Here is a 50,485-nt window from a genome sequence, read left to right as displayed (position 1 = left end):
AAACAGGGATATTGGGAATGGATGATCTTTTGGGTTCCTTCCAACCCAAACCATGCTGTGATTCTGTGAATTGGAGAGTTGTAAAAATTCTTGTGCTTATTTCAAGCCAAGCAAAAAAAAAATCCATTAATTGTGTAGAGAAAATAGGGATCATCACAAGGAGAGATGGGGATTTACATTAAGGGATAAATCAGTACCAGCAAATAAAATGGACCTTTCACCAGAGGGACATGGCATTATGGAATGGTTGTTGCTTCCAGACAAAGCTTTGCTCAGGAATCTGCTAACAAATGGTGGGAAGGCTGTGGGACCCAGCTCAAATCTGTGTCATGGAGCTGGTTTGCTTGTTTGTATAGATGTAGTCTGGGCAGTTGGGTTCTGTTCTCTTCTATTTTTTTAATATATATTTTACAAAGAAATAAAACCTCAGTAAACACACTCCACCTGCTTATGTCTGTTTCCCTGTTTGCGAATGGCCATAAAATTCCTGACCTCTTTTGCAAAGAACCTTGAGATCTGCTGACATAAAATGCTGTATGTCAGCAAAGGTTTTTTGTCAGCATTATGAACATAATCATTTCTAAGGACAACAAATTTAGATCACAAAGTCATTGCTAGGGAGTGAAATGACTTTGGCACCACTCACTGCAATGCAGAATTATTGGTGTGATTAAGGCCAATAAAGTTGGGACAACTTTGGCTCTTCCAGCCAAAACTGTGGCTTGCTGGCAAGTGAAAAACTGCTGAGCCTCTGCCAGATACTGCATGCACAGCTGTATAGATTATGTGCCATTGCTTTTCCATCAGTAAAACAGGGCCACAAATCCAATTCTCATGACTAAACTAAGGTTGAAAAGGAATTTGTTGGGGATAAAGAAAAGGACATTACCTATATCTTGAAACAAGAGCCTAAATATTATTTTTGTCAGGTTACCTTCACTGTTTTCTTTTTTATACAAATCCAATAAAGCGTAAACTAGTAACATTAGTTTACCTATTACTACAGGGATCAGAAAATTCTGTTCTGATCTAGAACTTTACTGAGACATGCAAAAAAATGCCCCAAAACCAGAGAATGAACTAGAGTGTGTTCAGTATTTTAAGGAACTAAGAAAAGCTCTCTCAGGGAGTGACATATCCAGGGTGCAATAAATGCCTAAGATCACTGTTTTAGGAAAGCACCGAATATTACTATAAAAATATTCTTTTTCTTTCTATTTCTTCTAACCAAATTGTCTAAGTGACCATGGAAACAAAGACAGAATCCTCTGGCATTTCCCCCTTCACCTGCTGAGACCTAAGGTGCAAAGACAAAAATATTCCTAAAATCATGGTAAGGGAAAGTTTAGAGGGACTGGAAGAAACTGGGACAAGGCAACTACAGACAATAGAGTATAACCTAATTTCAAGAAAAACATTTTGGATTTTCTTTGTGAGCTTTCCAAAAAGAGTCAAAAATATGACTCTGGGAAGCAGTTTTTGAGATATGACTAATGAGGTTAATAACAAGATCCAAATTCATTTAGTGGAGGGTTTATGAGTCAATTCTGAATGGTACAATAAAGAACAGTGAAAAATAAACTTCTTTATTATGAAGTCAAGTGTGATATAACTTTACACTGAGTGGTCAGATGTATCATTAACATGTTCCAGCTTGTTAATTTGTTATTCTTTGAATAAAGATCTGAATTTGTAATGCTAAGTACCACAACGATCTGAATTAGAGAGAGACCAAACGTTCCTCATAGTTGTAATGTGTAAATCTTTAACCTTCTCCTCTTTCAGAAAATATTAAAATTTATAGCTAAGACTTTGAATAAAGGTTTTGGATAAATGCTGAGGTTAGACACCACAGTTAGTGGCTGTAAGGACAGGCCAGCACTGGGTGTCTTGAACTGCCATGACCAGGTACCCTTACCTTGCTTAAACCATTTCTTACATCAACAGTAACCAAATAGACCAAAAGGCAAAATGAATGAACAGAGAGTGGAGTCAATGTAGATCTCTTCTTTGAATAAATAAATAAATTAAGAAATAAAATCTTTTGTCTTCTAGGGCAAATTGACTTTTCTTGTTCAGCTTAGACCATTTCACCAGTTTATGTTTATTCCCTTTCATTGTACTTTTATTGAGAATGCAAAATTAAATTTTCTTTCAATGAGCTCTCAGTGTTCTGACTTACTTGTTAATTTGCCCCAAATTTAGTGATCTTTTGTCCTGTCCACTGATTCTGCCAGTCTAAACTGAGGCATTTCTTTACTAGAAGCAGTATGCCTGTCCCTGTTCATTTTTGTTTCCCTCTGCTGAAATCGTTATCCAACCAAATGCGCTGCAGTCCCCCAGTTTGAGATTCACTTCACTCTGATTCTCTGGGATTTTTTTCCACCATAAATTTAGATTCAGAATTCCCTGCCCAGTAGGAGAGGGAGGAAAGATGCTTGCTGGTCATTTGCATATTTTAACAGACGGAGCTGCTTTTGCTGTGCAGCTGTCGATGCAGAAGAAATATTCTTTGGGGTAAAGCACTAGGCTGGGCAAAAATCTTGTGAAGGCTTCCATCTCTTCCACTCCTGCTTTTCCACCAATTGTAACAGAAGAAATTTTCATGGTATGAGATTATCTACTCTCCATTGTCACAAGGACAGATATCCCTGGTGGCTCCTGGAAAGCTCTGCTCCTCCAGACACTAAAATCCTTTCTATTATAATACTCCAAGATCAGGTGATTGTGCTTTTAAACTGCTTGGATTTTGCTAATCAAACAGATTGGATTCAATTTTGCACTAGATCCATAAAGCAGAAAGATTTTAACTCAATGGTCAACTGTGGCATCTGCTGCAGCAAAATTCCACGTATTCTTTCTGGGAAAAATCAAGGCTTAGGACTGCATTCAATTCTGCTTCTTTTGCAAACCTGGTATTGGCTACCATAAAAAATAATAGAGATTGATAAATAAAGGAAGAAAAGCTTTAAATCTGTTGCTGAAGGTGGTAGAATGGTAGGGTTTATCTGTGTGGTTTTAATTAACTGAAATTCAGATATGCAGGAATGTTACTAATTCAAAGTACATTGATAACATAGTGGTCTGAAAGCTAAGCAGAACGAGGAGGTTGTCAATGGGGAAAAATAAAAGCCATCCTAAGTGAGTTATTCATCATACCATAATATATAATATCTAATGTAGACTATTCCCCTGAAGCTGTCCCATTTTATTAAAAGTGAGGAAATATTGATGATTAGCTTATAGTGAGCACACAAGTATTAGAAAAATAAACATGGATGTGAAAATTCCAATGTGACTGGATTTACTGAGCTGAAGCAATAAGGATTCATCCTGTCTTTTGGTAATGGTGCCTAATATGTCTGATTTTCAGAAATCTTCCTTTATAGTTATGTTTTTCAGGTTTCAGGTTCTGAGCATGGCAATTTGATGTGCCTATTCAATTAAACTGTGTCCCAAATTGCTATGAGGATGGAGGCAGTTGCAGAGCCAAAGCCAGTAGCACCCAAATATTTACAGGAAAATTTAAAAAATAGGAACAGAAGACAGAGAGGGCAAATAGCAATATTTTATATACAAGGGACTGCAGGGAAATAGCAATGAGTCAGTAACTCTATGCATCCAACCTTTTGTTCTGATCACTGCTGTGTGACCCAGAGCATATTTATCAACCTAGAAAGTTTTAATTTAACTCTTATTTCAGTTTCCCTGATACATTTGCTGAGCTACATTTCCCACCATGCTCTTTGTTAGAGCATAACCCAGTTATTTCATATTCTTCACTCCTCAGTGCAAATGCCATGTCTTTTTTTTTCTTTTCATTTATTTTGTATTTTATGAGCTCTGTCCAACAATACTGCCCACATATTTTAAAAGTGGCGACATAAGGAGTTATTTGCAAGAAGTCTTGAAGCACCATCAAGGACACCTGCTTGCAGGATTGTATTAAATTGAGATCAGCCAACATTACAGTGTATTTCAGCACTGGAATCAGCCAAAAATATGTCCCTAGCAGTGCTATTTTCATTATTCAGACCTTCACCCAAAATCTGTGTAACTGCCTCTTAAATTAATTTTCACACTTGCCTGTCTCTATAACTAGCTGCAGCAGTGTGCTGTGTATTTTAACTACAAGGAAATGTTGCAGGTAGAAGATTTCTCCCTGAAGTCACTCGAATCCTCCTTAAATTCAAGCCACGGTCTCTCAGTCCCACGCTTGCAGTGGGGGGCACCTGTCATCTTTTTCATCACAGCAAGCTGTGCCCTAGATTCTGCACCCCCTCCCCTTCCCACCATCCAGGTACGTGTGAGTGTGTGTTCTTTTCCCACTGAATTTTTTATTCAATAAATAAATAAAACTTTCCTGAAGTTGCTAAGGTCTCAAAGGTGTGGGAACTTGTAATATGAAAAAAAAGGGAAAAAAGGAATAAAAAATAAAAAAGAAAAGAAGGGGGGAAAAAAAGAGTTCAAAGACAGCCAGCCAAGGTAGAAAGGAAAATATCTGTTCTGTGGGACATGACAGGAAAATGGAGTTGTTCTAGACTAACATCAGTAGAAGGGATGCAAATTACTATTAAAGTTCAAATAAATATCATCTTGATCTTATTCATTTGGGTGAAAACTCGTGTGGGTTTGCTGCAAAACCTAGAAAGAGAATCCACATTCTTGGGGGTGGGGGGGGGTGGGTGCTACAAGTTTTCACTTGTAACAACATACAGATTTTCCAGTAAGGCAATAATTAATGGTGCCATGAGGAAATTATCTGTTTCTTACCAGTAAGATGCAGCTGTAGTAAGATGCAGCTGTACTGGATTCCTCTTCCTTCTTAGCTGATGTGTAGACTAGGCTTTACTAATGCATTAGGCATGTCACACAGATCAACATCAGCTTTTCCTAAAATCAGACTAAATCTCAGAGTTTTCATTGTTTTCACAGAATCACAGAAACATTAAATTTGGAAAAGGCCTCTAAGATCACCAATCCTAAACATTTACCCAAGATCACTGTGTCCAGCTCCACGCTACATCCTCAGGAGCCACACCCACACACCTTTTGAGCAGTTACAGGTCACTCCACCACTTCCCTGGGGAGCCTGTTCCAATGCCTGAGCAATGTTTTGCCCCTGTTTTTCAAAGTCCCATAAATTGAAGCCACTGCATAATCTCCTTTATTATATGGTACATCACATCAAAACCTTTTGGGCTCAAACTTATTGCTAACATTCTGTATCTACAGCTCTCATGTTTCTGTTACAGCTACCATGAGATGTCTTAGAAGCAGAGGAAAATAATTCTGAGATTATTTTCTACAAGTAATTTTCACCATTAACTGCAGGCTTGGAACAACTTGGTCTAGTGAAAGGTGTCCCTGCAGGGGACCAGAGGATCTTTAAGGTTCCTTCCAACCCAAACCATTCCTCAGTTCTGTGATTCCATCTAATTAAGAAGCAACAAACAGAAGCAATTTATCCCCACCATGCTTTGAATAACCTTTCCTCTCCACCTTTCTGTGTGGAGCACAGATTTCAGTCCTTCACAAAATGCTCACTCACTGAAGGCCAAATATTCAACATCCAAACCTGTTGATTTTGGAGTGGGAGCAGCAGAGAATGGACAGATTTCCATTCAGGAAACCTGGGACACCCAAAGACGATTTCTTGAAAGATTAGGAAGATACATTAAAATTACCAGTTTTATCAAAGAACAGCACTGACGCTAAAATAACTTTTTGTTCTGTCTCTTTACTGATAAAAAAATCAACTTGTTTGTTGATATGGTTTTGATTATGGGCCAAAAGTAAGCATTTGAGATGTGTCTGTGAAATGTCTCAAAGTAATGCTGGTAGGCAGCCAGTGTCAAGGATATCCTTGAGATTTATTTTGAGCCCCTAAATAATTCCATTATTAGCATATTGCCTGGCTTAAATTATAAGTATTTTTAAATAAATTATTTAAATTAGAAATAATTTTATCTGAATTAAATTATAAATAATTTTCTTGGAGAAGACACATGTCCAAGATGGATAACACTTCCTTCTTGCCAATCTTTAATCACAGTCATCTTAAAGCTGTGCCTGGACAGAATTCTCTCAGTGGTGTTTCTCATATCTTCCTTATGTTGTCAAATTCTGATGGCTTGGTGACCTTTGCAAGGTGGTTCAGAAGGATTGTTTAAAGTTGCTGATTTATAGCAGCCCAGTTCAGGAGATGTGCCTTCTTTTACTCACATGTTTGTAGCTTTAGCTGCTACAGGTCACCTCAGGGATTTCTTCTCATGCTGGTTTCTTGATTAAAACAGGAGAGTCCTTGGGATATGAGCTTTTTGGACAGTGCTGAATGCAGTGGTGCTGGAGTTCATGTACTCAAAACGTTTTCATAACATGAGCAATCAGCAATAACAGGCTAATGCTCTACAGGGCTTTCCCTCAGCTTCTGCAAAAGGGGAATTTGGCCTGCTGAGAAAATCCCATACTGAAGTGAAAGGAACCTATGAAACCCGATGCTACTATCATACTTCCAGCACACAATAATTTATCTTTCCCACCCTCCATGTGGCAATTTTCCAGATGAGATTTCTAAGGCCATTGTCTTTTGCCAGATATTTAAATTTTTGGTTTTAATTATTCTTTTTCATTCATCTTAATTCTACTGAACTCGCGAGGGAATGCAAAACAAACAAAAAAATTTTTACAAGAATGAGACAGGGAAAGAAGTTAAAAAAAAAAAGACAAACAAGCCCATAAAAATGATAATTGCTAAGTTATCATTTCCTTGCTCTTTTCCAGTCTAGCTGCTGCAGCAGCTCCTCTCTCGTCTTCCACTCCGCCTTAGCTCCCAAATGGTATCAATTATCCACAAATCTCACAGGGCCTGCACCATCTGAATAACAATTCATTAACCTTCACTTTCCTCCTGCTGATTAACTCAGCCCCACCACCTCCCCGATGTAGGAGACAGCGTGTCGGAAATTCAGCCAAACTTTTTAATTATGCAAATAATACAATACCCGGAGATAATTATTTAGCCCAGGACTCAGGCTGTATATTCGACACTCTGCTCTGCTCTCACAGGCTTTTCAGCTCTGCTCTCTTCCTTACATCATCTTGGTTGTGTCAAGGAGAATGAAGGATTTTCAGTTTCGCTCGGTGCAGGTGATCACTCCCAGAAGCTGTGCGCAGATGTGCCAATACTTGGGGAAGAACAGGCTGCTGCAAGGCTGGCCAGGAAATACAAAAAGCCACTTTAAATTTTCAGTATCTAGCTTTCAGCTCCAGCAGCCTCCAGATGAACCCTGCGTGGATCCAAAATCTCTCACTGCAGGGCTGAGTTTTGCATCTTACATCTGGTAGGATCCCATCTGCGCAGCTCAAGTCTTTGCACTGCTCGTGTCTGGTACGAAACTGCTGAGCACTCCTCACTTTTTAGCAGTCAAACCCCTCTCTTTTTCCAGGCAAATTTAATAAAAGAAAATTGGAAATCAAGTTTAAGCCTCCAAACTTTTCTGCTTGACAGAGACAGCTTAAAAGCCAAACAAATTTATGACCAGAGTTTTGTTTTATACAGACACACATAACTTTCACCCAGAGCTAACTCTGGAATGGCAGGATGGATTTGTTTCCAACTCTCTAGCATGATTTCTGACAGACACATATGGGATTATTTCTATTATGCACGGGGCAAGATTCTGAGCACATGAGATTTGGAACTTGGGTCTGAAATCAGTTCACCTCTAAGCTCTGACAAAGTCCCATAAATACATCTTTGCACCAGTGCAAACTTACCTTTGGAACTCTGGCTGGTCTGTTGAGTTTATTTACCCATAAATAGGGGTGGCATTGCTTTATGAGGAATTTTAAAATCTCTGAACTGAAACTTTCTTAGCATTACAGATCACATCGGCAATATTGAATTTTGCCATCTGCTACATTCATCTGACATCATTCCTGTACGAAGAAAAGAACTGATTTTGCCTGATAACCAGCTTCAAATATAGCAGCATAAACAAATCTTTGTGAGATTAGACAACGCAAAATTCAGGAAAGCTTGGCAAAAATTTATATGTCTCAATTTAACAGAGTTTAAATTTCAGGTCATGATTATGTAGTCAATGTCTCCATTTTTTTGTGAGGAATTTTTTAAAAGTTCAAGATTTCAAACACATTTAGATTGATTTCACTCTTCAGGATGTATAAGAGAAAAACTTTGATTATAGACATCCAAATTACTTCAAAATAAGAAACAATAATGTCAGACCTTTCTTTAATCTTATAGTTCTTGTTTTCTTAGACATATCAGAGTAGCTGAATATAATTAACTCAGTCTGGTAAGGGTGACAGTGAATATAAAGGCAAAATAAGGCCTTGTTCTTAAATAATTTCTTAAGCTCAACTAAGAATTGCTAAAATCCATACATGGACTATGAAGAATGTTTCCCCAGCTGCTTATTAATGGAAGAGGAATTCACTTCTTGATATCTTGATTGTTCTCCAGGAAAACCTCCTTTTTTCAGTGAATATGAGCTACTCATATGATGGTGCTGGGAAGTTTATCACCTAAAATCCCAGTATTTCACAGAAAATGTATTGCCTAATCTTTCTTGTCAGTCGAACTCAATCCACTGGGAAGGTGAAAGTGTTCTGGGTGACACAACATGTATAAATGTTCATATGATTAAGAACTGTGAAAACAGATTCATTTTTCTCTCACATTTCTTAGTCTTGCAGGCAGTCCTTTGCTCAGGCTATTGACTTTTCCAGGGCTCATCCTTAGATATTCAGCTGTTCTCATACCTTGTACAGGAAACCCTCCAGAAGCCGAAAAAAAAATGTGACAATAAGAAGTCCAAATACAACCTTTAGACCAAATGCCAAAAGTTATTTAAGAACCCAGTGCTTATGGAAATACCTGTCTCACAGAGTTGCTGAAAACCTTTAGCCATTACTGACCACAATGGAAGAGTCAGATGCTCTTACTTACTTGTTATGTGTGGCACTGCATAACTAATTTCAGGCACCCAAGTTTTAACACTTCAGCCTAGGAAACTGGAGAAGATCACACTGAAAAGCAGAGTCAGTGAAGAAAAAGCTTGAGCTCTCTGGCCCACATTCCATTTCTCTGATTCTATTGCTTTTTATCAGTGCTACCTGTGAGCGACTCTTTGCCTGCCTAGGGCTTGCTTCTGTCCTTTAACAGTGGACAGAAAATGGCAAGATGCAGAAATCATGTTGAGAAGGTAAACAAAGAACAACATTTGATACTAATGAAACATTTGGGACACAACATAAGGCCTCTGCAAGGATTACTAGTGGAATGGGTTCACTTCCCCAAAGGTTAGAGAAGTGCCGACTAAATATCTTCTGTGAAAGCAATCACTGGGAGAAGGTACAAATATCTAGCTTTAAAAGTATCCAGGACATCACTCTTACTAAATCTCCAATCCATGTGAACAGACAGGGTTTGGTTTTTTAACTGATTTAACAAGATCCTAATACCTATGGATTGCATAATTCCACATGAGGACATGGGTTGGGTATCAGTATGGATGCATTGGCAAAATTCTTCCTAATGGAGCTCCAAGACCATGCCTTGCACCCTTCTGAAGGTCTCCACATTTCTGGCTGCACATTTATCCTTCAAATTTTCTTCCTTAACCATGTGGCTTTTCTTTTCAAGCCTATATTCATCCTAGGCCAGGTTGGATGGGGATCTGAGGAACCAGATCCAGTGGGGAACATCCTTTCCCATGGCAGGGAGCTGGAACTGGATGATTTTTGAGGTCCCTTCCAACCCAAGCCATTTTGTGATTCTGTGCTGATGAACTTTCCGATTTAGAGCTGGAATGAGGTGCTCAGGTACAACTTAACTGCTCCTGATTCCCTGTCCATTTGGACTGACCTTCAAAACCGAAGTTGGAGAAGGACTCAGTTAATGTATGTCTACAAACTTGCAACTTGATTTTTATATAAGTGCTAAGCTAACTCTGTTTAATTGATTTTCCACATTGTACACTGAGAAATAGGATTTTTATGGCTCTTGAATAATTCAGAACTTTGATTCCTAAGGCAAAAAAAATGGGCAAGGAATAAAAGCATAATTATCATTGCAGCAGAGGTCAAAAGGACAAGCTGGCCATAAGTTCATAATGTGCTTGTGCTCTTGGACTCATTGTGGACTGTGGAATATTACCTTGTTGAAATCTTATTACTTAAGGAAGGGGAAAAAAAAAGCACACAGGCAGTTAGCTGCAAAAGAAATGGAGGAAGTGTTAATTTTTAAGCAAGTTTGACAAAGATTGAGTTTCATATGACAAATACTGTCAGCAAGACAGGATTCTGTCAGTGGAAGAAGTTTAAACATTAACAATTTCTGTCAGGCTGTTGACACAACCACGGCAGACATTTCCCAAGATGCTGAGATGACTGCTGGCATTTGTCAACAATCCTGTCACAGTGACAGCAATAAGACCATGTCTGGAAATGTGACAGTTTTGGCTTTGTGTTCCCCTGAGCATTGGCCCAGGTGTTCAGAGAAAGTGTGGGAAAAACCCGTATTTCTGCATTGTCATTCGAACGCGGAAAAAACACAGGAGGAAAATGAGCTGTCACTGCAATTCCCATGATGCCTTTCTGCTTAGCATAACTCCACTCCACGGCCCAGGGTCCACTGGTCCATACTCTGACAGATAATTAAGAAAGCAGCAGCTTTTTCTAGACGGCTCTTCCTCATGATTTGCATTTTAGCCAGAGGCGACCAGTTATAAAAAAAACATGATGGAAAGATGGTAAGAAGCCAATTAGATGGATGGATGGCTGACTGACAGCTCTCTGGTGTTATTACTCCAGATTTCATTGTATGTAGCCTGGCAGTTTTCAACAAGAACCAACTTTTGCAGGTTTGTAGAGCTGTTAAATGAAGGACTATATATAGAATGCAATGGTTTTGCACAAATCTTTTACATTTTCCTGAAATAAACATTTATTACTTCCATTCTAGTTTAAGCACCATAATCTTTCTCAGTTAATCACAATTTACGTAGCTGCATCCAGAAATTTTGGAAGACTTTGTATTAAAATAGCTCTGTTGATGCAGCAATGATTAAAAAATGAGTTGCAAGTTAAACTGTGACACTTCATGACACGGCAGTAATTAGTGTTTCTAAGGAACAAGTCTGATTTTTAACATAAAGAAGTGACACTAATTTACTTGTAGAAATAAAGTATTTTTAAAAAACAAAGAGAAATCTGAATTTTGTTGTTGTGGTGGAAGAATTTGTTCTAGTGAACATTTCCTTTGTTCTGGGGATATTTTTTTCTGCTGTTTTTCTCAGAAAGAAAACATTGTTTTGCACAGGACTTAACAGTTTTAAATATGAAATAGCTTGTAAATTGCTGCTTTCCAGCTCATCTGTGCAGCTCCAACAGCTGGTAGCCAATCAGAAATATTCTTCTCTGCTAGTGCCTGGTGGCTGTATCTCACTATAAAATTTAAACATTAGCAGGGCTTTTGTTACACTTCTGTGTTGTTTGTGGGTTTATTTTTCTGTTGTGAATACCAAAGTTAACAAAGCACAGCAGCATTTGCAGTTCCAAAGCTACAACTGCCACCGGATGAATAATGGCCTTTGCCAACATAAAACGTCCCTCAGCTTTCTTTGGCTTCTGCATGTTTATCCAGTGCTGGCAATTATCTCTTGATGAATGTTTGGTTGTTTTAGCAAAGTTTCCTGCAAGCCAGTGCTTCAAGGGATATGACTTTGTGCATGTGAGTCATCTGAATTGTTGGGATCATGGGGAGCTGAAAATGTTATTAAATGTTATTCCTTCCTTTTTCTTGCTGCAATGTAAAAAAAACCAAAACAAACCAAACCAATAAAAAACAAACCAAAGCCACCGCATTGGAATGTCCTTGTTCAGACCTTAATAGGATTTTTTTCAGATAAAAAAACAAGACAAATATATAAATCAAATTAACAACATGTTAAAGGGCAGATTATACTAAAGCCTGTTAAATAGGAATCTGTGGGGTTTTCTCTGCAACAATATAGACTCTTCATAAAATCACAGACTGGTTTGGGTTGGAAGGGAATTTAAGTCTTATTCCAACTCCCTGCCATGACCAGGGACATCTTTCACTACACCAGGCTCATATTCCTATTAATAGAGTAAGTGAATGAATAGTGAATTGCTCAGAGCTTGTAGAACTTCTGGAAGACTAAGAAATCTTCTCCCTCTATTGCTTTCTGTCTCATTTATTTTTTTGCTACATCCCCATTTTTCAGATTCCAGGAAGAGCCTGAACCATGGGCTACAGGACATACTGTGAAACTTCTGGGGGGAGAGAAAATACTCCTAAAAATTACTCCTAAAAAATTACTCCAAATCTTGAAGACCTTCCCATAAAACAAGTCTCCACTGAGAGGTCCTTCATCTCCTTTTTTATCATGCAGCTGCACAAACTCCTTTCCCACATGATCCACTATTACTCTTACCACAATAGATGGCCCTTACAACTCCTCATTGCCTTTTCACATATCTGAAATTTTCTGCTGTAATTAAGGCTTCTTTTATCCTGAAAACCCTTACTCTTGGACTTTTTTTAAGTAGTAATACTAAACCATCTCTCTTTTAGTGATAACCCCACACATTTACCCAAATAATATCATTGCTTGGGAGCACTGAAGGCTAAATACAACACAAAGCAGAAAAGCTGGGGTACCTAATTAAATTTGCTGCCTTGAAGGGGAAACATGTTGACCTGTGATGGGACTTGGAAATCTGGGCACAAGTCTGAAACAGACTGTCATAGGAATTGTGATGGGCTGCTCAGGAACTCTGTGTAGGTGAGGAAAATCTCATTATACTTCTGCTTACCTGAATTTAAAACCTCAGAAGCTGTGACAAAAATCAATGTGCAGGTTTAAATCTATATTCATATCCTTTGATGGGAATTTGCCACATTTTTTTTCAAGTGGCAGGAAAGATGCAAAGGTGCTGCTCATGACCAGCTCTAAACTGAAATTTCCATCTCCAATGGAATGGCAAAGAAGACTTAGGACGCAGTGTTTCCAAGCAAACTGAAAAGTCTGCTAATTCTGTTTTGCAGATCATTTAAGTATGCTTTTCTCCATTAGATTTATTTTTCTCTATTACTTATTTTAAAGTATGAGCTGTGAATTTTGTATAGTAGCTGTTCATAAGAATTCCTCTTATTTAGGCTCACCTTTTTTCCTCTCGGTCTTCAGAATAAGAAAATGAAAAAAATTAAACCATCAATCTGAGGAGCAGAACATTTTAATGACATGGAGATCTAATTAAACCAAAAATTTTTTTAGCTTGTCCCAGAAATCATGGTGTATATATAGATATATGTAGATATATACATTCACAAATATGCAGATGCATACATGCAAAGGGAAGTTTTTGCAAATAAACCCAAAATTAAAGATATGTCCTCAGGAAATTTGTATGTATTTCAAGAGAAACATGATGGAAGGAATATGAGAAGGTGGAGAAGATGGAAGGAGGGATGTTAATGTAAATTTTCTATTATAACATTCTTCCAATGCTTATCTATTTAACTATTTAAGAATGGATTAATTTCAATCACTTGCTTATTTTCAGTCAGGGTCAGAAATGCTTGTGGAATTTATTTTTATCACTGAGGTAATGCTGATTCAAAAAATCCATGGTGAAAATCAAATTGGCTTGACTTACCACTACTAGAGAAGGAATAAATAAACAGTCATGGAATAATTTCAAACTTTTTCATCTGGAATCACCCTAAAAATGGCCAAAGAAAGCATTGCTAACATTGTTTGCTTGAGCTTCTTGTTTTATTTATAAAACAGTATTTAATTAATTAATTTATAAAACAGTATTTAATTAATTTATTTATATTTGGATTTCTGAGAGTGGGAGGACAGGGATTTAACTGGGAAATAACACAATCATTAAATAAGGCAAGGAAGGAGGGGTGATAATTTCTGTTCTATTAACATTTCACAGATGAGTTTATTGTGCCAGGCTGAGTTATCTCATTTGGAAAATAAATATGACACCTGAAACCACTTTTGTTAGTAAGATTTAGGGTGGAAAATACCTTTCCTGACTAAAACACTTAAACTTTCAGTCTGATTCTTCTGATGTCAGATTGACAGCATGGATCTGGGGATGATCGATCCTTTTCTAAAAAAAAAGTGTCTCGATACCTTGATTATTTATCTTTATGAGCTCTAGGAGGACTGAACCTCTGGTTTAAAGTAGTCACTTGCTCTTTAGGTTAGTGCTGGACAAACCAGATCCCAAACTGCCCGTACACATGGCTGTGCTTTGGGATATTAACCTCAAAGTTCTTTGCTTTATCCAGATCTGTGAGTCAGGATATTTCTTTAAGGAAAATCCAGAAATTTCTGTATAGGTCTTTTTTTTTAGCACTCAGGTCTGTACAGCTTCTTAGAGTAATATTTCATAAGCCTAGGAGCATTCTAAAACTAACTTTCTTTGTTCTTTCAATGTAAATTGTTTGATGGGAACTGCTTTATTATTATTGTTATTGAAAATTATTCTTTTTCCCTTATTTGCCCCTCGGCAGTGATGAAAGATTACTTATGAATTAAAGGCAGAAGACAGTGAAGGTGAGAACTGCTTTATTATTCACCACTATTTATTATTTCCAGTATAATAGAAGACTAACATAACACTTCAAATATAGCCAGAATAATTTAGGAGAAAAATTTTGCCCCAGATTTTGAAGCCAACACCAGCATAATTTAAAAATTAGATGGATGTACTGAACATGACACAACAGCAGGGTCTTTAATCCAAACCAATATAAATGTGAGGGATGAAAACAACTTATAAAGTCAAGCTTAAAAGGAGAGAAAATGTTAGAAATTTTGCAATATGTCTTAAGGTTTGACTAAAGACCAAGAAAAAAAAAACCTTCTATTTCCCTCGTGGCCCAGAGAGCAGGTTCAAAAAGCACAGGGCACAGCAGCAAAAGGTCTGATCACAGAGGGGTTTAAAACCCAAAAAGAAAATCACAAGTATTCCCTAATTGGGAGCCCAGAGAGAGCAAAGGTAAGTAGCTCTTTCTAAAATTCAGAAGCAGGAAGAATGAGGAAGATGAGGCATTCACTGAAATGTCAAGATAAAATCGATAAAGCATTTTCTGGGAAATCAATGCAGAGAGTGGAAGACATTGGAGATAACAGAGAGGCAAATGCTTTCTCTGGAGCAGATGAAAACTCCAACAGTGGCATTGAAAACAGGTGTTGTTTTCATAATTAAAACTCAAGGGAAACCTGCCTAAAGGGAGCTGTAATAATGAAATAGTGGGGAAAAAAATACCCATGGAGAACAATGTCTCATTAGGAGAGATAAACTTCACATGTGAACAATACTGAGTTAAATGGCAAATTGTTTTTCTTAATGGCACTCTGGTGTGAGAGAGGTTCAGAGGTTCTGCTTGTTTTGCTGCAAACTGGTGATTAATGACTGCAAAGGTTTCCACACAAGTGTGAAAGACAGGAGTGGAAAATGAAGATGCAAGCTGTCTCTCCAAAGGGACACTTTATAAAACCAGTGTCTGGACAGAAATAGGAAAGCCTTTGAGAGATTAGAAAGCCCTTCTAATAACTGGCTGTGGAATGACCCAGTTTAGTTATTTTCTGTTTGGTTTCTAGTTAATACTGTTTTCCCCTTGTAACCGATGCGCTCTAAAACCTCACGAATAAGACCCTGAGGCAATTCTGAAATCATCTGCAGTGTATTTTCTCAGAGATAAAAAACATCAGCAACTCCAGTCCCTCTGACTCAGCTTGGTGTGCAGGTACCATGGAGTCAAATGTGGTGCAGACAGGCAGAGCATTGCTGGAAACCCTCCAGGAAATCTGAAATGTCTGGGTGATTCCACACTTGATTTTCCATAACCTTATCGGTATTGTCTCTCAAATGGGGATGCTTAAAGAGGGAGAGAAACTGCTGATATCAAGAGGTGGCTTGTAGGGCAGAGGAAAACTACTTTGGTCTGAATAAAACTCTTCTGCTACAAACAGAGTTTTTTCAGAGGTGCAGTGTAGCACAGGGATTTCTGATAGGGGATTTTTGGGATAAATGTCTGCAGCAGATCCAATGTTCTCAGGTGCCAATGTGCTTAGTAGGCACAGCTGGGATTCAGGAGCTGTTACAGTTGACTAACTACCTGCTGCATGCCCAGAAGTACCAAATAAACCAATAAATCCTCAAATCTGTAAGCAAGCAGAACCACTATTACAGCAAGTTCCTGAGTGGGAAGAAAAGATGCACCATAAAGAATTCTGTGAATTGTTCAGAGGTAAAATAACTTGGCTGTTACAAGTACAGTGACTTGAAATATTTAGTCAAACTTGCCTATTCAGCATTAACATGTTTAAAATGTTTGGTTTCTAATTAACACTATTTTATTAGATGTAATAAATAGTAAGTAATGATAAAAAATTAAAAACATTAATTAAATAATACCAAAAAGTAATAATACTAGAAGAAAATTCATACTTAGAAGGGGTGAGAATTAATAATGTTCTTATGTATGTAACATAGGGTCAGTAATGGATAGCAGTGAATTTGTCTCCAAACACATCACTGGAGAGATCAATACTTTATTGTCATTAAAAAAGGATGTTAGAAAACTGAAAATCATGTGGAAAGCTACTGCCAGCACTGAAACCCTTGTGTTGGAAAACTTAAGGAGTTCCACCTCTTTCAATGTATCTCCAAGGCTAAACAGTAACAGCCCTGAATTTCTATTTCACATGCACACAACCATATCAGGAACCATAAGAATCTTCTACCTTATAGAGAAAAGTTCATGACACTGCCTGGAATTAAATATAAGGCAAGTTGACATTAGGATTTTTTTTTTCCTTCAGAGCTATAAATAATAGGAAAAATAACACATGGAATTATAAATTATTTTAATGGAATTTAATAGAGACATATTACCCATCATAGCAACAGGGTATTTCTGTAAAAGCTACACCTCCATTTGATATGATTAAGCTGATATAAATGTCTTAGAAGACATAAAGCCTTCCTGTGATCTCAGATCATCCAAAGATCTTTTCCTCAAGCTGGCACATGTGAACACAGCATTTTCCAGTATATGGAATTTCAAAGTTAAAGAGCCTTAGTACACATTCTTCTGCTCTGCCAGGAAAATTCACTTTATTTTGGGAGTCAGTGTGGCAAACGTGAATCACAACTGAGCAATGCCCCATGAATTCAAGGGGGACACACATGTAGGCTTTTGCAATTAAAATTGCACAGGGAATGCATAAAGGTGAAATTGTAATTATCAAACTGGAGCTTTGCCAGAAAAGTGGGACATCCTTGTTGTCTTTGTTTGCTATCTGAAAATTTTTCATTTCAAGAAAAAAACATTTAGAATGCCTTTCCAGAGGCCTTATGCAACATCCTCATCCAAAGCACTGCTTTGTAAATTGGGACTGATAACACAACATTTCCTGTTCCAGGCCAGGACTGGGACCCCCCATCTCCTATCCAGAGAGTGAGACAAGTTATTTTATCTTACAAAGGGATTATTTCTCCTGAAGTATTTTAGCCAACCAAAACGAAATCCCAACAAAAACAATATGTTTTGGGGTCTTTTGGTTTTTTTGGTTTTTTTTTCAACCATTGCTGTGAACTGGGAATTACGGGATTATTAAGGTTGGAAAAGACCTCTAAAATTGTTGGGTCCAATGGTTCCCCCAGCCAAGCCCACCACTACACCATGTTTCCAATGCTCCACCTACACATCTTTCAAATCCCGCTGGGAATGGTGATTCCACAACTGCCCTGGGCAACCTCTTCCAATGCTTGACCATTGTTTCTATGAATAATTTTTCCTACTACCCAATGAACCTCCTCTGGAAAAATTCACTGTTGTTTTTTTACCTTTTTTTTCTTTTTTTTTTTTTTAAATATTTCCATTATGAATAGCAAAGTTAATGGGTGGAAATGTTTCTACATGGAGAAGTCTTGACAGTAGGTGGACGTAGAATGTCCAATCTTTGCCTGTGGTGGCATAAACTCTTGATCCCAGTGGGATCACTTTCTTCTCTTCCAGATGCCCCTTTGGGTCCTGAGCAACCCACAGATGTTTAAGGAAGAGCAGGAGTCTCTCCAGGCAAAATGTTGTTGAGTTTTGAAAATCTTTCTCTGTTCTTATTAAGGATAAAAATTCTGCCATAAAGGAAGTGTCTGTATTGGGTTGGGTCCCTTTGGCTGTCCCATACCAAGCACCTGCAATGAAATAACTAATTTTTCTCTACATTCTTATTGCAAATATTTCAATGGACTATCTTCCAAGTCAGGGCACTTTATCCTCTAGGAAAATGGTAGTCAAATTATGCCAATCATGTTCCTCTGCCCTCTCCAGAAAACAATTCCCTGAAGATTATTGGTGCTGTAAATATGACAGTAGTCCAAAAATCTAGAGTAGAACTTCAATACAATCCTACACATTTTAAAAGTAAAGATTAAATATTGTGTGAACTTCCTTCATTTTTTGCTCACATTTTATTGTTTACTTCAAGAACAATACACAACAGTAAATACTAAGTACTATATGTATCTATACAGAGGAAATGAAACAATAATTTTTAGTCTAGTGACAGTAAAAATGCTTAAGTAGCCATTTTATCTTCTAGATTTTCAACCAGTTGCTTGAGTTTTCTCAGTTTTCTTATGAATTTTATGTTGTAAAAGAAAAAAGTGAACGACTTTGCTGGAGCACTTTGATTACAGTACAGCAAGAAGGACAGTTGCAATCATGGATTTCTAAGAAGTTTAATGAGGAAAGTTTTCAAGCGCAGCTGTGCTCTTAAGGCAGAGCCAGCCCCAGCCTCAAGCACTGCTTTGTGGTAAAATTGCACTGTCCATTGCTGGAATAATTCCTGGACTCATTTTTGGCCCATTCCAAACAGCAACCACCGAGCATCTTGGGATTTGTGTGCAGGAATCATGGCTGGTAGAAAATTCAAGTGCAGTTGTTGGTTCTGGAGGGTGAGAAAGCTGATCTGTGTGGATGTGAGCTCTGTGTTGCATCAGGGAGAAGTCCCTGGCTGGTTTTATAGCCATAGAATTATAGTAGAGAAATAAATTGCTATTAAATATAATTGCTAGTATAATCATAACAGGTTAAACTTAACTTATTACTTTTATAATCAGACCAAAAGTCTGGAAATATAGTTGGAAAGCCTGCTGCTGGGTAGTAAAAGAGTCATGAGAAAGCCAGAACAAGGCTGGTACAGGCAGGTATTTCTCCAGTACCTGCCCCAGACTCCAGTAGCTGAAGGCCTGGGGCATTCCTGACCCACTGATTGTCTGATGTGTTGAAAAAACCCTTCCCTGGTTCTGGGATCAGAGCTCTGCAGTCATTCAGCTCCTGGAAATTCATCTGTCTGTGAAATAACATTTAATTGTCCAAAGTAGCAGCCAAATCTGATGGCAGGTAGTGCTTGAGCTGTGGAGAAAGCAGAGAAGGGAGATGTGCTCTGTCCAACAGGAATGTGCTGTGGTGAGGGTTTGCTGCAGGAGGAGCTGATAGCCACAATCAGCATTGCAGAGTTTGAGGTCTGTGCACATACAAAAAAAAGAAGGTTTTGTCTGAGGAAGGTTAAAAGAGGAAACAATAATAAGAAAAGCAACACAAACAAATAATAATAATAGTCTGTTCCTGTTTCTAGCCAGTGATCAGAGGCATAAAGAGAATAAATGATTTTCCCCTGCTTGAACAGAATATGTGAGTCCCAAGCAGGAACTTTTTTCCCTCTGCTTTTGCCTTAGATTTTCTTCAATCAGTTTTGTAAGACTCAAACTGCCTCCCACATTGGCCATCAACACATAATAAATTGTAAGGAGCCGTACAAGTAAAGCCTGTGTCCTAATCTGTGACTGGGCAGGTGGACTGAAGGTGTGCAGGAATTTGGAGGAAGGATTTGCAAAATAACAGAATGAGGAGAGCTACTTGAACTAGACCCAAAATGCATTTTAAGGCATAGGAATATAAAGTATATTTACAAAAGCATATTAGCAGGAAAATGCAGTGACAGCAAACCTTCTGAATCAGTCATCATACACTCATTTTAACAGACCTGCCAAAACTCCTAATTAAGGCCTCCCTCAGGACTCTTGTTTTCTATCTCATTATTCTGATAAAGTGGACACCAATGAGTCCCTTAATGAGGATTAAACTGTAGGCTTTAGTTGAATTTGCATCTCACATTTTCTATCAGTGAGACTCCTTAAATAGACCAGATACACTTGCCAGTTTATAATTCAGAATTCAAAATACTGTATGAAAAAAATCTGATAATAGAATTCCACTTCTTTACCTTACAATTGTCCAAAAATAAGAGATAAAAACCGTCTGTTTTGATAAATACAGCATTTTCCCATCCACAGGCCAACAGTGTGTGTCATATTGCTGTGTATGTGGCTTAAAAGGGACAGCTGCTCCAGGGATCTGGAAACACTCTCTTTAGTTTTTAACAGAAGGAAAAACTGAAACGGAAGCAGATGTTTGTGACTGTATCATGCGTGAGATAAGGCCTTTGGAGAATTATTTTTTTTCCCCGACAGCAAGTGTTTAAAGTCTCATCTTCCTTAAAGGAATTTTGATTTTGTGCCTGACCCAAGAAATATGCTTTGTGTAAATTCACATGACAGAGTTCCTTGCTGATGGTTTTAGTCAACACTGGGGCTGAGCCTTTAGGATGTTCTGAACACAGGGGTGATCCATGGCCAGGATGGAGTTTGCTCTTCTGCACCTCCTCCACTGCCCTGCTCTTACCTGTGAGGTAGCACCACCAAAGCTCAGATCCACACAGTGGCCAGGAGCCTCAGAGGACCTGGAAGACAGGAGGATTACCTGCTAGAAATCAGACCAAAAAAAGGTTGGTTTGCCTTCCTAAAATCTGCAAGTCCAGAATGAATGGCTCAGTTTATCCACAATGTTCAACAGAACTTAATTAACACCTTCTAAATTAAGTTTATATCCATCCAGCAGAGATCTGCAAACCAAGAAGCTAATTTCTTTCTGGGTATTTCTTGCTCTTCAAAATGAACAAGGATCAACACTGATGCTCACAGGAGGTTCTCATCTTCTTGTCTTAATCTAATCATTGACATCTGAATGCAGATTGGTGAGGAAATGTACGCTTCAGAAAAGACAAGGACAAAGGGGAATGCTTTTAAACTAAAAGAGAAGAGATTTAGATTAGATATTAGGAATAAATTCTTCCCTGGGGGGTGCTGAGGCCCTGGCACAGGTTGCTCAGAGAAGCTGTGGCTGCTCCAACCCTGAAAGTGTCCAAGGCCAGGTTGGATGGGGCTTGGAGCAGCCTGGGATCATGGAAGGTGTCCCTGCCCATGGCAGAGGTGGAACTGGATGAGCTTTAAGGTTTCTCCAAACACAAACCATTTTGTGATTCTATGGTTCTTAAATTTAGAGATCTTATTTAGGACTCTCGGGGTTGTGTGTTCATGTGTGTGACCTGGCACACGTTTTTAATGGCTGGGAGATAAAAGTTTCTTAAGAAGTATTTTCCATCATTTTTGCATGTCATCATCTACCAGTTCTGAGCTGGGAAGCACACCAATGCCACAGAAATGAGATCAGTCAGGTCCAGATAGGAAATACAACACCAATTGCAACCACAATAAAAACAGTGCCATTTGAAAGGAAATCAGAGACCTCAGGCAAAGCCAGAGGAAATATGCAGGAAGACTTCAGTTACAGAGGCAGTTTTTTCCCTATTTGGCATCATTGCCCATAAAATGATGCCGGAGACAGGTTTTAAAAAAAAAACAAAAAAAAACAAACTTCTTTTTTTTGCCCATCCAGCAACAGCTGCCATGACCAGAATTCTGCTATTTTCTGTGATGCCAAAGCAGTTTTCAGCTCACAGTGAGTATTTAGTTCAAAAATGTTCCCCTCTACACACAGCAGCAGTGATGGCTATAGGGGTGCCCAGTCTTATGTATCTTCCAGCAGCTGGAGGGAAGAGTGATTTTGACACAAGCATTTTTCTTTTTTCCAATTCCCAGCAAGAAATGAGTCACACTTATTCAGCAAACTATATATGTTTGGGAATGTTTTTCTTTTAATTCAATAAAAATGGGTATATGGGAGAAGTACTACACTGATCATGGTCTTGGTGCAACAGTGAGGTGTGTCCAGTGAAAGAGCAGACCAGAGATTTAAAACAAGCTGAGAGAAAGTCTGTCATCATAGAATAGGCAGCCAGCCCATGGAATTCCCTCTTTCTGGACACTGATATCAGATATTGCAAGGGCAAAGTCTTCTGATAAATTCAAGTGTTGCCCATACAGCTTTGTAGGCAAGAAGTTCATGGTGTTATGTAAAAAGCAGCATTCTTATGAAACCCCTGAGCTGTGAGTTATTGCATTCTGGGACAAAATTCTGAAGAAATATTGTACATAGACATTAATTTGTTGGCTCCTACTGGAGACAGGATATTGGTCTGATCCAGCACAGTGATTTTTTTGTTCTTAAATATCAGCATATTTCACTTGGCTTTATAATATGCAATATTTTGTCTTCTAGTCCAAAACTCCCAAACAAGATTCTTTTCCCCACAAAATATAAAAACAAGAAGGAAAAAAAAAATCAACTTTGTTTTATTCTTATCGATCCAAGATTACTTTTATTTTGCTCTTCTTTTTCAACATTACATTTGTAAATATGTTATTTGCAGTCAAAGCTAAGATTTGCTTTATTTCATTTAGTCACTTACTCATTTGGACTTGAATTTAAGCAGGTTTGCATAATGACAGTCTGTTGTGCTTCTTAATTTGGGAATTAGGGATCTTGGAGGAACCCTACTGTTTACCAGCTTCAGTAAAATATTAATTTAAAATTCATTCCAAGGGGTTTGGTTTCTGCTCTTCCCTGTGGAGAAGTACACCTCATTTTATGTGGTAAACTGATTCCAATGGCACTCTAAATATGGATAATCCGAATCTCTTGTACCCCACAGACCACACCTCTGCACATGAGACCTCACTGCTGACAGTCCTGAGATCTGTTTGGTGACCGTGACAAAGAAACTACTTTGAGTGAAGGGACTGACAGCTTGGAATTTTCTTCAGCCTTTTTCTAATGGTCAGGGCATTTTTGCAAATCTTGTGTCTATATAAAAAATATTCTCAGTGAATTTCCTATAAAAAGGCAACATTTTGAACTGCATTGATTAAAATTTTCATGTCTTTCTCAGTTTAGCAAGACCTACCATATACCAGTATTCTAGCACTTCCACTTTTGCTTAGAACTGTAACAGCTTAATTCAGGTTTTTCATTCTATTCAATGAAATGAGGACACAATTGTTAATGGTCACTGTCATAGTGCCTGACCTCTTCCTTCTGAACAGGCTTGTGCCACCGGGACTGAGGTGACTGAAGTTCATGAACAATCAGCGTACTGACATGAAGGAATTTTTAGTCATAACTCTGAGATCAGAAAATGGTTTGAATATGGTCTTGAGTCTCAGAACGACATTGGGAAATTAATTGGATGAGCTCATCCTTACCTTACTTTGCAGGAAGTAATTTACAGCAATACCTGCTCCAAATGGGATTGATCTGGTTACGTTTCCATCATTTAGAGAATCATAGAACAGTTTGGATTGGAAGAGACCCTAAAGATTGTGTAGTTCCAACTCCCTGCCATGTCTCAGAAATAAATCCCTTCATTTAGCACTGCTGAATCCCAACCTGATACATTCTCTACATTTCCTTAATATTCAAATCTAGAAGTCAAAGACTGGTTGAGATAGGGCCTACTCTGTATACTGTGAATGCAAGGTACAGGAATACTCCAGTTTTGCTTTAAACACAGGTTTTTCCCACTCTCATTTGAAAAACAAAGGTTTGTTCATCTGTTATTTACACAAATAACAGGTTATGGTATAATGACAAAGACCACCTCCATACGACAGAGAGAACCAATATCAGATAAGCATCATACTTATAACAATCAATTTTAGAACACCAGAGGTATTTCAGAGAAGTCATATTTTGCCAGGAGTTAGTCTCTGTGCGATTATATCTCTTACTTTTAAAAGAAGGGAAAAGCATTAGAAGGAGTATAAACTCCTTCTATAAGTATTTACAAAGTCATGTATAGAGCTGGAAGCTCCCCTTGCCAGTTTTCCAAGGCAGAAGATGCTTTCTAAAGACACCAAGTTGCTGATTACTGTATATTTCAGTATGGGACCAAAATCTGCCTCCGATGGTTTTGGACACCTTGTTACATCCCATTCCAAAATCTGTCAAGCATGTGATGACAGCTGAGGCACAGAGGAATACTTCTCTGGTTCAAGAACAAGAAGGCCCAGAAGGAAAATTTGCTGATTTGCTAAACTCTTTAAGTTTGCAGATACAGCTGTAGGATACTGAGCATGTCGCTGTAAAGAATCACAAATATCAGGACTTTTGTCTCCATGGGTTATTGAGCCAGGCAGCTCCTATCTGAACTGTCCCCATGTAATTTGGGCACTGCCAATAGAGTAATCCTGAGATCTCATGTTGACAGATAGAGCTGCATTTGGATTCATCCAAATCTGAGTTGCCTAAAGGTTTTGATGGAACAACATTTACAGGAGATTTCAAATCAGAACTCTAATGACCTGTGTTTTCTATCATTGAACAGAGACATCTTGCCTCAGAGAAGCAAGAAACACAGTTCTCTGTGTATTTTTATTAGGATAAGTGGTAACAATAAGGGTAACCAGTCCAAGAGAGTTATTTAATATATTCATGCTAGTGTTGCAATTAATATAATTGGTCGGTGAGAAAACATACACAAGGGGAAGATGATTGTATTTTACTTAAATTTTATGGTGGAGATATTCCCCAAAATGTTGTCCCCAGCTTAGTACCAATGAGACAATAGGATGTGTTGTCTTATTTTTGAGCATCAGATACCTAAATACTCTCAGAGCCTTTGTAGACCAACATTACTTTAGCTAAAGCACCTTGTCTTTGATTAAAGCCCATCTGGAAATTCACTAAAATGGTGTCAAGCATTGGGACAGGCTGCCCAGGGCAATGGTGGAGTTACCACCTCTAGAGGGACTTAAAAAATGTGCAGATGTGGCACTTGGGAGCACATTTTATTGGTGGCCTTGGCAGTGTTTGTCAATGTTAGATAAACAGTTGGACTTGATCACCTTACAGGTCTTTTTCTAACCTAAAAAATTCTATGAGTCTATGAAAACAATGTAACAGTGCCCAAAATTAGATCCTGTATGAAAATGTACAGGTGATTTAAGTGACTTTTAAAATCTTTCTGTGTAGGAGCAATTGAAGAGCATGATCTACAGCCAGTCCATTTCAGTCTCCTCTCCACATCCTTCCTACCAGGAAACTGTAGGAATCCTCCTGCAGTGGACCTGGAAATATGCACAAAAGGCAGTGATTTCACTTGGCAAAAACTCAAATCAACACAGTTACAGTGAACAAAACTTTTAACCTTGTCCCCAAGACTCTCTAGAATAGATGTTCTTATGTTGTTTTCTTTCGGGAATAAAATCCTATCTCTCCCCTGAAGGTATCTTTTCTCTCTTTATAGTAGCATAGTTACTGGGATCCAATTTAAAATGTTCAAAACCCCAAATTCCTCAAAAGGCAGTGTGAAACTACACCTCACACATCACTACAAAAATAAGCAAGCTTTGATTTATTTCAGAAGTGGAGTGTTCCTGCACTCTCACTAAAATTTTGTTGTACAGAAGAGGTGTTAGCCTGTCTAAAATACACAGTTATAAAGATTCTGTTTCTTTTCCCAGCTTTGATGTAATCTACACTTTGAGTGTAGAACTACACTCACCCAAAATACCCACCTGTAAGTCAGGCATCCATTCAGAGTCCCTGTGGCTCCCTGGACAATGAGCAGACAGAATGAAAACACAGAGAGGATATTTATTGCGTTTATTACAATAAATATTGATAGACACATGCTCATCAATAAATGCATGTTTATAAATAAATCAAGATTTTAATAAATAAATTCTCATGTAGGTTGGATGTATTTTGTTCTGTCTCTATTTACAGAAGGAGTCTAGATGACCACTTTGGATTTTATTTATAGCTTTAGAGCAGATGGATTTCAATATAATGAACTCCAGGGTTTTTTCAGAAGTGTGCAGTTATTGCATCAGTTTCTCATCTCGTGGGAGCACTTTACACACACTTTAACCAAGCTGGATCACTCCCAAACCCCACTGTATTTCTTGCAGCCTGTCCACTCCTTTAAAATATAAGAACCCTTTTAGACAAACTTGTTTTGTACTTGTTTTGGTTGCTAAAACACATAATTTCCCGGGCCCTGGCTGAACTGTACTGCAGGAGCACTAGGTGGCAATGCTGTTACAGTGAAAACTCCAGCAGCTCCCTAAAGCTCAGCGATGCCAACCACAAGCTCAGAGAGCTGACTCCACTTCTGCAGCGGCTGTAGGACATCGTTTTGATTGTCCCCATGTGCTGGGCACTGCTGAGGCCATACCTGCAATCCTGGGTTCAGTTCTGGGCTCCCCATGACAAGAAAGACATTGAGGGGCTGGAGTGTGTCCAGGGAAGGGAATGGAGCTGGGGAAGGGTCTGGAGCACAGGTCTGATGAGGAGCAGTTGAGGGAGCTGGGAAAGGGGCTCAGCCTGGAGAAAAGGAGGCTTAGGGGGGACCTTTTCACTCTCTACAGCTCCCTAAATGGAGATTGTAGCCAAGTGGGTTGGACAAAAGAAATGCCCCCAAGTTGTGCCAGGGGAAGGTTAAGCTGATTATTAGACAGAAATTCTTCATGAAAAGGGTTGTTAAGCATTGGAGCAGAGTGCCCAGGGAAGATGTGGAATTGCCATCCCTGGAGGCATTTAAAAGGTGTGTGGATGTGGCACTTGGGGACATGCCTTAGTGGTGGCTTTGGCAGTGCAAGTTTAACAGTTGAACCTGATGACCTCAGAGGCCTTTTCCACCCTACATGATTCCATGATTCTGTGGTTCCACTTGCCCAGGCTTGCTCTGAGTGAGGAGTATGTGGTTGATTTGTTTCCACTTTCAATATAAAGCAAAGATGATGACCTGACATTTAGTACAAGTTTGGTCTTCCCCATGTAATTTCCAGTGATCCCAGGGAATATTGAATGGCAAATATTGAATGAGGACTACACAGAAATGAGCTGACAGTCCTACCAGGCTGGGGTTCAATATCTCACTGGGGAAAGTGAAAACTCAAGCCTGATCCTAATAATGTGGATGAGATCATAAAAAGCTTTCAGTTGTGTTTCCTCATTCCACACGTACTACTTGCAGTGAAATAACAGACAATATTCCTGACATAAAATCTTGGATGTGGACAGCTTTTGCTAAGTTCTTTTGAAGACTAAAAAGCCAGTGGAATTGTTCTAGAGCTACCAGTTCAGTACAGCACAGCCAGAAATCTGTGTTTAATTGACTCCAATACAATTTAATACAACTAATCAGTATTATTAGGTCATGATTTTGAGAGGCCTCTCCACACTTCCAGTATTTATTTTATCCATTTTAATTCATGTCATTTACCATTGTCATAAATTCTGTGAATTGCAGCTATGGATACCAGCAGAATAAGGAAATGTTCTGGTCTGAGTTTATCCCATCACTACAGGAACTTGTTTTTAATTTATTTTTATGTAAATACTGCATCTTGTTGATAGCAAAACTGCTCTCAGTAGAGAAAACACCTCCCCATGTTCCAGGGTGAGGAGAAGATTAATCTTCACTATTTTGGTCCTAAAATTCTTTTATAGTTTTATATACTTTATAGAAGGTTGGACTTGATGATCTTAGAAGTCTTTCCAACCTTGGTGAATTTATGATTCTTTTCCAATTGTAAGGCTAAGTAACAATACATAAATAAAATGAATGGATGCACATCCGTGGACTTGTTGGAGTTTTGCATGAGTATGTGTAGCCAAATATGTGAGGTTATTTCCTGATTTCATACTTGAAATGCTAAATTTAGACTTTCTAGAAATTTTCTAGTAGGAAAAAAATGAGTAGTGCTGCTAACCTAAAAGACATTTTCCTTTTTAATTCTCCCATTTATATAGATTCTTTTCCTCACCAAAATGCATTTAGAATATTTTCCACAAGCATGTAAATTTAGCTACTCTGGGTGGAGTTTGTTTTGGTTTTGGACCAGCTTATCAATCCAAATTTCACAAAAGATATAAGCATGAGCTGCCCCAAAAAGATTCCTGCTTTTTTTTCTGTCATATCTGATCACATTTTCCTGCCCGTCCCTAATCACTGAACTCTCCTGCAGTATGTCAGAGCAGGGAAATTGACTGTTTAAATACATTTTTTTCATGTTTGTTGGGAGAAATCCTTGGTCTGGTTGGTGACTGAGGAAATACACTGCAAGAAAACAACCAAACAAATTAATAAATATATAACCTCCAAAAAGTAGATGCTAGTCCTGAGGAGTTTTGTGGGTTTGGATTTTGTTGGTTCCCTTAATATGTCATCACAAGATGGGAAGGGAAACAAGAAAAGGTTTAATTGCTATTATGGAAAGAGCAGTTTATTTTTCAGACTCAGAGCCATCTGTTTTGACCAGAATAAAGACAGGAGAGAAATAAGGGACTTTTGCTGGTGATTAGCCATGTGATCCTACACAGGCTTTGACAGCACAGCAAACTTGTGCTGATATCTGAAGAAAAATCAGAAGCAGCTATAAGGTGGAAAGTTTAAAGAAGTGAAAGGATCTGCATTTCTGGCCTTATTCATGTCTCATTAGCTTCTGGCACAGTAAATTGCCTAGACCAGCAGAAAACACTTGCTCTTTTTCTTTCTTGATGCAAATTTAAAAAATATAATTTTTTTTTTGATGTCAGGGAAAAAATATGGTGCCCAAAGAACAGACCGGACATAACATTTTTTCAGAAGTATCAGCTATGAAAATTTAGAGTTTATTTCCCCCATCCCCCTTCCCAAACAGGTGTATCTCCCCATAATTCCCTCTGAAAAAACATATCAGCAAGTTTTTAAAAGTATATTCTTGCCATTAGATTCTCCATGCTTCTTTGCTCAGTCAATAAATCCCTTTGACCAGGACAGGGATACGAGAACATCTACAAAGGAATTAATTTAACTGAAATTAACATAATGAAATTTAACATACTGAAATCAGTAGTGTTTGGATGATGCCTTTTTCTCATTACATGCCTTACTGGGAATTTCCAGAGGTTGTTGTATGCTGAAATATGTGGCTAAAATTTCAAGCCTTTTTGAAATGACCTACACTTCCAGACACCAAAATATCCCTGATCTGATCCCATGGGTCACAGAGAAGTGGCAGCCAAACAAATTCCCCAGCAACATCCAGAGCTGCCTTTTCTTTATTATTCCAAAATGAATGACTCCAAACTCCTAGATGAAAAAAAAAAAAAAAAAAAAAAAAAAAAAAAAAAAAAAAAGGAGGAGCAATGCCCTTTCTCCTTACTTGGAGAGAAAGTAAGGAGACACCATGGGGAGACACCATGACTCAATGCCATGAGAGGCATTTTAAATGTCACAGGGCTTCCTTTACACAGAGCATTTGTGGTTCCTGCGTGATTTGCCTCCTACACTCTAAACAGAATTCCCAAGGAGGAACCCCAGTGAAGAAATTTAAGATTGAAAATAGGCACATGAGCCCAGTCAGACATCCTGGAACTGGGTAAGGCAACCAGATAATTAGAGCAGTTGGAACAATCCTGAAAAATGCCATACTCTCTGGGAAACTTCTAGCTGGAATGTGAATTTTTTTCTTTGACTTTTCAAAAAAGGACTTCAACTCACCCATCCCCTGCCTTTGAACGTCCTTCCCATTAATTTTAACACCTATATTTTTAATAAAATGCTTTGGTAAATGGTGGTGTTTACAAAAAAGCCATGATGAAGAAATGCTTTTATTTATTAAAACTGAAATCTACAATTAGGAATATCTCTATGATTGTTTCAACACGATAATTAAAAATACATGTTGTAGTTTAAAAAACTCAACAAACCACAGACCAAAACATCTTTTTTTCTCTTTTAATGATATTTTATTTTGAGTTTAGAGCAAATATGTTTCAAATAAGCAAAGGCAATTCAGTGACTCATCAGAGAATGGTTTGGGTTGGAAGGACTCGATTCTCTCAGCCTTTCCTCATAGCAGAAGTTCTCCACCTCTCTGTCTACTTGGTGGACTCCTCTAGATTTGCCCCAACATGTCCATGTCCTTCCTGTGCTGGGCACTCCAGGGTTGGATTAAATTGCTTCATACACCTGACCCATTGATGTATGGTTTCACTGTGCAGTTTCACCTCTTGTAATTGCATCTCAGACAGGCAAAAAACACACATTACAGTGTAAGACACCATTCTTGATGCTTCTTGCATCAAGACCCAGTGTTTTAAGGGTAACCTGGGCCTTCACAAAGCCCACTTTGTTTTGTTATAACCATTCAGGCAAAACTGGCTGTGAGAAAGATGTTAATTCTGGCACAATGACTTGGAAAGTTTCATGCCACATTGCAGCATAAAACAGTAATTAGATGAAGAAAAATTAAGTAACTCCTTTTGTTTTAATGGTGATGTGCAGTCTTTCAGAGATGCAGCTACACAGTCCATGACTTTCCCCAGACACATTAAAGCAAAACCTTAATTTTTCTGCCCCTCTCAAACCCATAAATTCTGTTGCATTACATGCCAAGTTGATTTAAAGTGGTTGCTCAATGAAAAATAAAAGTGTTGACTCTAAATTTCAGTGCTTTGTAATATTCTGAAGGAAGCTGCAATCTTCTCTCATGGACAAAATGAGACTTTTCACTCTTCAATTCGGATTGCAAAGTTTTTATTACTGGTATTATAGGATAATCACTGGGCTTAGGTTTTTTTACCTGGTTGAAGTTTTTCTCTTATTTTTTAAAAGGAATCACTGACTGCTCCAAGCAGAACTTACTCCATGAGTGAGTTTTTTACCTGGTTGAAGGGTTGTTTTTTTATTTTTTTAAAAGGAATCACTGACTGCTGCAAGCAGAACTCACTCCATGTGTTCTGGAGCTTCTGTCCCACCTGTGCAGATGTTTAGGTCATGCTGTGTGACTCAGACCTGTACAAGGCACAGAGGGCTGAGCCCTCCACACTCTGGGCACTCGAGATTCCCACTGGAGCACTGAATGCTGGATTCAGCCTTCCACAGCAAACATATGTCAATACACAGATGGTCACACCACCAGAACTTTCCCACAGACATTTGTTCGATATTTTTAAGCAAAAAAATGTTTTCCATGTCCTCAGACCTGTTGTTCACCCAAGTATTCCAGGCAATTTAACCTGCAGGCGTTTTGGCTTGCTTTTTTTTTCCCTGAGAAAAGCACAGGGATAGAACAGCAAAAAGAACGCTAAAAAAAAAAATAAGCTGGGAAGAAGATGAATGAGGCAGATGGACAGAGGGACTGATAGTCTGATATGCAGAAATAGTTTACGTGTAGAAAATCCAGAAGGATGTTTAGAGAACACAGACTACAGCTTGTAAATGGGAAGAGTTCAAAGTGGGAACCGGGTATTCCAAGACAGGCTTGTGTGGGCTGGGAAATAAATGTGTGTGTGACACACAAAGGCTTACTTCTCAAAAGAAAAATTCCCTTTTCCCCCTTGAAAAATAAGGATTTTAACTGTGAGGTAAATATAGATGAGACTGGGACACACTGAATAACAGGAACATCAACAGGAGAAGGAAGAACCTTCTGGAGAGATTTGCCTCCACAGACCATGGTAGAAAATCCAGATGAGTAACTGGGGTGAAGGGTTATCTTTTACAAGATCCTAGTAAAAGACTAAACCTTGACCAAATCAAGTGGTCAAGGACAGTTTTAGCAGTCTAGGGATACTGAAGTTCCTGCAAGTTGTAGAGTTCTGTCTTGAAAGAAAAGCACTTATGTTACTGAAGTCTCAATGAAATGTGAAGCAAAGCCCAGGGACAGAGATGAAGGACAATCTAAATTAATCTAACTCTCCTGGGAATGGTAACAAGTAGGTAATTTGTCCTGAAGAAACAGAAGCAAACCGTGATGGTTCTGTTGTACAGAAACTGGAGATTTCATTAATACCTGGCTGTGGATGAGCCTTCATAATGAAAAATGCAGAGACCAGGACATGATTCATTCACTCAACTTTCATTGAGTTCCAGTACATGGGAATCCAATGGTCCTGCTTCACACACTGTTCTGTAGATAAATATGTATATAAGATATAAGACATTCTTCAGTAACAGTGTGGTCAATGACCATTCTCTCCCCCAAAATATTTCAGCATCTAAATAATTGCTTCCCTTCTCTGTTCCACTTGGGAGGTTCAGAGAAATTGTTGGACTGCTTTTTCTGACTCAGTTTTATGGATAAAATTAGAACTGCCAGAAGATACTACATTAGTGCAATAAATATAAAAAGGGTCTTTTAGCCCTTGTTAAATTAACTGATCTATTCAGTAATCTATTATTGGAAGTCTTAAAATTATTTATCTCTCCCCAATACTCTTTCAAGCACCCATTATTAATTCTGAGTAGTTTGAAAAATTAAATTTCCTCTTTCAATACCCTCATATCTCTCCTGCCCCTTCATTTGGATTTCCAGCAGGCTTTTGTGACTATCAGATTTCTCAATCTTTCCTCTCCATTTTCTCCTTCCTGTCCACAGGCCTGATTTCTCCAGGACCCCACAACTTTGCACCCAGCTCTGCTCTCCCTCTTATATCTCCCATCTCCATTTTGTTCTCAAACATTCTAATGTCTGATCTAATACAGGCTCACCACCCTTTGCTGCTGCTCCAGACTTGGCTCCTGTGGGAATTATATCCACGGTGTCAATCAGCATCTCCCTGTTGCCTTCACTGCAGCTACCTCCAATTTACACCAGCTGAGGATCCAGCTTTCTGCTGCCAAAAGTACTAATGATTTTGCAGAAATATGGGTGTTTCTCTCCCTCTTTTTCTCCCGAGGCCTCCAAACCAGCTGCTGCTCCATCAGAGAATGGTTGAGATTGAGCTGACCTCTGGAAGTCCTCTGGTCTGTCTCCTCCCTGCTCAAGCAGGGCCACCTAGAGCAGATCACCCAGGATCATGTCTTCATCTGGAGAAAGAATATCTTCTTTCCATAGCTGGACTTTAATTAACAACCCTCTGATGGTTACAGACTCAACAATCTTCACTGGAACATTCCCCCCCCCCCAGTTATCATCCTGCATAACTTACAGAGCACTTCCTGCAACTAGCTGGTACCTAGGAAAGAATAGAGTTCCTGCTCACATAACTAGAAATAGTTCCATCCTTTTCCATCTTATTCCATCTTCTGAAAGGACTATTTACCCTTAATTTGTTGTCACTTACCCCTGTAAGATCCCAACAAAACAAAGGTATAGAATTGCACATATCCTTGGCAGAAGTGTAAATGACAAAATGCAGTAAAGGTGATGGCAAAGTGGATTCAGAGAAGAAGATGGGGAAGCAACATGTGCCTCAGCTGCCTAAGCCTGTGGACCATGAGATTACAGGATTCTTGAATCCTTCTGGAGGTGTGGCTCAAGGCAAGGAGGGCTCATTGAATCATACAACAGCTTGTGTTGGAAGACACCTTAAATATAATTTCATTCCAACTCCTCTGCCACGGGCAGAGACACCTTCCACTAGACCAGGTTGCTTAAAGACCCATCCAGCTCAGCCCTGAACACCTCCAGGGATGGGGCAGCCACAGCTCATCTGGGCAAATATTTCAAGACATTTCTGATATCCACCGTTGCTCTTGGCTCAGTAGATGCATTGCACGCTGGGTGGCTTAGTCTTAAAATGAACCTCCCCAAATGTCTCAAACCATATCAGCCACCAAAATTGTGAAGAAAAAATTTATATCTTCTGAAAAGAACACTCTTAAGATTTACACCCCCTCCAGCACCACTACTGACACCAGCACGGTGCTCCAAAATTGGAGTGAAACACTACGAGTCACTAATATTAAAAATTTTGTTTATACATTTGGGTTTTATGGTAGGTTCCAGTTGGTTAAATACGGCCATGTAGGGACATTTGAGGCATCTTGTGATATGTGCCCAGAGTGGTCTGGTCTGGCACTAGGTTTGCAGATCTGTGTCCTTGGGAGCTGTAAAGTCCTCCCAAGTGACACCAAAATAAGGAAGCTGAGCCCTGTCTGCAGTGCCTTTACAAAGAGCAGGGGCACAAGCAATCATCTCATTGCCTTTTTCTTAGAAAACTCTCTGATCTCTGTAGATCAAGCACCTGGAGACTGTTCACCTCCTGCCACAAAGAGTTTGTCTATGGTTAATCAAACAACCCAGATTATCTACAGAGAAGCCAACAGAATTCCTTAATCCTTAGCAGCGAGCCTGCTCTTTCCAGCCCCTGAACATGTTTTAGGTCAGCTGATCATTGCTCATCCTCTTATGGTTTACAATGCAGGTCATGAACTTGGAGTATAATACTCCAGCACTTACGTTTTTAAAGTGCAATCCATGTACCATTTTAAGCAGAGAAAATACTCAATTAGAAGGCAGCATGATACTCCGAGTACAATGCTATGTGACAGGGCAAACAGGAGAAGTAATTGTATTTGTTTAATGCAAGAAATCAAGTGGACAAGGGTATCCAGACCTTTCTCTTACCCTTATTACTTGTTTCAATTTTGTTGCTGGTATTTTTTTCCTCCTGTTTAATAGGCAAGGCAGCTGACAACTGAATTAGTACTCTTCCCTTAGTATGCCACTGGCTCATGACAATAGCCTTAGGGGTAAGATATAGATAACTGAGAAGTTTTCTCACTGTTGTGATATATTTTTTCATATGGTTAATAAGGCAATTGAAATGACATCCTGTCACAGTGGTAGAATCCCGTGAATTTGTGATGTCCCTTGCGTTGCCACTAGGAGGAGATGCACTGTGCTATTATCCCCCACGCCTTTTCTTGGAGAACACGTTGAGAGGATATGACAGTCTGCAAGCTCAAGCCTCCTTTAGTGCTGCTAAGGATTAGCTACAGTGTTTATTACTACTAATGGGAAAGGGCTTAGGGCTGAATTGTTGTTGCTCCACTGCAGATTTCATTTCAAAAGCCTCACAAGAGTGCCCTTATATTCCAATCAGGGAGTTTGGCTAAAGAAACACAAATAAGAGAATCATCAGCAATTAAAACAAAATAAAACAAAACTACAATAATGGCTAAATCTGCATAAGAAGACAATTAGTTGCTTATGAGCAATTGCATAGCTTTCCTTATAACAGAGTCTATCAAAGCATGTTGGGCCTAGATAATTTCCAAAAAAATCAAGTTAAGGTCCTGGTGCTAACTCCTGTTATTGCCAGAGTAAATCAAGGAATTTACACCGAAGGCCAGATCAGCTGAAGCCTCTGCTGGGTCTGTTTGCATCAGGATGCCCTGTCCTGAAAGGTGTGAAAGGCAAAGTGAGGACCCAGCTCTAAACACCCTGTGAGGGCAGGGCTTTTGTCAGCAGAGATCTCCATCAGCACCAGGCGCTGCTCTAACATAGTAATTGATTATTTCCCAAAGGCCTCTGCACCATCAGCTCTGATTCACATAAAACCAGCGCCTCCTTTCAAGCATCCATGAGAGCTCCAGTGGCTGCAGGGGAAGGAGGTAATCGGAGTGGCAGGGAATGCCCTGTTCTCAATGGATGGGCAATTGCCCCATGGCCAGGCAGAAGTGGAAGGTGGATTTATGCACAGGCACATATTGTTCAAGTGGCCCTTGCCTCTGAACACACTGTCTGCACTCGAAGGGCTCCAGCTTGAGCGTTGCAGGTCCTTAATCTGATCAGTGTCTAAGCACAGAGGTGTCAGCTGGAGCTTGGCTTGCTGCACACAGGCCATTGGAAAGACTGTTTAGCTCACAGCTCCTGAACTGGTTATTGGAAAACCCCAAGGACATAAATAAAAGACTAGAATTTTCCCTTAATCACTAAAATCGAGGCACAGCGTATGTATGTATATATGTATGTATGTATATATATATGTATATTTCTTTTTTCCTTTACTATTGAAAGCATTCAGAGATCTGGAGTTCCATCCTTTCTCCCCAGCTTTGAGGATCACTATGTCCTCAGATCTGTCACATCCCATGCTTTGGGGATGCTCTGTGTTTATTTGGTCTTATACAATTACATCTCAGTTTTCAACCACTTCTTCCACTGTTTGACCTCCCTGGCACTGTTTCTTTCAGCCAAAAGTGGAATCTGGAGAATGGGTTGGAGACAGTGATGGTAATGGAAACCTTCACTTTTCAACATGGGTATTTCCCAGCAGGTGACCTAATGATCAACGGGGACTTAATGATCTTGAAGGTCTTTTCCAGCCTAAATGATTGCATTATATGACCTCATGACCAGACCCTTCTCTGCAAGCTGCATATTGAGAGCTGGTTAACCAATACAGTGGTGGTCATGCAGATATGCTACACACAGCTCCAGGGTGTTTAAGGACATTTGAAATGCCAACTGCTGCCCTGCTGCTCCAGAAGGGAGTGGGTATCTGTAACCCCATTTCACACTTGCTCATCCTTCTAGGTGACCTGGGTGTTCTGAGAGCTCTCAAGTAGCACTGGACCCCACTGTACAAGGATGGGTGGGCTCACTTAGCCTAATTTTTTCCCTTATTTTATACTTATTTTTCTATTATAAACCCCTGGACTTTGTGCAAGTTTGTAGCTGAGCAGTTCAGAGGCAGGAACTATTAAATTCTGCATTTTCCTGGAAGGAACAAAAATACACCCAAATTCAATCAGTTTTTTTTAAATAGTTTCATTGAAATAGAGCTTTAGAAAAGACGAAACATTAAATGACTTGGCATAGACTTTTCTTTTTCAAGTTAAATGTTTGAACTTTCCACTTCAGAAGGATGTTTTATTTTAAAATCAACTTACATTTTTAAAGGGAATAATAAAGAAGTGATAAATTAGACCAAGATATTTTGCTATTTCAGCCCTTACTGACAGAAGCCATGATCCTACAAGCAGGTATGCACAATTTAAGACTGAGGACTCCAGCTTTTCCTCTCTGCTTGGGTGCTGAGAATAACACAGGTATATTTTTTTGCACGATGGAGGCCCAGCTGAGTTATATCTGATATTCTGTATTTGGAAGCAATGAGTGTATGAATAATACATCTGAATAGGCCTGAAGATTTAATGGCATGACAGAAGGGGTGCAGAGTACTGAGGAGCAAATGGCAGATTTCCAGTAACTTAAAGGAAATTTAGAGTAAAATAATGGCATATGAGGGTCCAGATAGTGATCAGCAACTCTTGATATTTTGGCAAAACCACATTCTATGAGGTTACATGGAAGGGAATTCAAAAGCAAGTGCTTTGCTCACATAGCTAGTGCTGTGCACCTGAACATCAGAGAACATCAGAGACAAAATATGTTTGTTGGAGGACAAGTTCTCTGCATCTGGACTTTGTTTTCTGCTTTAAAAACACACACAAGTAATGAGCTTATCCAAGCTAAACTTCTACTCATGCCACTTGAGGCTGTTTCCTCTTGTCCTGTCACTTGGTACCTGGAAGAAGAGATCTCCACCTGAATCCACCCTCCTGTCAGGGAGTTGTTGAGAGTGAGAAGGTCCACCCTGAGCCTCCTTTTCTCCAGGCTGAGCCCCTTTCCCAACTCCCTCAGCTGCTCCTCATCAAACCTGTGCTCCAGACCCTTCCCCAGCTCCGTTCTCTTCCCTGGACACACTCCAGCCCCTCAATGTCCTTCCTGAACTGAGGGGCCCAGAACGGGACACAGCCCTCGAGGTGACCTCAGCAGTGCCCAGCACAGGGGACAGTCCCTGCCCTGGCCCTGCTGCCACACCATGGCTGGTACAGCCCAGGTGCCTTTGGCCTTCTTGCCCACCTGGGCACACCTGGCTCAGGTTCAGCTGCTGTCACCAGCACCCCCAGGTCCTTTTCCAGCTTTCTAGGCACTCTGTCCCAGCACTGCATAGGACTGTTGCAACCATTGTGTAGGAACCAGCACTTGGCCTTGACGAACTTCATAAAATTTGCAGTCAATAAAGTGAAGCCACAGACAAGACTTATTTTCTGTTTCAGCTTGGGAAACTGGGCTCCCCAGGATCCTGGAGGGGCAGGTACTGCATCAACCCAGAGCAAAAACTGCAGGAGGGATTACAGCCCAAGGAGGAGGTATGTTTGTGTGAGCATTATTGAACCTGATGGGGTCTCCAGCAGCACGGTTTTGGCAAGAGCTCTTTTGCAGAGTTTACAGGTGCTGACTTTTTCCATGATGCACAATACTTTTTTTCCACACCATGATTTCAATGGAGCAGAAAAAATAAAAAATAAAAAAGTATAACTGAATAAGAGCAAATAGATCAGACCTGAACCCTTTGAAGGTTTCTAGAGCTTGTGCTATTGACAGTTTCTTTCTTGAATTTGCTTTGTCTTTGTGCCTGGTGAGTATCTGACTGCTGTTTTAGGGACTACTAGCATATTCTACTGAGCACTAAATTTTACAGTACCCCTACAGTAAGCTTAATACCTTTTATCTTGAATACTGTAGTGCATGTACCTTTATTTATAATGCATTGTACAGCCTGTGATGCTCACTAGTGCTGTGTTTTTACCATTAGCACTCCAGGAAATGAAAGCACTGTAGCTTACATTAGGACAGGGGCAATTCATGGCAGTCTTATTTGTCAGGGCAGCTTTCATTTAAATTGAAGCCTGAAGTGGTCTATAGGAATAGGGAATAAACAGCTGCTAGGCCAAAATACTAGAAAAAAACTCAAACTGAGAAATAAAAGCCCATAGAAGGTCATAATTTTGCTTTTCAGTTCATTTTTGAGATGCACAGTAGAGCAGAGGTGGAAGGATATGAAGAGTCAGGAACTAGTGACTGAAAGAAGAGACCTCTGCTACCTGATGGTATTAAGAACTGAAAGAAAATGTAGGAAAGAGAAGAAAGAACAAAACCTGAAAAAGAAAGGCTTAGAGAGTGGAAAACATAAACTAATTCATAGCTTCAAATTTAGGAACATGGCCATTGCCTAATTTAGTTGTACAGCACTCTCTGAAGTCCTTGCCTTGAGTTTAAGGGAAAGTTGAGGTTTCTGCCATCAGCATTTGGGCTCCATTTCCTCTTCAGATGGTGAAAAAGCCTCTAAAAGGAGCCAGTGCTCTTGACTCATAGTGGGGTTGAAGTGAGAGGACCAAACTGAGTGACACACAGCCTCTGGGGGATAGGAGAAAAATATCTACTGAGGCCAAAAGTGAGGAGGAAAGGAATAAATGCATGTGGAGAGTGGAGGCAGCTCCATCGTGTCCCGTGACACCTGTGGTGCATCACCACACAAGGGATAGGCTGTGCTGGGTTTGGCTGTGAAAAAGTTCCTCACAGTAGCTGGGGCTGTGCTTGGGTTTTGTGCTGGAAATAGTGTTGATAAGGCAAGGATATTTTTGCTGTTGCTTAACAGGGCTTACACAGAGTCAGGGTCTTTCTGTTCTTTACCCCACCCCACCAGAAAGGAGGCTGTGGATGCAGGAGTTGGAAGGGGAAAAAGATGATCCCAATTGACCAAAGGGATATTTCAGTGCAGATGGTGTCATGGTTGGCAATAAAAGCTGCTGGGAAGAAGAAGGAAGGGTGGAGAATGTTCAGCTTTATGGCATTTGTCTTCTCAAACAGACTTTAAATGTGACGGAGTCTTGTTTCTCTGGATGCGGCTGATTTCACTCTACCTATAAAACTGTCTTTATTTTGTCCAGCAAGATGCCTCATATTTACCTCTCTGATTCTCTCTGTCTTTGAACCAGGGGGAGGTGAGTGAGCAGCTTCCTGCAGGGGTTAAACCACAACAGATGGTGAGATCTTGGATTCCAAGATGGGCAGTGCAATGCAATGCAATCCAGAGTTTCACCCCCAGAGCAGAATACTCTGGAGCTGACCAACCCCACTGGAAGGTTTGTATCTGGACAGAGCTAAGAAAACTTTTATCATCTGAAGGAAGGCCCTGTACCCAATGTACTACCTTTTTTAAAAAAATATTATTTTTGCATTATAACCCACACCTTTGGGAAGAGCACTTTTTGTTATCTACAAAACAGATTACAAGGAATACAGAGGTCCTGATCCCGCTGACAAAGCGCGTGCTGCTGATCAATGACAAACTTGTATTGACTGAAACACCATCAAGCCCAAAAGATGAAAGCAAACCAGGAATGTTGTGATCTTTTTTGTGTGTGTGTATTTGCTGGCAATGAAGTAGAAAAATGGGGTTGATTCTGCTTTCTCTTCCCAATGTGTAAAAGAGGAGTAATGCCATTGAGTTCAGTGGAGTTTGTGTGAGTAAGTGGAAAATCAGATTCAGGAGCTCTATCGAACCCAGCCCTACATCTTGTAGGAGTCTGCATTTCCCCTTTTTTCTCACAGGAGCTCTTTGTTTGTATTTTTCCCCTCTGTGTCTCTCTTTAGTTTCCTTTCCTTTGAAGTCTTAAATCCTAGAAGTGACCAATCTTTTATCCATAATCTGCAGCATTCAAATTAAAGGGAATGGTCTATAGATTCTAGGATTTTCTGCACACTATGGCTAAATCCTAGTGGAGTCCCCTACGAGCTAAGAAAGCCAGGAGAAGAGTGTGAAGTTAATTTGATCTAATCAATGTGCCACATGCAATCATGTTGTGTTCATTACTAGTCAACAAACGATCAAAAGCCCTACATATATTTATTCTTTTTTGTGAACTGGTTTTTTATCAAGTGATGGGCTGGACAAACATGTTCAGCAATCTCAGTCATTCCTGTTCTTATTGATCATTATGAAGCCTTCAAATTCCCAGGATTCCATAAATCTCCTGCAACCAAACACTTCTAAAATCCTCTTTGTGTTATTGTAGTAATAAATATGATCATTTTTCATAGCAAACCTGTCTATTGCTTTAAAGAAAATAGATAGACTGTAAATAAGTGCATTTTCCTGCAGTAACATTAAACAAAAAGGTTAAGCTCCTACTGACAGGAAAGATGTATTTGCAAGTGATTAGTTATATTTCTACCATAGTGCTTGTCTGTGTTCTTCTTTTGATGTTTAAACAAAGCTCTTGAACACACTGGGTTGTAGTCTCTGATGTTGATTTATAGGTAGGACTGCATTCCAAACACTGAACTCGTAGGCAGGCATTAATAAAAAGGAGAGACTTTCTTCCTGCTGGTTAATATGTGACTAAGCTCTCCTGTTTTAGGCCTCAATCTGTCAAGAACAGGTGTATAATAGGGGAGTCCTTGAGGCACAAAGACTGGAGCTATACACAAAGGGTTTTGTTCAGCTGCACTCAGGACAAATGTTGAAACACCAATTTACAAAATTGTTTTGACACAGAATTATTTTATGGCTATTATGACACAGACATAAAATTATTTAGGTTATCTGAGCCCAAGAGGATTGGTGGGAACTCCAGGTGGACCTAACTAAACTACTGTAGGTAATTGGGCAACACAATGGCAGATGAAATTCAACACAGACAAGTGGAAGACAAAATGTGTTGGGAGAAGAGTTTAAGTGCTAAAAACCCCATAGACTTGAGGGAGGTCAGATTCTTGAAGAACTGATAAGAACTGAACAAATCTCACTCAAAACACCCAGCTCTGTGTAGATGGCAAGTATGTAGAGAACAGGGATCAAAATAATTCTTTCTTTTATACCTTGTTTCCAGCTGCAAACAACCTCTTGCATTCAGAGGAAAGCAAATCATCAACAGCCAAGATAGTCCCTGAAAAAAAATTCTCTCGCAACAAAAATCAGGCTAAAATTCAGAAACATGAATTGGAATTGTAAGCATTGCCTAAATATAGATTGTGTTGTTCCTGAACATGCAAAAGACCTATCACCATAGATTCCTTCCAGGTACCTGAAGCGAGGCATTTGGATTCCTCCTGCTGCTGCTGCAGACACAGACCAAATAATTATTCCAACACCTAAATCAAAATATATGGGTACATAGAGGTCAAATGACACTTAAAAAAAAATCCAACAGCCAAGTGCATCTGCACTGGTCAGGTGTCACTGAGCCACATCCTCTCAGTGCCAGGAAATTCCATCCTATTTAAATAAACTGTATTTATGTAAACTTCATCTTCCAGACATTGGATGTTGTTATGCCCTTGTTAGCAGGGATGACAAGCTCCCTGCTATCAAACATTTCTAAGTACCTTACACAGTGATCAACTCACCTCTCCACTCTCCCTTTGATAATCTGAGTTGAGCTCCTTAAGCCCGATATCGCAGAGCTTGTTTTCCAACCTAAGGATCAGTTTTGTGGCATTCCTTTGAACTCTCTGTAGTGCATTCCTCTCCTCCCGAAAATTAGCTACACACTCTTAAGGAAAGCAGTTTATGGTCACAACATTCCCCTGTCCAGCTTCAAATTGCTTTGAAACATATTTATAGAGGCAAAATTTTATCAGGTCTTTTAGTGGTGTTCGGACTGAGTGTTTCTGTTCTCTAACAAAGCAAAATGTTTGCATATCCATCAAATAGTTAAAATAATAGCACTTTAGTATTTACTTTACTACATCTTTTAAAGTTTGGACTCAATGATCTCAGAGATCTTGTCCAACCAAAATGATTCTGTGATACTTGGCTATGTACCTGTTTGGTGTCTCTGCTAGAGCTTCTATCAAAACAGCATCATGTTCCTAAATATTACGATTAAATTTGCATAGAACCCTTAAGGTTTTCAACTTTTTTTTTTTAACGTTATTGCTGCCTTTTAAACAAGTCCTCTCAGTGATTCAGTGCTAGATGGAGCAAATCAGAGCAGGTCACCTAGAGCTTAGAAACAGTAAAGCATCCATGGTATCACCCTTCTGCTGCAAAACTCTCTAAGGCTCACAGGCAGAGGGGTGACTGCTCTGAGAACATCCACCCAGACTGGGTTTCAGAAGCCTGGCCTTCTCCCTTCATATCCAAAATTATGGAGTTTCCTGAAATCTTGAATCTTCTGCAACTTTATTCCCGAGCATACACATATAAATGTGTATACATATACATATACATATACATATACATATACATATACATATACATGTATGTATATATGTATTAATTTGTTTTTAACTTTTATTTCTTTTTGTTTTGCCTGTATATACCCTTGTGATGCTAATCCTGATACATGATCCTGATACCTAAGCTCGTGATGCTGACCCTGGGCTAGAGCATCACCAGGGATGGAACAAATATGATTCCATTGATTTCAATGGAGCTAGAGAAGGTTATGTAAGATGAGGATTTGTAGTATTATCTTTACTTTTTAGTGGTGTAAGATTTTCTTAGTGATGTCAGAGGAACTAAGATCAGTGAGTCCTTAGGTTGCAAATGTATTGTGATCTCTACATCTGAAATAAAACGTCCATTTAATTAAAAGTGGAGTAGCGTTGGGTTCCTTTCTCAGAAAATGATTCAAGTAGATTAACAAAAGCCTAGGAAACATTGTCTTCAGTTCACTTTTTATGCCTGTGTGCTACATTAGTGAAGGGGAGCAATTAGATGAATTCTGCAGGGCTGATTGGGATTTTGCCTGAACAAATGTGTATCAGGCGTAGCTCCAGAGATGTCAGCAGAGATAAAAAGCATCAAAACAACACACAAATCAAGCAGTGAAATTACTGCAAATGCAGAAATGAAACTAAGGATTACTATTGTCTTTGTCAGAGTGTAGAATTTCTCTTTCCCAGTCTGAATTTTCCCTTCTGCAAATCATTTCATAGCAAAATATAATTGTTGAAGCCTTATCAGATAACTAAATGGAACAGAATATTACACTCCCAGGCTCTCACTCATTCTGATATGGAACAGAAAGGAGCCCATATCAAAATCATAACCACAGATCTAACAGTATTAAATGTCTTTTTATACTGGCTTAAAATTCCCTCTAAACTCTGTGTTGGCTTAGTATAATACCTTTCCCCAAATATTTCTGTAGGTTTCCCAAACAATTACATAGGGAATGATTTAGAAAAGGGAATAGCTCAAAGAACACATAGACAAGAAAAGAGAAAAAGAATGCCGAACTTTATGGAAAAAGATTTAGCTCATGCGGCATCTTAAACCTTCTATGGTTTTGGCCACATTAAACTCCACAGTGTTTTCCCTCATGTTGAATTTTTGGGATCACAAAAATCAAAACAACCAAACAAAGGAATTATTAAAGGAACTTGTGAACTTAATGAGAAGGGAAGAAAAATATTCTCCACCTTCTTATGTGATTTACACCAAGACCTCATGTTAAAGTTGCTGGAGAGTTTTTCACTACATCCAAAGCGCTTTAAAGCTGACCCAATAAGCAAAGTGATCCCTGTGATTTGCAGTGATTCCTGAGAAATCTGTTCTAGTGGAACGTGTCCCTTTTCATGGCAGGGGGCTGGAATAAGATGATCTTTAAGGTCACTTTCAACTCAAACCATTTGTTCATTCTATGAACTTTAACCAAAATGACATCTGTGAGCTGCAGTCAGTGCCTTGAATTGAAATAAAAGCTTCTGGAAAAAAAAAAAAAAAAAAAAGGAAATTAGAAAGAACCAACAGAATCTGGGCCAGTCTAACAAAAAAATAGGTGGATTTTTAAAGTATCTATCAGCATTAAAAATTTTTCAGTCACAAGTGAAATTGCGAAATTGATTTCAGTAACAACATAAACCCATCCCTATTTTTATATATAATTGCTAGAAAACTCAACATACAAAACACACAGCTGAATGCAGTCCTCAAGATCCCTGTGTCTTGTGGCTGCAATCCCCCCTTTCTATTATTACAGTAGGTGGGGAGGGGACTTGTGACTTCTCAAAAGGAGAGAAGAAATAAAACTGTGCTGGGGAAAAAATAATAAGAAATCAGGATGCCTTACTGAACAGCCAGAGTCGTTTTATGTGGAGTTTTTCCCTCCAGCAACCAAATGGAACCCAAACAAGACGATTTCTCTGAAAACTTGTTCCACCCACCCAACTAAAATACATTCCCCAACTAAAAGACATTGTAATAATATCATAAAACAGCCGAGGATGAAGAGTTTATTCTGATGGACTGCTCAACATCCTCAAAGAGTGGAAATTAATATACCTGGGAATCTCACAGTTGAAGCATTTTAATGCAAACTCGCGGTTTGCGGGGAATTGAAATACTTCACCTAAATAATTTATATATGTATCTGTGTATATTAAAAAAATGGAGAAATGAAATTTCATAATAGCAATAAGTCTGGGGATGTTGTTATCAGGAGATAATCACATCCCGTGGGGGTTCTTGCACTCAGCTGCTCCTCCTTTCCCTTCTCTTCCCCAGTCCTTGTCTCGCCCCTGAGGTATGATTTTCCTCCTGATAATTCTTATCGTGCCTCCGTGGTTAGTAATAATAATTAAAATGAAACACTTTATTCACAACTTCCCTGGGTGCTCTGCATACGATCCAACTCCCCGCCCACCCTCTGTTTTCTCTACCTCCACTATTTGATTAACTGCCTTGGAAAAAAAGAATAAAAAATAAAAAATCCAATGAGCAGGGCTCTGTTTTCTGACAGAAAATGCAGAAGGCTGTTGTGGCTGTATTGATCGGGCTGGGAGAGCGGCATTGCAAACAAGCAGAGCTCTCCTGAGAAATATACACTGAAGATCCATACGTTCATTGACATTTTATAAGATGTCTAGACTTGCTAATCCACTATGAAAAATGCAAGCTTTGTAGTATAAGAGGATGGAGAGGGGGCCGTGTCTCTTGCTCGCAGGAGCAGCCCTCTCATGTACCAAATTACCAACAGTTTAATAAAGAGGGAAAGCAGGTCCAAATTAAGACTTGGTTTCAATGGCTGGGACACCCTCTGTATTTCCCAGAATGTAGAGCTGCAATTAGCCTCAAGCCAGAAAAAGGTTCTGAAAGGTTGGTTGAGATGCTGGCTGGATTTTGTCTGTGTATGGGGAGGAGAAAAGAGCTGCAGCTGGAATTTTATAAAGTCTGAAAGTCTCTGTACTAAATGTTCCCTTCCAAAGTCAGACACTTTTCCTGCTCCATCTATTCACCTTTCACAGCAACTCTTTTCCCCTGCAGACTGGTGGAGGATAAAGTAGTAAATACGACAAGTTCTCAGTGCCCAGCCATCCCTTTCTACCAGCCTCTGCGGAGACTTCTGTAGGCAAAGATGAAAATGGAGAGAGGGTTGGCAGAAACCACATCTAGAGGCGACAGCAGAAAATTTTCCACCCCAGAGATGGGAGGAAGAAGAAAACTCTAGGTCACCTTTGTGGCTTCTCATATTTACATCATTGCAGCAATGCCTTAGAGAGATTCGAGCCTGGCTCAATCGCTCCAGCATCTTGGGGACCAAAAATGAATTTCTGCTGTCTGGCAGTTTGTTACCCTTGGAAAGAAACCCTCCCTGCCCCCTTTGCAACAGCTTCCAGTAAAATTTGTCTGGCAATCTAAAATAAATGTGTGGGTTTTTATCAAATTAGAGGGTGTTTCTTGTGAAAGGTGAAGGCAAGGGCAGGATACTGCTGCAGTTAAAGTAGAGGTCTGTAGCATCTATAAGGAAATTAGTTTAGAACTAGTAGTTTGTCCTGAATACAAATGTAAGTGCACTAATGCAGTGTGTTTTGTGTATACAGATAGCACTGTGGCAACAGTTACAGCAGAGCAGTGAAGGTGTAGGAAACCAAGTGGGATTTTTTACTAGCTTGGAGTAGCATGACAACACTCAATGAAACTAAGTCATGTACCCAGAAGTTCAACTACACAGAATCAATAGAACAGTTTGAGTTGGAAGGGATGTTTTAAAACTCATCTCATTCCAATCCCCTGCCATGGGCAGGGACTCCTTCCACTATCCCAGCCTGCTCCAAGCCTCATCCATCCTGGCCTTGGACACTGCCAGGGATCCAGGGGCAGCCACAGCTTCTCTGGGCACCCTGTGCCAGGGCCTCCCCACCCTCACAGGGAAAAAATTATCGACCAAGAATAACTGCTGTTAAAATTACCCTACCTTAATTCTAAACCCCCTGCACTAACTCTGACTTACTACTTCTTGACAGATGCTCTTAAAAACTTCTCTGAAGGACTTTCACTGAGGAAAGTGAACTGCACTGGATTCATGTAATAAATTTTAGTCAACACTTTGATCATTCACAGTGCATTTAGGATCTGTTGGAGAAAATAGTCCTTTCCACACAGAGACAGTCTGTAAGTAGAGTTAAACTCCTCAGCAATAGGAATGCTTTTGGTAAAAATACTATTAGGCAGGGAGATTCAAATTTCAATAGCTGAGAAAGGATTTCCCTAAATGCATGGAGCCAGCACTCTAGTGAAGTGTAAATACAATACATATATATGTATTAATATTTTATATACATATACATACCAAATAAACCAGTAGTTTTATCTAATACCAATCATATTTTATATCTATTTAATATATATATTTATATATTTTTATATATTTCTAGCAGACTAGTATATATATATCCTGTGGGAATGAAAGAACCCTTCCTTTTCTGTTACTTGGACACTAAAGCCAAAAATTATTTGAAGATGGTCTACTAGCCTAGGGCAAGCCTGAAATTATTGGTGGGAAAAAGACAGGATAACTTATTATATTCAAACTCTATTGAAGTGAGAGAGTAAACAACCCCAAGCTTTGCAGGGGGCTGCAAAAAACCTTATTATACGATCCAAATGCAAAAGTCCAAACTTACAAAAGAGTTGGATTTTATCTTCTGAGAAGCTACAGAAATCCTATCACCAATTACCAAGAAGTAAGGTTTTAATACTATATGGATAACATGATCTGTTCCAAAGAGTGCATGGGACTCCAGAAGTGCCCATCTCATTGCTCCCATAAGGCCATACAATAATCTTCAAGAACAGAAATAAATAGATTTCCTGGCAAAACTTTGCAAAATTCCTTTATTATTATTTTCTTCTAGTTTTTGTTTTTTTTTTTTTTTTTTTTTTTTTTTCAAATTATTAAATAGCATTAGAGAGTAGTACCTCCAATCAGAGCTTTAGTTTTTTAAAGCTAAAGCTTGGTAACAGCGCAGGAGGTTTTGCCTGAAATTATGTTTCAATCTGTGAGATACATGTTTATGTCTGCTGTAGCAATTTTCACTGTTTAATATTGTCATTTTCTAGCTAGTATTAACTTCATAAAACCTTTTGGGGCAAAAAAACCTCACTCAATTTACTAGTGATCTATTATAACCAACATTGAATGGATTTTCACCACTTGAATTATCACAGAATAGGTGCTGAATCAGGTCTGATGATAATGTTCAAGAGATGAAATAGAAACAAATAAAAATCCCTCTCCCATCCCCTGATTATGAATAGAAATTAGCAATAAGCCAAACACATTTAAATTCTTAAGACCTCTTGTGCACCTAATATTTTCTGATGAACTCAAAATGTTGGTCTCAAAATACCCAATTAAAAAAAAATAAAAAGGAGCATTAATGATTTCTTGAAAAATGAGTCTCACTTATGTTGTTTCAAGTAGGGAATTAAAAAATATTAAAAAAATATCAGCAGGAAGTCGAACTAATAGTAAACGAGTCTGAAAAGACAGATCTGAATACTTTAAAAAATCAAGATAAAATACTCTAGACAATTCTTTAGTTATGGAACCACCCTTTAGCTATTTCTCAGTTCCACCTGCCTCAAGGAGCGAGTGAAACTAAGAAACCACTTTTTTAAATAATATTTTCTGGAAGCCAAGTAAAGTATTCCAGGAAGTTCGGCTCTTGTGAGAAATTTGCAACTGCTTTCCTTTTTGATGTCCCTCCAGTGACAGGAAAGTCATTTGCCCCAGAGTGTGTATATAAATAAGAAAGAATCACCGCAAAAGAAGATATTTTTTTCCCTCTCACAGTTCCTATGGAAAAGGGCATTAGTCAAAAGAAGTAAAGTATGCTGGATCGTGACTCGTATTCATTACAGCTTCCTCAAAGCCAGCTTGAGTTCAAAACCACATATTTTTAAATTAATAGGTATGGGATCAATACTTTTTTTTCTTTTTCCAGGATTAGTGTCCTGGCTTCTGACAGAGAGAAAAAAAATAAATCTTGGGTTTCTCAGTACAAAATCGAGAGTCTGTGACTTGCATATATAGTTAGCCTTGGAAACTGAGATAAAACCTTTGTAATACAGCTTGGAGTTACATTGACTTCCATTGAGCTCTTGGCTGAAAAAGGGATCAAAATATGGCAATTCTGTTGTAGATGTACAAGGAAAACAGTGAACTTGACAAAGGATTTTTTTTCATCTAAATGCTGCAGTTAATTTGACTGAATCTTTGTTTTGTTTCTAGGCTCAGGCTCTAGATCATCAGTACCACATATATGTTAATTCACTACAGGGCTCCCAAGTGGAGAAAGAAAATAATTAAGTCATGGAACCATTTAGGTTGCAAGGAATCTTGGATGATCATCTGGGCCAGACCCTTCTTCAAAGAAGGAACATTTCTGAAGTTATATCACATTGTTAATTCCCATGCACTCCTCACATCCTGGTGCAGGTTAAAGGAATAAGAATTTTGCAGACTGGAGCTGTAGAACTGAAATTTGCCTCTTCTATTTCCTACTGAAATAAAAAAGTAGTTTGTAACAAGTCAGTGTTTCTTTCATCACCCTTCTCTCTCCCCTCCTCAAGAGTACTGGTCATGGGTAAAGTTTCTTATGTGCAACATACTGTATATATAAAACACAAAACGAAAGTTCCATTTACAGCATAGAACTTCAAATGATATTTCAGACTTCCCAGGTTCCCCATTTCCATCCAAGATAAAAAAAATAATTTCAGTAGCATTTCTACTACTATTAGCACTGTACCACAGAGTAGGACAAGCACCACAGAATGGTTTGGTTTGAAAGGGACCTGAAAGATCATCTCATTCCAACACTCTGCCATGGGCAGGGACACCTACCACTATTCCAGGCTGCTCCAAACCCCATCCAGCCTGGCCTTAGACACTTCCGAGAATGGGGCAGCCACAGCTTCTCTGGGCAACTTGTCCAGGGCCTAACCACCCTCATGGCAAAATTTTGTAATTTTATTCTCCTCAAGGCTTTAAGGATAAAGTCAGGACATATAGTCCTAAACACCTTTTAAAGCAATCTATGAAATAATAACACACTAGTGACTCCACCAGAAGAGAGTAACAAAGGCAAATTATATTAAAAGTTCAGGAAAAATGTCCTGACTCACTGTCTTTACTGATGAACAAATTAAGTGTACACCAAGGACAGACTCTGCAGTGACTTTTGGTGCCATTTGAAAAGACCAGGGATGGCTGAAAAAACAACAGGTTGGGATCTGTGATGCAGGACATGGATGGGTTTTATACCCTTCTGCACCGATGGGTGGAGGAGA

The 50,485-nt window shown here is 39.1% G+C and overlaps 1 long non-coding RNA gene across 1 annotated transcript; it reads left to right on the top strand.

Moving 5' to 3' along the window:
- The first annotated feature begins 16,264 nt into the window (after nt 1–16,264).
- Nucleotides 16,265–23,451, top strand: LOC135297871 (uncharacterized). Its single transcript, XR_010359798.1, has 3 exons — nt 16,265–16,330; nt 21,884–21,946; nt 23,040–23,451. It is a non-coding gene; the product is annotated as an uncharacterized LOC135297871 (long non-coding RNA).
- The last annotated feature ends 27,034 nt before the right edge of the window (nt 23,452–50,485 follow it).

Source organism: Passer domesticus, chromosome 3, assembly GCF_036417665.1.
Source record: "Passer domesticus isolate bPasDom1 chromosome 3, bPasDom1.hap1, whole genome shotgun sequence".
Lineage (NCBI taxonomy): Eukaryota > Metazoa > Chordata > Aves > Passeriformes > Passeridae > Passer > Passer domesticus.
Note: the sequence above shows the minus strand (reverse complement) of the source record. Positions and strands in the feature narration are given on the sequence as shown.